This window comes from Saccostrea echinata, unplaced genomic scaffold (genome assembly GCF_033153115.1).
Source record: "Saccostrea echinata isolate AGI-Se365-2 ecotype Australia unplaced genomic scaffold, CSIRO_AGI_Sech_v1 ptg000036l, whole genome shotgun sequence".
Classification (NCBI taxonomy): Eukaryota; Metazoa; Mollusca; class Bivalvia; order Ostreida; family Ostreidae; genus Saccostrea; species Saccostrea echinata.
Genome location: NW_026889785.1, coordinates 2,328,524 through 2,400,612, shown reverse-complemented (window position 1 = coordinate 2,400,612; position 72,089 = coordinate 2,328,524). Strand labels below are relative to the sequence as shown.

At 35.1% G+C, this 72,089-nt stretch overlaps 1 pseudogene; it reads right to left on the bottom strand.

The window, feature by feature from the left end:
• Nucleotides 1-36,951: 36,951 nt before the first annotated feature.
• LOC133199774 (uncharacterized) lies at nucleotides 36,952-69,181 on the bottom strand (annotated as a pseudogene).
• Nucleotides 69,182-72,089: the final 2,908 nt, after the last annotated feature.

Below are 72,089 nucleotides of genomic sequence, written 5' to 3'. Positions count from 1 at the left end.
AATTTACCCCTTATCAAACAAAATTCACTGGTGTTGTATTCTTTTAAATCCGTCAGCATTTTAATAATTCCATCCATAGTGGTGGTTAAGATGCTCATATCTTCTTTGGTCATGGGTTCTGGCATATTATAAAGTCCTAAATCCAATCCGATGGGATCTTGTGTATCAGGTGCTGTGGGTAAGGCATATCCTAGTCCTGTACTCTGAGGTGGAATATAATTCTGACCTGTAAGATTATTAAGATTCATCATTGCTTCTGCCATGTCTATTCTCTCTACAGGTGTCAAAACTAATGCTATAATTAACTGAACTCTGAGTTTATATACCTTATGAAAAACTATTTTTAGCTTTTTGTTACTATAATTATAATAGCACGAGATCCGATTCTTAAAACACCTGCACAGGTGAAATTTTTTGCACCGATTCAACTTTGAAAAAACTATTTTTACCTGTTTGTTACTATAATTATATATATTAAGCACGAGATCTGATTCTTAAATCACCTGCAGAGAGGGGTCATGTACCTAATCTTGGCATCGATTCAAGAGTCTTAAAACACACCTGTGTAGTATAGTACCGTGTGCAAAAGAAAACTTAAGTCCTATTTTTACCTTGATTGGTTTTATTTCTATAAATAGAAAACCAAAAGGTATAAATAAGGTCATAAAAAAACATTTCTTTTTTAAAAAATCATTGATATCATGTTGAGACACTATCACACTTTAGTGTTGAAAAGTTATGATACTTTAATGCAATGTCTAGAACAACAGGAACAACCATTACCCCCCGAAGCAGAACAAGTGTTTCAGAAAGCAGACAACATCATAGAAACCACTCAGGACTTGTGGTTACAATGCCTGGCTTTATCCCATCCTACAACAGTGGGGAGATTAGCCATTATTCATTTCCTATGTCAACGAATGAAAAAGATTTTACCCGAAAAAATGTACGGGATGAACATGATGCAATATTTACAAAAACCCTACAGTTTTCTATGTCATCCCCAAGGGAGCAAAGTGATTCTACTTTGGAAAGAAATAGAAACAATGGAGAAAATCTGTATTCAATACGGAATGAAATCTCTGGAAATATCAGACCTACTAAGAAATGTGTGACTTTTAATACAGACTTGAATGAAATTTATGATTTACCCCCCGAAGATCGGAAAAGTGAATGGATGACTGTAGTAGCGGATCGATTAAGATTTCAGAGGAGAATTCAACACTTGGAACAATTGTTAAAACTAAAAAAATAAAAAAAGAATGAAAAACACAATCACTTCTTTTTTTTGTTATCATTTCTATACAAATAGGACGCCATCTTGTGTCCTTTTTTAGACGCTGAGATGTTTTTTTGTTTTGGTCATTTTATAAAAATCTAGACATTTCCATTGGAAATAAAGTAGAAACCAATGATTTTTATAAGTTTCCGATTGTATTCATGTCAAAATTTTCATCATCAAAGATCAGGATTGAAAAGAATCTTATATGCTCTATACAAGTCTAGACAGTGATTTTCTGAAAATGGCTGACCTTTGACCTCCCTTGTGTTTATGCTTAGACCGACGCTAAGTTTATTTCTACACTTGTAAGGATTCTTTTGATTTAAAAACCCTCTCAACACTTTTCCTTAGGTTCCATCTTATGATAGACATTAAGTTTTCTTGGTGTCACACTTTTAAAAGTTTAAAACTCTTTATTTTAGGTATTCAGGTCACTCAAGGTTAGGCCTTCGCTTCGGCATGAAATAGCCTGTTCTAAACAACGAAGGAATGTCATGTATGAATAATACTGTGAAATCATCCTCAAAACTTACCTTAATTCTTTTACTAGAAGGTTTGAAACTATATATCATTCCATAATATGTTATTTAATCCAATAGAGATATTCACAAACACAAAATAACACAAATTTGAATTCTCCATGATTTTTTGAGCTCTGTTTCATCCGGGCTTTTGGGTGCTTTCTTTTCGGGTCGCGCTGTGTCTATAAATACCAACGCTCGTCAGCTGTTAACTGTCATTCGTTATTAGCTGATTTTCCAGCCGCCGTTACGATGACTGATGAGACATTTCATGAGGAAGTATTCCTGATTCCCGGAATAGAATTAATATGCTATTTTGCGGTCCGGAGGATAGCGGATGGGCAGGAGTTATTGCGGTGCCCAATGATGAGAGTTGAGATGTCCAACAATAGACACGCCAGAAGAAGATCTGCCAGACCGTACCAGGTACCTGAGCGCCGCCGTAGGAGGACAAGATCAGCCTCACCACCATTAAGGCCACCCTCACCAACACCAAGGGCACCCTCACCACCACCACCACCACCACCAAGGGCACCCTCATCACCGCCAGGAAGGCCGGTAATTCCTCCTATTTACCACCCGAGGCCCCAGGAGGAAGGGAGGAATTTTTTTCTACCAGATTCTCCCCAGTCGCCACCACCATCCCCTGGCATTCCGACAACGGTAGATGAGCTCCAAAACCACACTAGGTTTCAAGGGTGTATTCCTAGCTGGGGAATGCAGGTTCCAGTTTCCATGATATTTTGCACCCTCTGCCTCTGCGAAAATGAAGAGAGTAACTTTATTTGTGACAGATGTAGACAGCGTCCTGCCTGCTATCTGTGTGCAGCCAGGATTATAGATCGGTGTTTGCCCTGCCCTTTGTGCAGATATAACCCCTACCCCTGGAGAGGATTTGGGCTGCAGCCGCAGTAAGGGAGTAAACCCTTGATAAAAAATCAACAACGGCCCTTTTAAGGGCCACTTCAATGATTCGAATAGATACCTTTTTGATACATAGTTGGTTATAATAGAAACGTCTCATAAAAAACACCCATAGGTCACTGTTGTTTAAAAAAATTAAAATTAATTTTTTTAATGAACATTAATTTTTTTAAAAAAGAAATAAGAAATATATATATATTTTTTTAAAATTTTATTTTACACATCAACATTTTATTAACACACAAAGATTATTTTTTAAATTTTTTTTATAATACACACTGGAATAATTTTTTTTAATGTCACTTTTTTTAAGCTGAACAAAAATAACATTTCTCTTTTTCTTTTCTATGAAATTTCTCCAGGCACAATTTTGCTGTTTCCCATTTCTCCAGTAATTCTTTGTTTCTCTCCTCAGGTTTCAGAATTCCATATTCTTGATAGTTGTCACCTTGCCTGTAAAACATTCTTTCTAATTCTGGTGTACTGTGAGACATATCAAATCTTGCTGTAAGATTAAGTTTATGCACATCCAGTCCTCCTACAGGTTCTTTCATTTGAACGAAACCCCTGATTTGATGCACTTTTCCTGTCCAGGGATGAATTTCCTTTTTTAGGATCAAGTATTGAATTTCATCTTCAAGGTTCAGAAAAATGTCTATATCTTCTATTTCTTCCTTCACTTGATTTAAAACAAATGTCCAGTTAATAGCTACTCTGTAACTTCTATATGGGTCCTTTGGGTCATGGATCTTCTCATCTGCTGGCAAGTAAACATTACAGGGTTCTTCCTCCTCCATAGTTTTTAGTTCTATTCTTCTTTTGGAAGGACTGGAATCATTTACCTCCATAGGTATGATCATTCTTTTTTCTAATAATGGTATTTTCTCTTCCTCCATATCTTTGGACTTTTTACTCAAACTCATCCTCATCAAACTGATTTTCATACACCTTAGTCCCTTTGTATTTATACCTTTTTTTTTGTAAGTTTATTTTTAACTCTTTGTGTTAGTTTATTTTTAACTCTTTTGTTACTATTTTTATATATATAAGAGCATCAGTTTCAGATTCTTTTTAAAAAAACACCTAGGCAGCATTTTTTTTCTTTTGTTTATTTTAAGAACAAACAAACAAACAACAAACAACAATAATAATAATAACAATAACAATTTTTTTTACAATACATTTTGATAGAAACATTGACAAGTTTGTCCATGACCTGTTGGTCTTTTATGATAAGTGTCTTTAAACCATTGAGCTACATAATGATCTCTTTGTAAAGCTGTAGGATGGTCAAAGGGAAATAACCATTCATCGGCTTTGATTTTCTTGATATGTCTTTGATGTAAATAATACACACAATATTGTCCACACACATCCGTATTCCAATCTTGATATCGATACGGATTATAAATCCATTGATGACCATGACGGTGGATAAAGTCTTGAATTTCTTTTTGTAAGGGAGGAAATCCATAAGAATCAAAATATTCTACCACTGGACTGCTTACATATAAACACACCCAATGTTCTCCAGGTTGATCTTGAGGATCTGTATTGACTACAATGGCTTTTTCTCCAAATTTTAATTGATCTGGTAATAAATCTAAAGGATACACTCCACCAAATGAACTCTTTAATTCTCTAGATAACACTTCTCTCAACTGTCCTGTATCCATTAATAATCAATGCTCACTTCTCTCTGTTTGTTGATTTCTAAGAGGTTATCAAATTCTGCATACACCACACAATTTAAAGTAGTAGCCGTATTGTTCGTAAATTGGACTTCTACTCTTAAATTTCCTGTTTCTATGAGATGGAATTTATCCGATTGGGCTTCTTGATCTTTTGTGAAATCCCAGCCCCATAAAGTGTATCCGTTTTTATACTCTTCTAAGGTAATGTCCGGAGCCCAATCTTCTCCTAATTTTCCCAAAGCTTGATATATACTCAGATAAGATCTCAGATATAAATCTTCATTAAAATTAGGTTCGAAACAACGAGTCATCATGGTCTCTCCATTGATACTAACATCTAATTTTTTAATCCCAAAATTTTGAAAATTAAAGGGATTTTTAGTTTTATCTCCATTAAAAGCTGCATTCTCCACAAACCCTAAAATGAGCCTTTTTGGCATCTGGCCTTGAAACAGATGATCCGTAATCTTAGATTGAGTTCCTGTAGGTATGGTAAAACTTTTGACTTCCACTCTTCTTAATGGATATTTAGCTCTGTAAGTATTCAAAGTTTGATTGATCTGATTCATTAAAGTAGGGGAAGGTTTCACTTTTCTCACCCACAAGACCATACTTAATATTTTGACTTTTCCCGTATTGGCTTGAGCCGTCATCATGTAGAAATCAGGTCTAGCTCGATTAAATCTCAAACGGACGTCGACTCCGTTCGGTAGAAATCGATCTTGTTGAAACAAATCCAGATGTAAACGATCCAACAAAGTAATTTTCTTACTAGCATCTATGGCTTCATGACGTTTTCTGTATCCTTCGTTTTTAGAATTGGCTGGGTATGCTGGAATGATAGGTTTGTTAATGGTACAAGTATCATGAGCGACAGCAAAGGCCTGATTAGCAGCCACTCCCAGAGCTGCTAGCCCCCTTTCGTCCATATGTCCTGCCGTATCTTTTTCCCATAGACTACAGGCTTTCATTTGTGTGGCTAAAGTTCTGGGTTTGTAAGACAGTAATTTCTCCAGATAAGCTTTGTAAGGATAAGTATCGGTCCCTGGAGTGATTATTTTTCCATTGACATTAACATCAATTTCCGTAAACAAGGAATGTAAGATATTCACTGGGGCTGTTTTAGCAGGATCTCCAGCCAGATCACTTCCATCATTTTGGACAAATTGACATACCATTTGAAGATAAGTTTGAGATAAATCTAGATATTGATCTCCTTGTCCTTTAATTTCAAATTCGATCGGAGCTGTCTCTGAATCTAAAGTACTAGAAATAGGGTAATATTCTTCCCATTTGGATTCTTCTAAAGCAATATTAGTGGGAGGGACTTGGAACAATTGTAAATTGTCCATCCCACAAGCACAGGAATCGGGTTGTAACATGATGTCTGTCTACTAAGATTGATTTTTCACAAATGAAACTCTTCTCCCTCACACTCCTCTATTTATAGTCTCTCAGTCAAAGACATCTAAAGACCTTGTTTTCTTCTTTTTCACTGGGGCTGTTAATGGTACATTACCTCCTTGATTTTTTCTTTTTCTCTTAGGACCTCCTCTAGCCAACAGAACTCGTTCTGTCTGTTTTTTTCTTTTTTTCTTACTATCTCCTAGATTCATTTTTTGTTTTACCATTCCCGAAGTATTTTTCAGGGCTTGTATTCCGTGAGTTTTGATAGCATCTTTTAAAGATCTCTTATTTTCTAACACATCTAACCCCGTTCTAGCAGCAGCGGTCAAGGCATGTTTAGCTCCCGTTTTCAGTAAATCCGTAAAAAATCCTTCCCCTCTTTGATGGTTTTTGGGGGGTGAATAATAATAAGGTGGTGGTGGGGGTGGGGGCGGATGCTGTTGACCCCCTCCTAATATTCCACCTAATAGATTACTGACTAGTGGAGCTGCTAATTTTAACACCGGAGCTAAAAGACCAAACCCATGTCCTTTTTGTCTTAATAAACCTTTATGATAAGTCCAACCGTGTCCTCTCTGTCTTAATATTCCTGGATGATACTGCATGGTGATCACTGTTCTTAAAAACTGACTTTTCTGCACTCTGAGGACTTCCTTTTATACCCCTTTTTTTAGGGCTGAATACAATATAAACAGCATACCAGACAAATCATGACTCCCAATAGGATGTAACAAAAAAGCTGTACACTCATCTCAGTACACTTTTCTAAAATGAAGTTTGACTAGAGTTTTTCCACTTAAAAAGGGCATGGGTTTTCCTAAAGGTGTCATGATGTGTATCTCAATGGTATCAAAATGTTTTTTACTCAAAGGGAGATATTCCGCACGGATGGGTTCCCATTTACATTGATTGTCTTTGTGTTCAAATTGACAAGGGACCACTCTTAATAATTTCAAGGCATTCGATCCTACGGTCTGGGGTTGAATCAGATCACAATACACATACATGGATTTTAAATTTCGATATAAATCTACAGTGTCTGGAGCCAGATAACTGATATTAATCCATTTGGTCATGTCTTCTGTCCAATTTTCCGGGACTAATTTAGAATCATGAAATCCTAATTTATAAGCCAGACTTAAGGGAAGACGTACAAAGATGGGAATTTGACGTAAATGAGTGATATAATTCACTCGATTGAAATCCTTCCGATAATTAAATTTCATTTCAATTTTTGAGGGTTTTTCTTCTTCTTCTTTCAGGTCTTGTATTACTGTCTTTAAGCTTTGTTTTAAATTTCCATACACATCATCATCGTCATCACTTCCTTGATCTGTGGGTTTTTTTTTCTCGGTCCATTTGTGATACTTTTTCCAGATTTTTTTCATGGTCTGTACTAAACCTTCATTGATTTCTGCCAGGATAGCTGTAGGGTTAGGATAAGGTCCCGGTCTAAATCGAAGTCGATACAAATTCAATTTCTCTTTAGGATCATAAGTACCGATTAACCAATAAGCTTTACTCCAATCTACTAAAAGCTGGGTTTGTTGAAAATTGATGGGAGTACTTTTCAATAATTGAAACCTTCCCCACTGGTACTTATCGGGGTCCTCGAGATCCAGTTTCTCTGAGGGTGAAACGCCTTTAAAAAAAGGTGGAACTTTTTCCACTATACACACTTCGATATAAGATTCATCCTGACTTATATTTTCTATACTACAAGGATAAATCATTTCGGTTAATGCTACTTCCCATTGACCATCCGTTAAATCCACAGATTGTGGTAATAAAGTTTTAAATTGAGCGGTCGTATTCCCCGGAAAAGATTGCATGGAGCTATCACTGGGTAATGTCATGTAAAAACCACTGTTCTCAGCCATGTTCAGTAAGAGACTGAGAGATATTTACTTCTGACCTTTCTATTTATAATAATAATAATTTATACACATTTCATTTTATGATTTATTTCCTTCATATCTACATAAGGGACAAAGTCTGTAACAAGTCACGACAAATTTCTCGACACATTTCTCACAGCATGGATACTGTCGACATTGTTGACACTTCCATCTCCCCTCCGTATTTTCCTCCCAGCAGGTCAGGCATTTCTTTAAAGCTCTTTTTCTCGTTACTTTGACCCATGGGGGCACCATATTCTCTACCCCAAACTTCCATGTGAAATATTTAATGCACCAGCTACATCCACAGGTCTCCATAGAAGGGGGATCATCCACAAACCAGTGAGGAAAAGTCATTTCACAATGCTCGCAAATTCGATAAGTTCTGTGATGCCATCCGGGATAATCATACACCGTAAATCCACGCCAATGGTTATTTTTCCTATCACAGTAATGACAGTAATACTTTTCTACGTCAATCCAATAAATCAGTCTCCAAGAAAAAATCATGATTGAGCGCAGTGTACTCAAAGCTAAGCTTTATATACCTTTTTCTGTGTTTTATTTTTAGAATTTTGTTACTATATTTATTTTTTTTAGCACGAGATCTGATTCTGAAAACACCTGGCCACATGAGTGTGCTGTGTGCAAATACTTTTTTTTTTTTGCTGAGTCATTCATACACAGGTAATAAATCTTGGCAGCGATTCAAGTATATCCATTGTGACGTCATTAATCACACTAAAAAAAAATGTGATACAGATCAAAAAATAAGACTTGTAATTTTTGTGTGTTTTTTTTATTCATAATAACAACAATCATAACAAAAACAATCATATTAATAAACATTCAAAACTTTTGTACACTTCTTTTGTTTCATCTATGGGAAAAGATCTTCTCATGTACAAATATTCTGTTTCACAAGCACAGTCCATGATACTGTATCCTTTTAAGAGCACTTTCAGATAATCTTTGATACACTCTTTGGCTCTTTCCATCCATTTTCCTTGAATCCAAGTCCTTTCTGGTCCTTTTTGTTTGTGAAACAAGACATATTTCACTTTCCATTTGAATTCCTGATACTTAGGTTCCTTTCGACCCCCTAATATTCCCATCTTATGTGTTTTTACCCATGGATGGTCTGGAAACTTCATTCTCTTATACAGGGTGGCATCTTTTTGTTTTCCTGGATTCTTATCTTTGAAATCTTGAATACATTCTTGTTTGTTTTTCATCCATTCTCCTTTCTTAGTAGAACCTTTCATTTTCCAACGATACTCTGAGCTTAAATACTCCATTGTATTTGTGCGTGTGTGTGCTCTGTCTCTCAGTGAAATCAGAAATGATCAATTTTTTTTGGACTTGTTCCATTTTATATACTCTAGGGTGTTTCTATTTTTAGACTCTCTGGATTTGTGTCTATTTTTATATATACTCTATTGTGTCTCTATTTTTAGACTCCCTGGATTTGTGGTCTTCTTAGGGGTATGATGCATTAGGGTAGGACTAGGCATAATGTATCCTACGGAAGAACTCACACAGACCATCCAATATTCTCGATTAGTATCATGTAAAGCTAACATGACCACACTGGTAATGATAAGAGATACACAAATGAATAATTGTGCAAAATAAACAATTTCTTCTCGAGGCACTTTCTCTCCACAAAATTTCCAATGAGGCGTTATTGAATGAGATCCGTTTGGGGAATCCATGAATCGAAACTAGGAGGATATCCTTTCCACCGCACTTTGACTTCTTGAATGATTTTTTTCCCTACACGTCGCTTTTTATACCCCAAGATTTCTTCTACTTCGTACACATCATCTTTTTTATTAATCTGTTGTAATTCTTTTTCGTAAAAAGTGCCTTCTAATTCCTCACCATGATCATCTTGGATTTTATACACATAAGGATATCTTCCAGGCACTCTTTTAGAAATGGTAAACAATTCTGTAGTCCAATTGGGTAAATATCCTTTTTCAAAAGTGCGTTTAGCTTTACTAATGCGGACCCGATCTCCTTGTTTAAATTGAGGTTTTTTAGGGAATGTTTGAGATTTTTTCCCATATAAAGTTTTCCAGACTTTTAATACATTAGAAGCATTCACTTGAGCGGGTGCTCTTTTAATACTTCGATGATAAGAATGATTGTAAGCATATACTAAATCCGGTAAGACGTCTACATATCTTCTGGTTTTATGACGAGTGAAATAACGCCACATGCGTGCTTTGAGGGTTCTCTGAAATCGTTCCACGATACTGGCTTTAGTGTCCGTATTACGAGTGGTAAAAAAATGAATGGATTTAAAAGTGTGTAAGAATTCTTTATTGGTAAATTCTTTGCCTTGATCGGATTGAATGCGGATGGGACGTCGTCCGTCTTGTTGAAAAATCTCTTGTAATCCTCGAATCATTTCTTTTCCCGTTTTCTGTTTTAAAGGCACTACCCAGGCATATTTAGATAAGACGTCAATGGCACACAATAAAAAAGTATATCCATCATTATATTTCTTTAAACTGGACACATCTGCTAAATCTAATTGCCATTGTTCGTCTATATCGGTCACTCTAGTTTGTTGTCTGCGGAATTTTCTGTGAATGGGTTTATGTAAAGTATAAGTATCTTGTTCTTTTAACCAGTCTCGAATCTTTTTCAGGGAAATTCCTAAAGGTTTGACCTGACGATACAAAGCTTGTATTCCTCCATACCTTCTTTTAGGATCATAATAAATCTCTTTTAAAATATCTTCTACTTGTTTCTTTTTCATTTCTTCTTAGGTAAAGGAAGCCAATTTTCTTCAATTTTTGCTAATTTCTTTTCTTCTTCTTCGAGTTTGGTTTTTAATTTCTGTCGAGCTAAAGGACTATATCTGGATCCTTCCCTTGTCCCTACAGGGGTTGAAATGGGTTTTTTAATGACGGTTCCTGGATCTTCTATAGGACTACTTACTGGAGTGTCTAAAAAGGAAGAAAATCCACTATCGTCTCTTTCTTGACTTTTAGGAGTACTGATTTTTCCAGGTTTCTGCATGGCTTTTATAAGGTTTCCATTACTCACGTATTCTAGAGGAGTACGGGTCTCTTTTAAAGCTTGAGCAAATTGTTCTAATCCTGTAGGAACCGGATGATTTTTACGAGACTGAGATCTCATACTATCAGCCATTAAATCCACAATGTTAGAATTGGTAACTTTTTGACCTCGATAACTAATTTCACCTTCTTTATTCCAAGTTAACACTTTAGGGTTTTTCTTTAAATGATTTAATAATAATCCAGCTTTTCTTTTCATGTTTTTATTGACGGTTTCAAGAATTTCATCGTCAATCTCAGCTGCTGGTAATGCTGCTGGAGCTGCTGCTGGGGCTGGAGCTGCTGCTGGGGCTGGAGCTGCTCCTGCTGGAGGTGGTGGTGGTGCTGCTGCTGCTGGGGCTGGAGCTGCTGCTGCCGGAATTTTCAGTTTAGAAATAGGTTCCTGTCTAGCTTTTTCTAAATAATTTCTATAGCGATGAAGTTCTTGACCATATAAAGCGACTTTTTCTTCTGGGGTTAAATCTTCACGTCTTGTAATGTCCTCTAATTCCTGACCTAAACTGAGAGTAGTTTGAAATTCAGGAGGTTTCGGTAATTTTCCTTTAAGTTCATTCAATAAGACTTCAGGAACTAATACCATTTTACGACTCATTTTCCCCCTAGGAGAGATGCTGCTCCTATAAGTAAAGGACCGAGTAAAAGAGGAAAGAGGCCTCCTTTTTGCTGGACTAACAAAGCTCGTCTTTTCTGAATAGATTGAGGTTGAATTAGTCTCCTTAAGATGTGTTTCTTTCCAGCTAGTTTTCGTTTCTGAACCGAACTGAGAGGTAACACTCCTTTTAATAGGTTGTACACAATCTCACAAATCTTCAGAATACAATCTCCAGAACAATGTTTTAAAATACTTGTCTTTAAGGGTGAAGAATAATGAGGATTAGATAACACTCTTAAAAGAGCCCCATGAGATTTTAATCTTGTAGAACAACAAGTCTTCTTCTTCTTCTTCTTAGCCATCCTTTTCAAATAATGAAGAGGTGTCCCTCAGTGTGTCCTCCTTTTATACTCTTTTAAGGAGGAGGAGCATACATACCATGTTTGTCTTTCTCATGTTTATCTCTATTTTTTTCGGTGACATAAATTTTGGAACAATATCGGCATTTATATCTCATTCCTTTTGGAAGTTTAGGTGTAGAAGCAGATAAAGGTTGAAAGCGGGCTATTTTAGGAGTCTGTATGGGTACTTTAATTCCAGGAGAAGGAATTCCTACATTGACTTGAGGAAATAAATCCGGGGCTCTTTGACTGCCTATGGGTGCCATAGCACGATCCATTCTCATTTCAGCTTGTTTCTTTAATAACTCTCCAATAGTTTTTTGTCTTTGTTCTTTATAATACTGATTAATTTCATTTCTTAGACTTTTAGGCATAGCTTTACGTTGAGCTGGAGTTTTAGGTGGACCTGGAGTTTTTGGATTTTTTCTTTTCTTCTTCTTCTTCTTTTGAGTAGGTTTTTTCTTATTGTTTGACCCCCCACCTAGTCGAACCATCCAATTTGGTAAAACTCTCTTTTTTGTCTTTTTGTTCTGGACTCTTACCACTACACTTTTCAAACGACGAGCACGTCGTTTTTTAGGGGTATTCCATTTAAATAAATGACGAATGATGACTCCTCCTAAAAATCCTGCTCCGCCACGTTTTAAAATAGCTTTTTTTCTGTCTTCCTCAGTAGCTGATTTATCAGCGATGATACCTAAATCTTGACGATGATGATCAATAAATCTCTGAGTCTGTTTATTAATGGGTAATACCCCTTTCATTAAATTTCGAGCTCCCATAGCAAACCAATTCAATAAGGCTTTACGCCCTAATTCAATTAAATGAGCTCGCTTAGCAGGATCTTTTTCCCGCTGTAAACGTCTTAAAGTTTTCACTAATTTACTCTTGGCTGATGGTGCCATGATGAGAGTTGAATGATAAATGACAAGGGTGAGGATGATACATTTTTATTTATACTCTTGTGGCATGTGTATAGTTAACCATTCAAACAATCGACTTCTCAATCTGTATTCGTCTGGGGTGTGTGGACTCAAATCCACCAAGAGATACCCATGAGGAACATTGGTAGCTTCTTGATAAGCGGACATCAAATGAGGTAGAGCTAACTGACGACTCAAGACACTGATTTGAGATTTGTCTCGGGGATTTTTAAACAAGACTAAATAATGAGCATTCAAACTAATGGTGCGATGTGATGCTGCCCTATCAAATAAATTCTGAGTGATGTAAATCACACTGGTATTCCGATGATGAGCTTTACGGGTAAACCAATCCACGATGGATTCAATGGCTTTTCCTCCCATCATGTCGTCAAAAATGAGTAAGTGTGGTATATTTAAATTAGCCACTAATTTCTCATCGTCTTCGGGAATATTTCGAATGAAAAACACCCGATCACTTAGAGAAGTGTAAGCAGGTTGCCATTCCCGATAACACCACACAATTTTTTGTGGCAGGGGGGTAATCCAATGTAAATTTTCTACTAATTTCTTGACAAATTCCGTTTTGCCAGATTTAGAAGGTCCTGCTACCACCATGGTAAATTCATGTTTTAAAAGAAAAGAGGGGAGAGGTGTCTCCTCATGTTGCATGATGACAAATGAAGACAAAGGTAGTTTCAATGCTTTATTTATAGTTAATAACAAATCATTTTTAATAACCATAAGGTAAAGTGTTATAATCTTTCAAGATCTGTCTCTTATCGTAAACAATTCTATATTGTTTTTCTAAAGGTACTGTCTTGACTTGATGATCTCGGGTCCTCTGTATTTTGTAAGGATAAGACACTGTGACTTCATCTATTTCTTTCTTGAGCATTTTTTCTAAAGTCTCTAAGGATACGATATTAGAAGCCCGATAATTGAGAGTTAATCCTTTGACTTTAAGGCTGGAATTTCCCTTGGAGGTAAGGTAAGCATAATTTTTAGGACCTCCTGACATGAATTTGATAATGTGATCCCCGTCCAATTCATCGGTCCATTCTCCTAAACTGTGGCCAAGGGTAGGATTAAATTGTCCTTCCTTATGTTGGTAAATGATACTATCCGTATCGAAATAAAGCACCCGATCTCCTAAAGGTTGTAAAGTCTCGTAGAGGTGTAATCTGGCATGAGCGGTAGTGAAACAGGCCAGTATTATGTTTCCAAAGGGACATTCTTCTACAAATTGATTTTTGTCTTGATAATTGACTAACATCATATCTAATTCCGGATTTTCTTTATTTTCTAAGAGTTGGATCCCTTTAATCTCTTTGGTTGAATCTTGTAAGAGTTGATGTAATTCCTCTTCTTCCGTTAAGTATTTCGTTTTCGGTAATAACAGACGTTGAGCAAATTTTCCCCACAAACAATTTAAAAAAAGTTTAGCTATGGTTCTTCGCACTGGATTTTTTTCAATACTTAACCAATCCATTCTAATCCCTTCTTTTTCTAACACTTGACGAATGTAATTGAGTTGCTGTTCTTCCGTCTGACACTCCGGTGGAAATCCAGACGCTTCTTGTTTGATCTTTAAAAAAGTATCGATGTAAGGTCTGAATAAATCTGTGCTGCTTTCTGGAAAATGCCAAACTTCGTATATCTTCTCTAAAGTATACCCCATGTCCAAGGCTTTGTGTAATTCGGTGGTCACCCAGGTACCTGTGAGACTGCGTTCACGGGAATTGTGTCGACATCGATGTTTAGGGTCTTGTTGTTTTGCACAGGTTCGGCATAAGGGAAATAATAACTTACCTCCTGTGCGATAAGGTAAAACGGGGTGATAGAGCCCTCGAGGTGGTAAGACCCGACAATGAATGAGTCCAAAATAGGATCTGACGTCTTGGAATTGATCGGTAATGATTTGAGGATGCCCTACAGGAAAAGGTCTGTGTTTTAACACGTAAGGGTACAGAGAACAAACGTCTATGTATCTCATTTCTCCTTCCTCACAATATAATCGTGTAGCATTGGTCCGACCTCCATACAAAGCCTCTCGGGGGTTTAAAGGATCTGAAATGTTGAGGTCTGATAAAAAATTCTGTAAAACTTCATCTCTTTGCACTTGTTGATCGAATTCGTGCTCCCAGATAGAGGTGACAGAATAACCAAATTGCTCTAAGACTGATTTCCTTCTTAAAGTTTCTTCATATAATTGTTGGTAAGTCCATTGGGGTTGGTGAGGATGAGTTTCGGTCTGTAGATTGGAAAAGCAGGTGGGGCATCCGTGCCAATAACATCCGTAAAATTCGTAGACGGTGTGGTTATCTTCCTGATATCCGTCTACAGTATAACTTCCGATCTTGACTTCTCCCCCGTTTCTCGCATGTTGGATGTGAGATCCACTCTGTTGACTCAAAAAGGTTAACCACCGACAGGCTTTGGCCGAATATTGACGCGCAGGTTGATATCCCAGGTTAGGAATGATGGCAATGGTATCTTCGGGCATAAATCCTCGACGGTAAGCTAAATTGGCCGCACTGGCAAAAGTGATAGATTCCTGAAAGGGATCTACATTCACTAAATTCTTGAGGGTGGCTCTAAACTGAGCACAACATCGTCGTAAAATATCGACGTCGGAAATACAATACTCTAAAAATTCCTTCTGGAAATCAAACACTTTTCCAGCTTGTTGATCGTACCATTGGAAAAAAGCTTGTCGTCCACTAATAGTCATGTCGTCCGGATTGTAGAATGCCGCAGGTGGATAAGGCCCCACGTAATTCTGGTTCTGTTCTGTATTGAAAAAGTGGGGGAAATACCCTTTTTTCAGTTCGGTGAATCCAAAAGCGGAAGGCATCTTGGACAGAGCAAAAGGTAAAAAATTATAAGAATCGATGAATTTCAATCCAAGGATTTCCATAGATAAGATTTTACTCCCGTTCTGGATGACGGTAGGTTTCAGGCAGGCGGAATGCACCAGGTAATTTAAAATGAACTGTCCGTCATATCCTTTGAAATTGTGAGCAATGATGATGGCCTCGTCGTGTAATAAAGTACCATGCTTATTTCCTGTGGTGGGTTGTAATAACCAGTCCATGAAGTCTTTTAAGGTATTTAATCCTTTAAACACATGTTGACGGGGTCCCATGTGCCGACAATGAGGACAAGGATCCTCAATGGGTAAATGCCCACAATGTTGACAGACCCGATGTGCTACACACAGATTAGGGATGTGAATGCCGTTTTCTTGGGTACATTCGAAATCGAAATAAATGTAAATCTGTAATGTCTCTTTTCCCTTCTTCTTTTTGGGAGGTTTCTGTTGAACGTAGCACTGATGATCATTCTGTACGATTTTCTTACAGATCTTACATTGTTTCCGTCCTCCGCATAAGTGATGAGATAATAATTTTTTAGGCATCCATTTCTGACATTGGTCACATCGTCCCATTAAATTACAGATGGTTGTTGTCGTATTTTTACTGTAAGGTCGTAAATGATTTTCATAACAACCTCTATTCTTAAAAAATCCCTGGCAATGAGGACATGAAATCTGGCTCCCGTCTTTAGGGCATGGAGGGTAAGATAAACAAAAATCACATCGAAAAGGACATTTGGATCGATGGTCTGTGATGTTTCTGTACCCTACATCACAATGATCACAATAATATTGACATCCTGTGATACCAGGCATGGATAAAATGGCATGGTAATGATGATCTTCTAACAAAATGTTTAAAGAAATTCCTTGTCCATTTCCTTTGTAGATAGGTTCTAAGGAGAATTTAGAAGACATAGACTTGATCTGAAATATTTTCAGTCGATATTGAGGATATAACACTTGTTGTAATTTCCCCCATTCTTCGGGTCCACAAGATTGATGAATATCACACCCGGCTTGTTCCATGAGAGCTATAGCTTGATTTTTCTGATCATTACTCCTTACATCTCCTAGCCGCATACGTTTCCATCTTTTTTCCCATTCAGCTAAACTCTCTGGATTTTCTGGTTTTTCACTGTGTAACCGGGTGATGACAATAGCTCTAGCTAAACACATCTTATCCCAGGGATTGTCGATCTGAACGATAGATTTTTTTCCTTTAAGGAAAGTGTCCTTATTGATCATCAGGGGTTTGGTATTATTTCCACCACTTCCTTGAGGATATTTCACATGAAACATGTCGAATTCCATAGACCCGTCTCCCAGTTTAAAATCTTTTTTAGATTGTTGAACGGCTTCTATTTTGTTTAAAATGACCTCCTCGTTCAAATGTTTACATTGGGTAAACTCGTACCAGATTTCAGATTTCAGAGAAGGATGACGTATGTTCAAGCGTAAGTAATCGTTAGGATTACACTGCATTTCATATTTGACCGTTTTTAACATGTCTCTAAATAATCGCCGAACAAATCCTTTGTTCTCTTCTTCTGGAAATTCCTCAAAATTGATATTGTATTTATTTTCTTGGGCTTTAAATTTTCTGGAATGTCTGGTGGAATCTAATCTCACTTTATAATACTGGGAAATGGGTTTCGGTTTCCCTGGTGGTGAATGAGGCGATGGTAAATGAGATGAAGAACTTGGTTGTTCTTCTTCTTCTTCTTCATTTACATGACGTAAAGCTTGTACTTGTTGATGACGATTGGTTTTCTGTATTCTTTGTAAGTACAAGGCATTTCGTTTTCTAAGATCTAATTCTCTATCTCTATTGTTATGAAGAATTTTATCTAATTCTTTCTGTCTTTTTTTCCATTTCTTAAGTTGTCGTGTGAAACGATCCATGTTTATTTTTAACAACAGAATGAGGTGAAAGTCAAAAGAAGACGGTTTTTATACAATAGATGACGTCACAATGCCCAGGTTGCTGTGATTTGGATCGGTGCCAAGATTTTAAGTAGGAGGAACTTTTTTTTGCACACGGCACTAATGCACAGGTGTTTTAAGAATAAGATCTCGTGGTGTTATAATTAGAGTTAAAAAAGAACTAAAAATAGTTTTAGACTTATAAAAATTAGTGGAGATTAAAAATAGATTAAACTAAAAAAAATAGTACAGACTAAAAATAGAATGGATTAGAAAGGTATATAAACCACACCTGACAGTATATAGGATCAGTCTTATTTTGTTAGTCAGGGACTTTAAACCAAACCTTAAGATGGAAGAAGAAAATTCCAGGACTCTGAAGGATATGTTTGACTTGGCAACAATAATGGCTGGTATTGAACTACATGAAAGAAAAGGGATAAAAAAAATCCTAGAGGATATATGTGATATAATTCTAATTCTGAAAGAGAACCAGAAGGAAATAGCCTGTATAATAAGACAAATGATTGAGGATCAAGAGAAATCAACTGATTTAATGGTACAACTTCAGAAGGATAACTCTGAGTTTAGAAAAATCCTAACAAAAGAAATTGGTGTGTTTAAAGAAGAAGTGATGGCTGAGATTCGTAAGGATAAATAAAAAGGAAAAAAAACAGAGAGAGTGACAAAAAGAAATGTGATTTTCCTGTATAGGACTGTTCTCTGATCTTGTTTTCATATTGTATTGTATTGGATTGTATTGTATTGTATTGTATTGGATTGGATTGGATCAATAATAAAAGGTTTGAAATTTTTTGGGATTTTTGGATTTTTTTTAAGAAAAAGGGTAAAAAAAGTGCACTTAATTGACCCGGCCAGCGCATTTTGGATTTTTTGATACGGTATCCTGTATAGACTTTCTTATTTTGACTTTTTTTTTACAGGCTATAAAGGCCCCTATACGCCTGGATAGCCCCGGCCAGCGCATTTTGCATTTTTCGCATTTTTTCCATTTTTTTACCGGCTATACAGGCCCCTATACTCCAGGATAGCCCCGGCTATCCTGGAGTAATCTACTACTCTTATCAAGAAGTTTTTTAGGCAAATAATTTAAAGCTTAAAATTGATTTAAATGTCGTACCAGCGTAGTTAAGTGGTAAAAATCGGAAGCCAAAAGCTGAGGGGTAGGTAGGTCTGTAAGTAGTGCCTTAGGAAGAAGGCAATATATAAGAGAAAGGTTTTTGAATTAAATTTTAAATTATAATAATTGTATTTTTAACAAACAGTATATTAAATGTTATATACTTTTGGAGCAACATAAGATAAGGGCTTGCCGCCATATGCTACTTTCTCTTGTATTTTGGTTCCTTTAGGCAAATTGATGTTTTCCCCCTGGGAAGCTTCCAACCCTTTGACAGTACTGAGAAGCGTCAAGTGTAATTTTACAACCCTTGGACAGTACTGAGAAGCGTCAGGTGTAATTTTACAACCCTTTTACAGTACTGAGAAGCGTCAGATGTAATTTTACAACTTTTGAAATTTTCTGATTTACTTCACTTCACTTTTGCAGCCTTTCTAAAAACTGTCTTTCAGGTATTTCTGCTTACTACTCCAAGGCAACTATTCCCACCTCTAGAATTTCCAGGGGTCGGTGATTTCCCTCTTCACAGACCTCACAGTTTAAAGTCTTTTTTAGGTCGATCACGGTTCGTTATCTTCACCCTTTTCATTCTAACAGTATTAAATAAAGAAAACTTTATGGCTCCTGTTCATACGGGATTGATTGATTGTATATTGTTTTACGTACCATTCGAGAATTTTTCACTCATAGAGAGACGTCACCAATACCGGTGTATGGTTTCAAACTTCGACCTTTACTCGGTGCTCAGGGCCATTGACCAGTGAAGGATTTTTATCGTGTGCTGTGACAAGGTGCCTCAGTTTTTAAGGTCTCATTCGAAGGACCTGCAACTTTCACTTCAAAGTGCCGAGCACAAGGCGAAGGAACAGTTGCTTCACATTTTTATCGACTTAAGTCAGTTGCGGCCGAAATTCGAACTCACGACCTTCTGATCGCAGAGCGAGAGCTTTACAGACTGAGCTACCGTGAACAGAGTGTTCATACGGCATAAAGAGATGCAAATGATAGGTCGTTATACACACACATGTCTCAGACTTTGCTTTATTCCTTAAAAAAGTTTCGCCAACAGTCCCCTACTACAGAGTTGGTGGAAGAAATATAAATGAAGATATACGAAGGAGTACTTGCAGAACTGATGAAAGTAACTGAATTGCTGAGAAGAAAACACTCAATCGTCTCCTGATTTTGGCCGAGTCATCGTTAAGGAAGTGTGCCAACATTACATTTTCAAAATATATATAAGACAGGTAGTTTATCAGGTAGCACGGAGAACGAAAGGAGGAGATTTAACTGCTATGACCAGAGGGTTATTCATCACCCTGACGCAAGGTTATTGAGTCAAGGTCAGCGGCAGAAAAATTGTTAAATTCTTAGTTTTTAAATTTAATAGAGAATCATTGGATGTCCATATTTCACTTTGAGATTATTTAATTGAATTTTTCATTTTTAAAGCAAGGTCATTTTAGCAAGTTAATGTCACAGTTATTATATTGCAAATGTGCAATTTCAAAATTCTAGCAGCCAGGGGTAAAGTATTTAATAATTTTTATTTCGAATTGTTTGTAAAATATAACCTCGATAAAATAACTGTATGCAAGATTTAGCTAATGTATCAGTATAGGATTTCATTTGTATTTGTTATTAATTTCATGTCACTGTAATAAATATCTTTTCATCGATCATACAGACCATTGATAGAATGTTTTAAAAAGTTTGGAGAAGTTTTAACATAGTTTTTAATATAAATTTGTAGAATGAGTTGAACCTATATTACTTTATACTATATCTAAAAAAAACACAACATTCTGGATTTGTCTAATTCAAGGTTGCCTCAATAAACATATTAATTTCTTTAAAAGCGCTGTCAATCTCTTTTACCAACCTGTACGAGTCTTTAGCTTACTCTCCATCATAAAGTCAAGTTCGTTCTCTACATTTTAACTATGTTTCTTGTTTCCTTCATTACTACTCTTTCTAGCATACACATCTAACCGTTATTAACACAAAGCATGATTAAATCTGATGTACGGCTGATATTTTTCTGTACGAGGGTTGTCCCAGAAAAAACGCGACTTTTTTTGAATATTTCAGAAACTATTCGAACAAAACTAATAATTTTTTGCACGTTGTTGGAAAATGATATTTTCGGTATTTTGACACAATATTTTAGGCTTGTGATGTCATAAGTATATAAAGGGTATTAGATATCGGTGGTCGGCGCATGGCAATTTTTATACTTTTAAAAGTAGCATTGCCAATGAAGTTTTCTCCAATACCAGGCTCTACGGAAATATAATGTTATAAAATTTACCTCCAAAAATTCCCTTTGATCTGGTCTGGTGTACTCGTGTATAAAAATTCATTAACTGGACATCATTAATGACAAATATATGACGTTATATGCCAAAACACTTTTAATTAGATATTGTCAAAAATGTTGAAATTTGGAGATAATGTGGAGCACCAAATTATTAAGCAGTACTGTGTTAAGCAGGATATGATTTCCTGTTCATACGATAAAAGAGATGTTAACGATGGAAAAACAGAAACATAAATCTCGGACACAGGTTAATCCCTAGTTGAAGAGGTTTGAGGATGGCTTAATGGTTATCCGATAGAAGCTGGACGTCAAAGGCCTAGATGAAGGCCGCTGTTAAAAAATGCGAACGGTTGGGTTTATTATCGGGAGAATTTGTCTATTAAAAGAATAAATTCCGCAATCTTTTGGTAACACTAGAATTTGAGATGTGTAACTTGGTAAATAAAGAAAATTAAATACAGTGCCAAATTTATACTTAAACGAATTTTTTTCTGGAGCACATTTCCAGAACAAATTCACAAATGTCACGAGCTACGTTTTGACGTCGTCAGTGTTGCACCGACAACTGATTCGTAAGATTCGTTTACCTGGAAGGGAAATCTTATTTATAGATATTTTATTGAAATTATATATTTATAATTTTAGTGAAACAAAAGATATTGAAAATGTTCGCGTATTTCTGGGACAACCCTCTTCATATTTTCTAATTGAAAAACCCGTAGGTAAAACATGAATTCCGTAGTCAAAAGGACATTGTGTTTATCGATTATTCCCCCTAGTATTGGGGACTTACATATTTTAAAACAAGAATGATGGATGATTTATGGGTATTTATGCTGTGTATCTAATAAGAGTGAAATTTTCAATTTCATGTTGGTGTTTTAGGACAATCATCTGATAAGGGAGGATGGTTTTATTTTTGTTTCGAGTCTGTTGATTTATTATCATGCGATTGAAGGAAAGAACACTTCCCTTACCCATCAAGGTAAAAAATCTACAGAACTTCCAAAATATAGAACTCGGATCATTTCCTTACCTAAAGATAGTTTATGACAAGTTAATAACAGATGTTCTACACATTTCTTGGGCCTTATACTTTCTAACAAATCAGTTAAATAGTCTAGTTGAGATGACACTAAGAACCCGTTCCACTATATTGACTTTATGATGGGTCCAACTACATGGCATCAAATGACGAAATAATTGAGCACTAAATGACGTCAAATCAAGTAGTATGACGTTGAAAGAGTACAAGTGATGTCATTGGCCTACAGTAATTGGTAAAGGCCCATACGGAACATATTAATAAGCATAATACAGAAGAACACAACTAGGATACAAACAATTGGTGTAGCAAATAAATAAATAGTGGAGGGGGATTTATATTTATATTAAAATTTTGCAGAGCCAATATCTACATAATAATGTGCTTAGTTTAAGAGTCGAAGACCAACAGAGAAAGTGCAATCATAATTACTTGTCTCGGTTTAACAATTATTTTGTTAAAAGCAATCTTAAACTATACTTGTAGAGCTTAACGAGGCCAAGTCTAATTAGAGTGCGCATGACTTTGTGCAGCTTTAAAATTTCATGCAGTCATATTTGCGACATTGCACCTTTCCCAAATATTGTGATTGTAATACAAAAATTACATTAAAAAAACCGCTGAAATGACTTTAAAACGTCACTGTTTTCCGATTTTGTAAGCAATGCTTGACGCTGAAGAATGACACATATTTAAGACTTCCATTGATATTTGACTAAAAACTTTTGACAGAACATCAAAAGAAACATACTAGCAATCTAAACATTGCAATATTTTACCAAAATAATTCATCTGCACCGAATGGCGATATATACATATACCGCAATTTGACAATTTTTGAGGTATTGGGCATTGAGAAATAAACTTTGTAATAATTCCTACACCAGCCTAGATGGTCAATTTTTTTGAAATTTTGTGAGTTTTTACAATAACTTTCATGCACAACTTTTGAGATGGCCCCCTAAGAAATCGGAACGGTAAACATTCGATTTTTTAGTCTAAAAACAATAAATATAATAGTAAAAATTAATTAAGAAAATTTATCGAAATCTCTAGAGTAGAAATAATTAGACTCGACCTCGTTAATTTCTTAATAATGCAATACATGGTAGCCTGTAAGGCCTCAAACAATGATATCCACCTAACAGCATGAATTTCTCTGTATCTTGCAGTAGGGTGGTCAAGAAGTTCTTGAATTTTGTGAAGTTCTTTTTCACGTTTCGCGGACTGCATAAATGAATGTTAGTTAAAAATCCCTGGTATTTTTTCAGTGCAGGAATGCTGTTTGCAGCTTGTGATGTACTCAATGCCTGTCTATGGGCCATGCAGTGTATATTTACTAAATGAGCATTTAGTTCTTTCGGTCGTCCATACACTCCCTTGCTCTGACCAGCCAACACTAGAACCATCTTCATATTCAAGATCTTGAAGAAATCTGTAGAACACTCAGATGTTTTAGGTTCAATAACAGGGGCTGCTATAGTCATTTTTAATGTTTGAAATATCAGTACTTTCATCAGCAAAGATGGGTATGTTCGGCGAATCTCTGCTTTTTCTATTCACTTCACAATCAACAACAATGTTGAAGGCATCTAACAATTCATTAGCAGTGTAATATGACTAGTATTTAATTCGATTAACATCACATCCCAGATCTAATCAAGGTGCATTCACTTCTTTGAGGAATGATGTCAAACTTTCATATTTCGATAGGGGCAAATAAGTAATTTACAAAAAAATTGGTCCTCACCCTCATTAACTTTTTTTCATAGCTTTCTGCATGTCACTTTTCAAATTTACGCTTGGGACATGTGCGGCATGATCAAATGTTGATTTATGACTATTCGTTGATGAAGTACGAAATGTAATACACCCCTCAGTAAAAGAAATTGTTTTCCCACCTTTTGTACACTTTTTACAGTACATTGTAAGTATAGTCACGACCAAATTTTTCTCCAATTGGAGTGGAATTTTCGTTTGGGTTTTTCTGCGTCATCAGATTTACCGTCTCCATTTGTTCTTTCGGCCTGTCCTACTTCATCTGTGGAATCATTTTCAACTGATATTGATTATTATGAAAATTAAGAAAAGGTCTGGCCTTTATCAGGACGAGGAGACCGTCACGGAAGCTCAGTCGGCAGAGCGCTGGCTCAGTGATTGGAAGGTAGTATATTCGTATCTTGGCCGCGACTGACCCAGTCGATAAAAATTAGTAACTGTTCCTTCGCCAGGCGCTCGGTGCTTTGAAGTAAAAGTTGCGGGTCCTTCGGATGAGACCTTTAAAACCAAGGCCCCGTCTCACGGCAGGCTTTGGCACGATAGAGATCTCTCACTGCTCAATGGCCCTGAGTGCCATATCTTCTACTTCGTGCTCGTTAATGTCAACGTACCGGTATTAACCAATCAGAAATCACTTAACTGTTTGATTAGATACTGAAGAAATTGAAGTCATTGTTACGCTTTCCTGGACAACATTTACTATTTTTATTTCAAGCGTAAATGTGACGCCGATTTTTAAAGTATTAGGGAAAAGCTCAAAGTTTGAAAGTATGTGCGATGAAGCTATGCACCATTAGGGCGCAGCGTTTTTAAGATCAATGCGCCATTATTAATTTAATGCGACTAGAGCACAGGGTGCGTGTTTATCCCAATCATTGGTACAAACTTCAAATGTGAATAACAATTATTATTAAATCTTAAATTACTTGACTTTTTGTGGCTGTCCTCACGAGAGGCTCAGAGTCGTCCTTTAGGAAGGGGTAAAATTATTTCTGGTCATTTGTATTAAAGTTTATGCTTCATAACGAGGTTCAACATATAGTCATTTAATGGATAATGAAATAGGTTTGATATCTATCGCAGAAACTTCTTGGAAGTAGTGGTGAACAGGGGGCCCGCTGAGGACCATTGTCAGTTTTGTTTTTAATACAGAAAACTCTTAACGATGCCGAGTGTGCATTCCTTTCCGCAGCTTTTTAATATCATGCAGTCGTATATGCGACATTACACGTTTTTTTCTACTTTGAGTTCTTCAGAAATGAGAATAAAAGGAGATACTATCTCTCATGAACACGTTTTTTTAAGTTATGTAATTCTACCTCCAATCATCTCTTGTGATGGTAAGTAATGTTAGTGCCCCTAACACCATACCTCTTACCACTATTTAGGTTTTCTTATTTATTATCAACTCCGTACATAGCGCAGGTTTAAATGTCAAAGTAAGTCGTCAACTGTAAAAGTCAGTGCTTCTCGCAAAAGTCCTCTATCACTTTCCTTCTTTTCCTGTTTACTTTTTTCACCTTTCGGGGCTTAGAGGAGTTTCATTTGTGAAAAATCAATCTTAGTAGACAGACATCATGTTAGCCCGATTCCTGTGCCTGTGGGATGGACAATTTACAATTGTTCCAAGTCCCTCCCACTAATATTGCTTTAGAGGACTCCAAATGGGAAGAATATTACCCTATTTCTAGTACTTTAGATTCAGAGACAGCTCCGATTGAATTTGAAATTAAAGGACAAGGAGATCAATAACTGGATTTATCTCAAACTTATCTTCAAATGGTATGTCAATTTACCCAAAATGATGGAAGTGATCTGGCTGGAGATCCTGCTAAAACAGCCCCAGTGAATAATATCTTACATTCCTTTTTTACGGAAATTGATGTCAATCTCGATGGAAAAATAATCACTCCAGGGACCGATACTTATCCTTACAAAGCTTATCTGGAGAAATTACTGTCTTGCAAACCCAGAACTTTAGCCACACAAATGAAAGCTTGTAGTCTATGGGAAAAAGATACGGCAGGACATATGGACGAAAGGGGGTTAGAAGCTCTGGGAGTGGCTGCTAATCAGGCCTTTGCTGTAGCTCATGATTCTTGTACCATTAACAAACCCATCATTCCAGCGTACCCAGCCAATTCTAAAAACGAAGGATACAGAAAACGTCATGAAGCCATAGATACTAGTAAGAAAATAACCTTGTTTGATCGTTTACATCTGGATCTATTTCAACAAGATCGATTTCTACCGAATGGAGTAGACGTCCGTTTGAGATTTAATCAAGCTAGACCTGATTTCTACATGATGACGGCTCAAGCCAATACGGGAAAAGTCAAAATATTAAGTATGGTCTTGTGGGTGAGAAAAGTGAAACCTTCCCCTACTTTAATGAATCAGATCAATGAAAGTTTGAATACTCACAGAGCCAAATATCCATTAAGAAGAGTCGAAGTCAAAACTTTTACCATACCTACAGGAACTCAATCTAAGATTACCGATCATCTGTTTCAAGGCCAGATGCCTAAACGTCTCATTTTAGGGTTTGTGGAGAATGCGGCTTTTAATGGAGATAAAACTAAAAATCCCTTTAATTTTCAAAATTTTGGGATTAAAAAATTAGATGTTAGTATCAATGGAGAGACCATGATGACTCGTTGTTTCGAACCTAATTTTAATGAAGATTTATATCTGAGATCTTATCTGAGTCTGTATCAAGCTTTGGGAAAATTAGGAGAAGATTGGGCTCCGGACATCACCTTAGAAGAGTATAAAAACGGATACACTTTATGGGGCTGGGATTTCACTAAAGATCAAGAAGCCCAATCGGATAAATCCCATCTCATAGAAACAGGAAATTTAAGAGTAGAAGTCCAATTTACTAACAACACGGCTACCACTTTAAATTGTGTGGTGTATGCAGAATTTGATAACATCTTAGAAATCAACAAACAGAGAGAAGTGAGCATTGATTATAAATGGATACAGGACAGTTGAGAGAAGTGTTATCTAGAGAATTAAAGAGTTCGTTTGGTGGAGTGTATCCTTTAGATTTATTACCAGATCAATTAAAATTTGGAGAAAAAGCCATTGTAGTCAATAAAGATCCTCAAGATCAACCTGGAGAACATTGGGTGTGTTTAAATGTAAGCAGTCCAGTGGTAGAATATTTTGATTCTTATGGATTTCCTCCAATACAAATAGAAATTCAAGACTTTATCCATCGTCATGGTCATCAATGGATTTATAATCCGTATCGATATCAAGATTGGAATACCGATGTGTGTGGACAATATTGTGTGTATTATCTACATCAAAGACATATGAAGAAAATCAAAGCAGATGAATGGTTATTTCCCTTTGACCATAATACAGCTTTACAAAGAGATCATATATGTAGCTCAATGGTTTAAAGACACTTATCATAAAAGACCAACAGGTCATGGACAAACTCGTCAATGTTTCTATCAAAATGTATTGTAAAAAATTGTTATTGTTGTAATTATTGTTGTTTGTTTGTTGTTCTCAAAATAAAAAAGAAAGGAAAAAAAGAAAAATACTTGTTATTCTTTCAATACGTAGAGGACTGATGACGTCACGAGTAGCATTTTTTTTTCTACTGACTTGCTGTTTTATTATAAGTGTTCTATGTGTTAATAAAAATCACTGTGTGTGTGTGTGTGTGATATGTGTTAATAATATCTTCATAAAAAATAAGAGTTCTATGTTAATAAAAATGATTATGTGTAAAAAATAAAAAAAATATTTCTTATCTTTAAAAAAATTAAAATATGTAAAAAAAAAAAAATTATAATAATAACCGTGACCCCTGAGTGTTATGAGACGTTTCTATAAACCAGATGTTCTGTAAAAGGTATCTTCTCGAAAAAATTTGGGTTGGTCCTTAAAAGGACCGTTGTTTTTTTTTTTTTTCTTCTTTCAGGGTTTACTCCCTGGGACGTCGGCCGCGGCCAGCAAACTCTCTTCTCTCGGAGAGAGGCCTCCTAGGTGGTGGTGGTGGTGGTGATGTGGGAGTAGGAGCAGGAACAACCGGCTCTGGGGATCCATATCGGCAGAGGGACAAGCCTTCCCCTCTATCAATGACCCTGGCCGCACACAAGTAACAGGCAGGCCTCTGGCGGCATCGTCCACAGATGAAATTGGACTGCTCGTCTTCGCAGAGACAAAGGATACAGTATCCCTCCGCCACAGGCACTTGTATCCCCCACCCGGGGATACAGCCCTGAAAAACCGCACGGTCCTGAGGTGGTGATGGTGGTGCCGCGTTCAGCAGGTGGTGGAGCGTTCTCGCTGGTGACGAAGGGGGGGGATTCCGGACTGTCCGCCAAGTGGAAGTTCCTGCCCTCCTCTTCTGGCCGCGGATGGTAAATGGGCCTGCTGTATGGGCTGTATCTTGATCTTATTCGGCTGGTTGTTTGAATGTCAGGGACTCTAATCCGCCCCATATTCAATACCGCAAACTCTTCTCCGGTGTTCTGGTTCCTCGCAGCCATCTGTAAGATGACCTCCACCCCAGGTTCAATTGAAATATTTTCGTGGTATAACGAAGCCATATCGTATGGGTCGCTGGAAACAGCTAGTAACGAATGACAGTTAACAGCTGACCAGCGTCGGTAATTATACACACAGCGCGAGCCGAAAAGAGAGCACCCTAAAAGCCCGGATGAAACAGAGCTCAAAAAATCATGGAAAATTCAAATTTGTGTTATTCTGTGTTTGTGAATACATCTATTGGAGTAAATAACATATTATGGAATGATATATACTTTCAAACCTTCTAGTGAAAGAACGAAGGTAAGTTTTGAGAATGATTTCACAGTATTATTCATACATGACATTTTCTCCGTTGTTTAGAACCGGCTCATTCATGTGGAACCGAAGGCCTAACCTTGACTGACCTGAATACATAAAATAAGGAGTTAAGTTATTTTAAAAGTGTGACACAAAGAAAACAATGTATATCATAAGATTGAACCTAAGGAAAAGTGTTGATATGGTTTTTAAATCAAAAGAATCCTTACAAGTGTAGAAATAAACTTAGCGTCGGTCTAAGCATAAACACAAGGGAGGTCAAAGGTCAGCCATTTTCAGAAAATCAGTGTATAGACTTGCATAGAGCCTATAAGATTTTTTTTTTTGCAATCCTGATCTTTGATGATGAACATTTTGAGATGAATACAATCGGAAACTTATAAAAATCATTTGTATCTACTTTATTTCCAATGGGAAAGTGTAGATTTTAAAAGAAAACCCTATGGAGGTAGATGATAATGATTCTATTCCTAAAAGAAGAATAGACTAGAAAACTTTGGAGACAGAACCTTGTAACATTTATTAAAAGTGTAATGAGATCCATGACCCAAAGGGTCCTTACAGGAATTATAGAGTAGCCATCAACGAAGTAAGAGAAGAAGATTTAGACATTTCTATGAGTATAGAAGATGCATTTCAGTACTTGATCTTAAGAAAAGAAATTCATCCATGGACGGGCATCAAATCAGAGGCTTCATTCAAATGACGGAACCTGTAGGAAGTCTGGATATGCATAAAGTTCATATGCATGCAAAATTTGATATGTCTCATAGTACACCAGAATTAGAAAGAATGTTTTACAGACAAGGAGGTCATAATGAAGAATATAGAAAGCTGAAACCTGAAGAGAGAAACAAAGAATAACAGTCCAGAGATGAATTTTTAAAATGGGACATTGGTGCCTGGAGAGATTTCATGATGTCTTCAGAAACATTCTGTATCATTTTTTTTTAATTAACTGTCTGTTATAAGTTATAAGTGTTCTATGTTTTAATAACAATAATTATGTGTGATATGTGTTAATAAAATAGGTGTCTATAAAAAAAAATAATCTTTGTGTGTGTTAATAAAATGATTATGTGTTAACAAAATAAATAATATATATATATATATATATATATATATATATTTCTTACTTCATTTTAAAAAAAAATTATTGTTAAAACATTTAGTTTTAATTTAATTCAAACAAGAGGCCCAAGGTCCTTAACGGTCACCTGAGTATAATACAACAATTTAGAAGTTAAATACACTGAGGGATGAAGCTTTGTTGCCCTAAAGCAAGAGAAGTAGGAAGATCAGGATCAACAAAATAATTAGTCTAGTATTCAGTATCAACTCATTACTTAAGTTCTAATCTGTCCCCCACTTAATATTATCACCATGCAGACTATTAACAAACTATTAGTGCTTCTGTACTATTTTAAACCCATATTAAGACCTCTAGCATTGACCTCTCTTATGGTCTTTGAAGAACTTTTAATAAGATATGTTTGTCTCGTTTTTATTTATCTATTACTTACAGGTCTACCTGATTATTAAAACTAAGAAAGTACTTTTTGAATTATACAATAAACATTCTTGCATAATTATCTTATTCTATTAACCTTTGAAAAACATTATTTACAGTGATTAATTATCAAAGATGAATGGAAAAGGGGAATAACTTCTCTCAGTAGAATACAAATTAATAGAGCCCTGCCCAGGACCAGAATGCTTAGACGAATTGTCCAGATGTTCAAAAATCTGGTAGAAATACGCTTACTTATATCATTTAAACTTTTACTCAGTTTGCTTTCGATATGCCCAGAAGCAGAGAAGAATTTCACAGGTACAATGCATTTTCACTACAAATTCAACAAAGGCCTTACCCTAACACCAGAACCCAAGACCAAAGGTCAAGAAATTTACAAATTTGGAAGAGTTACCCTCATCATCATAACTATGGACTTCAAAGAATTAACACTTTTCCACTATATTATCAAAAGCCCCCCCCCCCCCTTCCTCGTTATGCCAGAACCCCTGACCCTAGGACCACAAGATTTAAAAATTCTGTTCGAAAGCTCCCATCTTCATCATAGCTAAGCAATTTATTTATCAGCTCAACGCTAAGGAGCATACAGGATTAGTTAATGATTAATTAATAGAATTAATGCATTTTCACTATATAATCAATAGAGCCCCCCTCCCCCCTCCTCAAGAACCCCAAAATATGAGGCCATGTATTAAAAAATTTTGGAAGAGGCATCCTTGCCTATCATAATCATGCACTTAGTTTGTTTAAATAATCTCCAGTAGCAAAGAAGAAGATTTTCATAGAATCAATGCATTTTCACTATATAATCAATAGAGCCCCACCCTAACACCGGAACCCCTGACCCTGGGGCCATGAAATTCACAATTTTTAAAAAAGCATCCTTATGCATCATAACCATGCACTTAGTTTGTTTAAATAATCTCCAGTAGCAGAGAAGAAGATTTTCAAAGAATCAATGCATTTTCACTATATAATCAATAGAGCCCCACCCTAACACCAGAACCCCTGACCCTGGGGCCATGAAATTCACAATTTTTGAAAAGGCATCCTTATGCATCATAACCATGCACTTAGTTTGTTTAAATAATACGCAGGAGCAGAGAAGAAGATTTTCAAAGAATTAATGCATTTTCACTATATAATCAATAGAGCCCTGCCCTAACACCAGAACCCCTGACCCTGGGGCCATGGCTATCAATTCTGGAAGGGGCCCACCTCCTCATCATAACTATGTACTTACTTTATTTAATACCCAGGAGCAGAGAAGAAGATTTTCAAAGAATTAATGCATTTTCACTATATAATCAATAGAGCCCCGCCCTAACACCAAAACCCCTGACCCTTGGGCCATGAAATTCACAATTCTGGAAGAGGCACTCTTGCTCATCATAACTGTGTACTTAGTTACCTTATTTAATACCCAGGAGCAGAGAAGAAGATTTTCAAAGAAATAATGTACTTTCACTATATGATCTATATAGCCCCACCCTGGGGCAGAACCCCTGACCCTTGGGCCATGAATTTCACAATTCTGGAAGAGGCACTCTTGCTCATCATAACTGTGTACTTAGTTACCTTATTTAATACCCAGGAGCAGAGAAGAAGATTTTCAAAGAAATAATGCACTTTCACTATATGATCTATATAGCCCCACCCTGGGGCCAGAACCCCTGACCCTGGGGCTATGAATTTCACAATTTTGGTAGAGGGCTCAATGCTTATTACAATGATGCCAACAGTTTGACTGCTTGATGTCCAGGAGTAAAGAAGAAGATTTTTAAAGATTGCATTATTTTTGGTGGTTTTAGCCCCACCCCTCAGGCCCCAGGGGGGCAGGGACCATGAAATTCACAATTTTTGTTCCCCTTCACCCATAGATGCTATATGGCAAATTTGGTTGCAATTGGTTAAGCGGTTTCAGAGAAGAAGCTAAAAATGTTCAAATGTTAACGCACGACGCACGCCGACGGACGAGAACGGATAGCAATAGGTCACCTGAGTGACTCAGGTGACCTAATAAAAAGTGATCCCTGGTGTTCATACGTTTCTTTTATAACCAGATGTTTTCAGAAGGCATCTATTCGAATTATTGAAATGGCCCTTAAAAGGACCGTTGTTGTTTTTTTCCTTGCAGGGTTTACTCCCTTTTACTGCTGCTGCCAAAGGGTCCAAAGGCTCTCCAAGGCTCTCTTCCTAGTGTGGGGGGTCTGGTCCGGGGTCCACGGGGAGCAGGCTTTGAGTTGCGGTAAAGGGGGCAAGCCTCATTCCGATCAATCAACCTGGCAGCACACAGGTAACAGGCCGGTCGTTGATGGCAGCAGGTACACTCGAAGTTGGTTTTCTCGTCCAGACACAGGCATAAAGTACAAAACCCTACCTCCACTGGTGCCTGGGAATACAGCCCTGGAATCTGGCTCTATGCTGCTGGGATTGTGGGTCCTTCGCCATATTTACAGTTGGGATCCCAGGTCTCAGAGGTGAGGGTGGGGTAATCCGGGATGGAAAAATTTCTCCCCTCTTCCTCAGGCCGAGGATGATAAATCGGCCTGAAACCTGTAGCCGGTGCTGATGGTGGTGCCCTTGGTGGTGGAGGGGGTGGTGATCGAGTCTGCTGTGGCCTCTAATAGGGCGTCTCACTTCTTCTGTCTGATCTCGTTCTTTTGTTTGAATTTACTTGGACTCATCATGGGGCATCGAAATAATTCTTCGCCATTAGAGATCCTCATCACTGCATAATAGCAGACTAGCTCTGTACCTGGTATCAGGAACAAATCTTCATGAAAGTCCGCTGACTGAGCCATCGTCTTGGTCGCTGCAAAATGTAGCTAGTAACGAATGACAGTTAACAGCTGACAAGCGTCGGTATTTATGCACACAGCGCGACCCGAAAAGAGAGCACCCTAAAAGCCCGGATGAAGAGCTAAAAAAAATCATGGAAAATTCAAAATTGTTTTATTCAGTGTTTTTGAATACACATACTGGAGTAAATAAGTTATTATGTAATTATAAACACTTTCAAACCTTCTAGTTAAAGAATGAAGGTAAGTTTTGAGGATGATTTCACAGTATTTTTCATACTTGACATTACTTCGTTGATTAGAACTAATTCATGTCAAAACAAAAGGCTAACATTGATTGACTTGAATACATGAATACATAAAATAAGTAGTTCAGCTATTTTAAAGTGTGACACAAAGAAAACTTCACCGATTTCATGAGATTGAACCTAGGGAAAAGTGTTGATATGGTCTCTAAATCGTTAGAAATAAACCTAGCGACTGTCTAAGCATAAACACAAGGGAGGTCAAAGGTCGGCCATTTTCAGAAAATCACTGTATGACTTGTATAGAGAATATAAGATTCTTTTCAATCCTGACCTTTTAAGATAAAAATTTTGAGATTAATAGAATCATATTGGTTAAAAAAAATCCTTATACACTTTATTCGCAGTGGGAAAATCTAGATTTTAAATAAAGACCAAAACAAATATGATGACGTCATATTTGTATAGAAATAATAACAAAAAGAACTTTGTGTATTTTCCCCATCTTTTTATTTTTGGTTTAACAATTGTTTCAAGTGTCGAATTCTCCTTTGAAATCTTAATCGATCGGCTACTAGAGCCATCCATTCACTTTTCCGATCTTTGGGTGGTAAATAATGAATTTCATTCAAGTCTGTATTAATAGTCACACTTTTCTTAGTATTTCGGAAATTTCCAGAGATTTCATTCCGTATTGAATGCAGATTTTCTCCATCGTTTCTATTTCTGTCCAAAGTAGAATCACTTTGCTCCCTTCGGGATGACATAAATACTGTAGGGTTTTTGTAAATATTGCATTATGTTCATCCCTTGCATTTTTTCGGGTAAAGTTTTTTTTCATTCGTTGACAAAGGAAATGAATAATCGCTAATCTCCCCACTGTCGGATGATGGGATAAAGCCAGGCATTGTAACCACAAGTCCTGAGTTGTTTCTATAATGTTGTCTGCTTTCTGAAACACTTGCTCCGCTTCGGGGGGTAAAGGTTGTTCGTGTTGTTCTAGACATTGCATTAAAATATCATAGCTTTCCAACACTAAAGTGTGATAGTGTTTCAACATGACATCAATGATTTAAGGATAAAAGAATGTTTTTGAGCTTATTTATACCTTTGTTATTTTTTCCATTTATAAAGAACCAAAGAGGTAAAAAATAGTAGGCTTAAGTTAAGTTTTTTGCACACGGTACTACTACCCAGGTGTTTTAAGAATCTGGTCTCGTGCTCATATATAATTATAGTAACAAAAAGGTAAAAATAGTTTTCAGACTTGAATTGCTGCCAAGATTAGGTACATGACACTCTCTCTCTCTCTCCCTCTCTCTCTCTCTGCAGGTGTTTTAAGAATGATCTCGTGCTCATATATAATTATAGTAACAAAGAGCTAAAAAAAGTTTTCATAAGGTATATAAACTAAGAGTTAAGTCAGTTATAGCATCAGTCTTAAGTTAGCACTTGTAGAGAATAGACATGGCAGAAGCAATGATGAATATTAATAATCTTACAGGTCAAAATTATGTTCCACCTCAGAGTACATGACTGGGTTATGCCTAACCAACCGCACCTGATACACAAGATCCCATCGGATTGGATTTAGGACAAAAGGACTCAGGAACAGCAAATTCCTACCAAAGGGAGTAACAAAAGGAAACTTGAGAGTACCAATGTAAAGGACAAACTAAAACTGAAAGTCCAGAAAAAGAATTGACATTTTCTTTGCTGTAAATAATTATTATTGTGAACAGTAACTTTTCATGTTGTGAAAAAAAGTGATATTCGTGTTGTAATATCACTGTTCTTATATTCTTGTTTCTATAATATTGTATTACTAGATGAAATCCCGCGCAAGCGCGGGGATTTGTTCAAAATCCCACATGAAGTAGAAGACAGTACGTCTCCACCCCCCTGTAAAACTTAAATAAAAATTTCATAAATTGACGTTTATTGTGAAACCTGTTATATACTATGTTATGGATATTGTATATGCTATGTTATTGTACTTCAGGTGCTCTTATTTCATTTCCGTCAAGAAATGCACATTTTACTGAGAAATTGATTTTTTGGGGGGTAAAAATTTACTGGTACTTGGGTCTTGGTTTATAAATATGTATGTACCTTATTGATATGTAAAAACTGTACCTTACCTCTTTTTTTTAACATATCAATAAGGTATATACATTTTTATAATCAAAAACCCAAGTACCTGTGTAAAAATTAGCTTTTACATAACGCCCAATGAGTACACTGGCGGATTTAGAGGCGGCAGCCCCCTCCTGTTTTGTGTCCAAAATATACATAAAATTTAATAAATCAGTTTTTTGGGTGTGTGCGTGGGCCCCTACCCCAACCCCAAACTGGTCGCCCCCCCCCCCCCCCCTTTTAAAGATTTCTGGATCCGCCACTGGAATAGGCCGAATATTTGATACAAAAGACTATATTCAGAAAAAAACTGAAATGTATTGATTAAAGCACAAAATTTTACAGCATAATTGTATTTGAACAATGCCTTATTCATTAATTTTCTCTTTTCATGTAAGCAAGTTTATTACGAAGTACAAATTGTACTTCGGGTTCGTTGCTACGATGCTCTCAGTGAGGAATATATACAAATTTTTATCGATAAATTTATTAGGAAAACCTGCCAAATATATGTAATAGTCTTTCGATATATAAATATATTCACAACTTACAGTGTTATCAATGATTTACCATTATTTCAATAACCATTCACACAAAAGCTTTTTTTTATGTTAAGGTATACCTTTACTCAGAATAAAAAAAATTCCACTGATAGGAGGGACAAACCAACTAATATACATTAAAGAACCCCAATAGTAGTGTCATTTTTCACTTTGAAATATCTAGGTCAATGACCTACTTTTTTCGCTATTGGCCTCCCAAGATTTCCCGGAAAATTCCTCCAAATTCTACACTATAGCCATTTTTTCTTTTCAAGCAAAATATGAGTAGTATCATAAATCTTTTGGTATATAAAATGTATTTTATTATAGTAACTGGTGCTAAATACCAAATAATTTTCAGATTTGGGCCAACCAATTTAAAATTATTAAAGTCCGAATTTCCTCTGTTATTTTCACAATTCCACCAAGACATTTTTCATCAAGAATTTTAAAAAATCCCACTGATAGGAACAATAAATAAATCATACTTTTATAAGACTTAAATTCTCTTTATTTTATTGGTATAAAATGTATATGGGGTCAATGGTCAAATTTTTCAGAAATTTCCACTTGAAAATTTTTCGTCAGTTTTTTTCACATTGCCAATCCACTATATTTTTATTTAAAATAAAATATGTAAGATATTAATAATGTTTTAACCAAATAAGATTTTCAAATACATCACTGTATTAGAAATATACAGCTTTGTAAATATATAACAAAAAATCTTGGTTTTTCATTAAATTGAAAAGTTTTGATCAGAATTTCCTCTGTCATATCTTGATTAATAAGTGCAATATTTTGTACAACAACATTTTGATATACATTTTTTGATGACTTTAAAATGTAAGAAAATGTAATAAAATATTTATACATGTATTACAGGAATTATCATGAACATTCTAGCTGTCAATTTCTTACATAAACTGGTAAATAATAAACTTGCTAAATTTGTTTAATAATAGCTGATGGAAATAAATTATTAATTAAATTGAATTGCTTTTCTTTAAATTAAGACAATGCATATTATAATATATTTAACTTTCATTTAACGACAGAAAAAAAGAGCTCACAGCCTCAATAATTTTGTTCGACTTTGTCACCCTCACAGAACTGTTGCTACACACTTCAGTAAACAATGCATGGATACCATTCTGATCTCTAGAGTAAGCTAGTTTCAAACTATCAAAATCTAATCCACTTCCAGCTATTCTTATAGCCATACACACACTCAACACCTTTTTCTGAACAAGAATTTGTAAGGAAGGAAAATTTTTGTCAACTTCCTTTTGGTAAGATAGTACATTCATAGCATAATCAAATGAAAATGTTGCACACTTATGCTTATCATCTGATAAATTCACTAATTCTAGCAACTATTGCAACACTAAAATATCTTCTAGGGCATTATGTGCTTCATATGAACATGCAAGAAGACTTTCTGCAAGATTTTGCTGGCTATAAGAGCTCAGGTTTGGATGGGATATTCGAAATAAAAGCTTCGTATCCATAAATCCCTTCACTTTTCTTGAAAATCTTGATAACATAGAACATGATTCAAGAGCTCTAAAAAGCACTGGACAATCAAACACTTTAATGTTGTGACCAACTAAAATGATATTGTTGTACTTTTCGAGAAAGTTCAAGAAAGAATCCAATGCAGCCATCAGAGAAATGCCAGTTACTTCTTCGTTGTTATGGTAGAGTTTTCCATTCCTAACAGAGAGTCCTGTTATCTCAGAAGCTGTTGGCGTTATGGACTTCTTAGGAATAATGTATGTAGAAAATCTATCCTCATTCTGTACAGCTGCCAACTGAACAATATGAGAAGTGCGAGCTAAAAGAAAAATATCGCTATTTAGAGTACCGGTTTATGTCTGATGAACAAGTAAAAAAAATATTCTCACAAGGCCAACTGACATAAATAGTTGCTAGTGGAGTATATGGATTTATACAGAAATAAATTCCACCATATGAATTTATTAGAGACTTAAAAACATCATGAGTAGTTGCTGAGAAAACAGAGACAAAAATTTATTGACAGGTGCACACACAGAAACTGACAGACACACAGGGGTGAAACTGTATACATCATTTTCTTCCGAGCAGGGATGAAATTATGGTTCTTTTGAATAAACTGAATTTGAGAAAATTTCTACATAAACTTCTTGCCAAAAAAAAAAAAATTGAAACATTTAAATTGTATTAAGGTCAAGATCTAGTAAATGACTTTAGACTAACTTTTTGGTGCCAGATCCATTATGACGTCATAATCAATTTTTACTTTCTTTTTCCCGTACTTTACGGCTCTAATAGAATTATGTAGAAAATAAAGTATTTTCATGGAATTCAATTTGAAATCAGGTGAAAAGTAATCCCGATACCTATATTCAATTTAATATTATTTTAAAGAAGAGGCCAAGAACATACAAATTATCGTTTTCTAAGAGACTGTAGGCAATTTGGATACATTTCCTTTGTCTGATATGGAAAAAACTCCCGTATTCATGTCTGGTTTTCTTAATTTTTCATTGAAAATGACAGTTTAAAATATGATTTTTCACCTTGTTCATCTACAAATTATGCCCCGAAACACCTTATTTGACCAAGCTAAAGTTATAAAGCATCATTAAAGGAATTTATTTCTCAAATTTGAGAAATCTGTAGGCACCTTTCATTTACTAGATCTTGACCTTAAATGCATTACCTAATCCTGTTGTTTCTAAATCAAATAAGATAAGTGTGTGATTTTCAACATCGACTGTTTCCATCTGTGGTCTTGGATGTGGGACTGGAATTTCTGTAATGATGTTAGCTTGTTGAGGAGCTAACCCTATTCCAGATTTATATGTGGATCCTTCATGAATTTCTTTACTAGTTGTACACAAGGATCTTTAAGAATGAGGAAAAAAATGCTTAGTCTAATATAAATTCATGTATTTCAAAAATCAAACTGATAACTAATATATGTTTGCATCATTCAAGTGAGCTTATTTTACATTACCTCCTAGCCTTCAACTCACGTCTTTTTCTCTTCGCCTCCTTAGTTTTGGCGATCGCCTTTCTCTTCCTGGACTGGGATTCCCTGAGATAGCACAACTTTCTAGTAAACCTTCCAGGAGATAACCCGATCTTTTTGTTTACCTATTAGGACAAAAATAACATTAAACATTAGGAGGGAGGTAGTGCTACAGCTTAGTGCAAAAGCTATATGGTTTGCTTGTAATGTTAATTTAATTACAAATATTGCTCATACACGTATTTATTATAGTCTATTTATAGTCCCTATATAATCTATACAAACGCAAACAGTTCATAACATTACATATTCACTGTTTTTGAAGCCGTATTCGCCGGAGGGTCGGTGCGCATTCAGCGGCATTGTGACATCACAATCAATCACCTCAAAGAACGTTCTAAACAATTGGTTGCAACGGCCGGAGCCAGCTGTGTATCTGAGCAGGAAAAACATTAGCCAAATCTATCGCAGGGTTATTTTCAAAACAATTCGATGTCTTACAAACAGCAAAAGGAAAACACGGAAGCTATAACTTGTAATCTGGACATTTTTTAAAAAAAATTTTCCATGACAAAAGTTCGTAAATAAAAGTTGTATCATCATGCAGCTTTCAATGTCTTATTTATTCAAATCCGGACTATATAATAAAACAATTATGGACTCTTTCGGTGGTAATTATATGGTTTGTTATTCACCACAATAATATCAATATTGACCGATGCGAAGCCGGGGTCAATATTGATATTTTTCTGGTGAATAACAAACCATATTCACCACCGAAAGAGTCCATAATTGTATAATATCTTATGATCAATTTTTTTTTTAACATTTTTTAGGTATCTTTGTCAAAGTTTTACAGCTTGAGATTATTTTCCATTTAATATTTATATAACAGTTTGGTATATAAATTTTCATGAAATAATATTTTTTCATAAATTTATATATACTCACAGCAACAAGATGCTCCAGAGTTTTTTTCTGCTACAGATGCTGCTACTCTGTAGTTTAAGCTAGCTGAGCCGCTAAAGTAGTGGTTTTTCGGAGCTTTCAGTGACACAGTCCTATTGAAGGACTCATTTGGTTGGGTGCTTCCCAAACTGGAGATCTTACAGCTGTTCTGCTTCCATTGGTTGCATATTAAATGTAGTGAATCTTGAAGGCCCGAGTCTTTTAAGGGATTTCCATAAGGCAAGGAAGAGTACCTTCAATTTATTTTGAACATATACTGAATCAATTAAATCAGGATTAGGAAATGGACGAGATAAAGCTTGCACATAATAAATGTATATGTAGATACATTATTTCAAATTGATACTGAATTACATACTAGTTATGTCCATACATAGTCATATGTATAATAGTACCTTTGCTTTGTATTGTTAACATGCTGACACCAGGAATCGCTGCATGACTCATGGTTTCCAAAAGGGTGATTACAGAGGGCATCAAGTGCCTTTTCTATTCCTCTTGGGTTTCCCTGGTTTTGTGCTAGTAAATAATTGAAGCATTTTTGAAGGTAGTGGATTACCTTTGTAGTTAAGGACTTGTGTTTTTTCTGCAAAGCATATAGACTTGAGGAAAAAAATTTTCTAATGTGGTTCTTGTCGCATTTTTTTTTAATCTTCGGGTTTACACTTTGTTTCAAGCGAGATGGTGGTGGTGTCATCATCAGCTATAACAGTGGACACCTTTATTCCTTTGTCCTGTTTTTTCTCTACCATGCTGATAACCATACTTGGCTCCATAGATTTAGAACTTCCTAAAAAAAATCAAAACACAAATTTAAAAACTAAGTAATTTTTAGTAAGATTAATATTACATTTGAAAATTAAATTCAAAGATATGTACAGGTGCATTTCTCAGTTTCAAAAATTGCTATTTTAGCAGGTTAGTAAAAGTTCATTCAGTTTATTTAAAAAAAAAAAAACAATCACATACATATAAAACCAAAAGGTAACAATTAAATCATTTCAATTGAAGTATCTAATACCTTGCCAATTTTGTCTACAGTCATGTTCCTTTGCTTCTTTCCCATTCCTCTTAGCACTCTCACATATCCTGCACATCTTGCTACGAACTTCATACCCTATTACTTTCCCGGTGTGTTCTCCAATCATTGAGCAATGTCCTTTAATGAAAATGAAAAGGAATTTAAGGTTAAATTATTACTTGGACCTCTCATATCATGTAAATTGCAGACATTACAGACTAACAGCTAGTTACCCGAAAAGCTATCAAATGAGTGACCACTCCCCCTCTTCTGCAATCCAGCATCTACGCTTACCGTTAATTCTTCAGCTCCTTCAGTTCTGAAAAAAAAATGCCTTTTTTGTTTTTGTTTTATATTCATTTTTTTTATTGTTATTATTATTACTCCTACTATTATTGTTATCATTTTGAAATACTGATTCAACAAGAGGTCCATGGGCCACATCACTCACCTGAGCACTGTAGCTAGGATAAAAGCAAAGATCAGTTCAGTATTGAAAAGCTTAAATGCGTAAGTGGTCTCGACCTACCCCTAAAAAGTGGAGAGGGTAGGATTTAACAAACTTAAATTTATACTAAGTAAGGATGCTTACATATTTCTTTGACTAACTGTGGCTTTTTTCCTGTAAGTTTAAACTTTCATTGTGGCCCCACCCTTCCCATGGTAGTCATGATTTAAGCAAACTTGAATCTACATTACCTGAGAATACTTCCACATAAATAAGACCAACCATGGCTTTGCTGTTCTTGAGAAGATTTTTAAAGATTTTTCCTACATGTTCCTATGTAAAAATTTAATCGTCCATTGTGGCCCAACCCTGTCCCCAAGGGTCATGATTTGAACAAACTTGAATCTACACTACCTGAGGATGATTCCACATGATTTTCATCTTTCCAGGCCCAGTGGTTCTTGAGAAGATTTTTAAAAGATGCCATTAATTTTTCACTTATTCGTAATTATCTCCCCTTGGAAGAGGGCGTGGCCCTTTATTTGAATAAACTTGAATCCCCTTTACCCAAGGATACTTTGTGGCAAGTTTGGTTGAAATTGGCCCAGTAGTTCTAGAGAAGTCCAAAATATGAAAAGTTTACATGCGGATGGACAGACGGACAGACAGATGGATGCCAGACAAAATCTGATCAGAAAAGCTTACTTGAGCCTTTGGCTCAGGTGAGCTAAAAAACCCAAAAATTAGTTTTGTGAGGAAATATGGTGGCATATTAGATCTACCATCACTTTTTATGGGTGTAAACATGTATATACTTACTCAACTGTTGCTAGGATTTCATCTTGTAAGACCTGTTGGATGGTGTCCTCAGCAACTTTTTCAATGGCCAGCCCTGTCTCTGTTTGCCTATTCTGGATGGTCTTCGTACTTATAGCAGGGATATTTATAGATGTTAAAAGGTCATTTACTTGAGCTGGGCCAATGCCAGTATGAATCATTCCTATTAAATTGTAAAAAAAAATGTAACATGAGGATGAAAATCAATTAACACACAATTTGAATACATACTTTTTAAATTGTATGCATTTATTTATACCTGTAGCTAACTTAGTATTAGCATCCCTTATGCGACCATGGCGTTTTCCTGTTGGAATCACATTGACATGTCCACATCATAAATTTCGACACCGAACCTGAAGAAAGCTACCTAAGCCCCAATCACGTATTCCTTGGATGTGAGACAATTGAAGTGACAATCCACACTGTTTACAGTCAGACAATCCATCGGCCAGAACCCCAAGCTCCACCACCCTCCTTCCTTCCCTCTGTTTACACACTGTTTACAGTCAGACAATCCATCGGCCAAAACCCCAAGCTCCACCACCCTCCTTCTTTCCCTCCATGATGAATCATATCTAATATAATTATTTAAATAACTTTAAAATAATATTTTTTAATCTGATTTTGTTTATGTAGACATGGAGTTCTGTTTATCATTTTGATGGCTGTGCAATTTAACATCCTCATGTAAAAAATAATCATATCATAAAGTCGAAATATGTAAATAACATTAATTTGTGCATTGTAACTAGACAATGTAAGACACCAGCTATGTTATACCATCACACTGTCAGAAACTTTCTCTCTCTCTCTATTATTTCTCTGAGGAAAAAATGTAAGATTGTTTCAACATAATTTTGTTTTTGATTGCATTATTTTTTATTAGGTAGGAGTGCGTGAAAATAAAATTGGGAATGTTTAGCTCGTATACAGTATGCATGCATTCACCCAACAGATAGATCGTGAAATTGAACAAAAATTTATGTGATAATCATATTAACGCAGATACATTAGATCACATGCATGGTCAATATTCATGTTGCTTACCCAGAACTCTCTGAATGAACAATCACATAGCATCCAGCTGTGTGGGGAACTTCACGATCGTTGTACGTGTGGGGTACTTGATCGGAATTAGTTTCCTTGTTGCCCGTGTGGGGAAGATGATGATGATCGGCCTGTGAATAACTGTGGTCGTCCTGGACGCACTTCCACCGAGATTTTAAGATCTCTGAGTTTTTTGTGTATTTGTTATTTTGTTTTGAAAACCCCTGTCGTTTGCACCGCGTCATTCTTTTCTGACAGACGACTGTTTACATTCGCCGCGAAATTTACGGCATGTCGCAAATAACAAATTGCATATACCAGATTGTTAAAAAAACTAATATAATTCTTTACTGTTACGTTTTATTTAAAATCAACACTTTATTTTCTTAATGTTTTCTATATTTAATATATCATGACGTCACCGATTTTACAACATCATATTCTACGGCGACCCGTTTGTGTTAACTGTAACGTTGAGTAAACGTAATCCTAAAAGCACTATTTTCTTTTTAACATCGGGCTCGATGCTATATGATGTTCTAGAAGCTTCCGTCAATATTACGATCGGTGAATGACGAAAATAATTTGCACATTTTCCTTTTTAATCGGTTATCGCAATTTATTTCTTTTATATCATTTAAATCAAGTTTTGATTGAATAATTCAGTAATGACGTTTAATGAAATAAATAAACGATTGCTTGTTGTCAGTTTCATTAAAAATTGCCAGTAACTTAGATCCGCCAACCGGAAACGCCAACGTACTCACGTTTTTGCTATTTCATGGCTGTTTATAGAAAATAACAGACTTTTGATTTAATGTATGATGCTTACTATGCAAGTGCAATCTAAATATACTTTACGGACATCATCTTGTATCTAGTGTATTCTTAGAAGAGTAAGTAAGAACTCTGGTGCATGATGATGCAGATCGGGAAATAATGAAAAAATCCGTCGACAATTCAAGTGTGTAAATATGAAAAAAGTCAGTCAGCATTTGACTTGTGAAAGATTGCATTTGCTGACAAGGTCATTTATCGACCATAGAACTTACGAAATGATTACTTTAAACGAGACTGCTCATATTCTTGTTTCATCAACTTGTTTGTCAATAACTTACCTCGTTTTAGAAATAATTCATACGTAGAACATGCTCTAGCGTATCGAATCAACTGAGAGACATAAACCCCATATGCAGGTGATAAGGGTATATTGCTGCACAAGTAAGGGAAGTTGACGATTGGAAAGTTAAAGTCATCACGTTTATCATAAACCTTTGTTGTTAAATTACCATTAACGTCTTTTTCTAATAGAATATCCAAATATGAATCAGATGTGTCCGACTTTGTGGTATCATTTATCTCAAGCTCACCGGGATATATCGTGTCGACATAAGAATAGAATTAACCATTGTTAATTGACAACACGTCGTCGATATATGTAAATGTCGATTTGAAGGCCATAGCAAATGTTTTCTTCTTTTCACGTAAACGATTTTCAACAAATTCTGCTTCATAAGAATACAAAAATAGAGGTCTGCTAATAACGGGGTGCAATTGGTACCCATGGGATTTCCAATAGATTGTTGGAAGACCTGGTCTCCAAAAGCCACATAGATATTGTCATTTAGAAACTCTAGCATCTTTTTAATGCGAACTTCAGAGTACTTGTGTGTACAATCAGATTGTTTTTTAACAAAGTAATTTTGCAAATGACCAGTGACAAGGTAAGTAAATTTACGAGTTCCATTTTTATTGAAAAAGCAGCCGTCAACGATGTCAGAAAATCTGGACTTTAATTCATCGTGGGGAATACTTGTAAATGAAGTTGAAAAGTCGTAAGTTTTTATGTTGTTGATTTAAGATATGGTAATTCAAACTCATTTTGGTTGTTAAATTAAATCCTAGTTCCTCCAAAATACAATTTATATAATGAGCCTTACAAAGAAAAGAAATGCTTGTTCAAACCACTGAAGGATCGTCTGAGCACCAAATTTCAAATTTAATGATGGTAAGGGACACACATAGAAAACGCAGACAAATAGTTTAACGTAGAACCTACTACGACGTCATACATTGTAATTAAGTGAACAAATGCAAGGCTGTCTCAGCTAATGAAAACTAACAACTGTGTTAAGTGAATGACATGCAACTATTTTGAAGGAATGCAAAGTTGATAAGAAATCTTTAGTGGACTATTAAATAGTACAATATCTTAATATATCGTCTGAGTCTTCCATCTATTAAAGATTGTGTTCAATGTTTGCAATGTCTATTATGCAATGAAATGTATTCATTTTCATAACTATTTCTTAATTATTCATTTGGATTTTTAGTGTTTTGTGTAAATTTATAACAATTCGCTAAATACATGTATTAATTTTTAAAATAGAAATTTCGTTTTTTTTTTTTTTATAATTATTTGGGTATGTTCTTCATCATATTAAGGATTGAAAACACTGTCACAAAGACTTTTGGTAAATATTTACAAATTTAGGGTTGTAGATGGACTAAAAAATCCTTTTTAAAATATTGAGCGCATTTGCATATATTTATTGAAACGTGGATTTAATCTTTTATGTCAACTGAAGAAAAACGAATTTAATTTTTAATAATATTTCTAACTATTCTTCAGTTAATGAAGTCTATAAACAAAGGACTTTGAAGACGTATTTTTGTGATTTTCTTTATTATTACCATGTAACCCTAAAAATGGCTGAAAATTATAGTTGCAGTGTCTAATAATAATTCTAAATTGCGCCAGTTCCACTACGTTTGAAAACTAGGAAACATGCAATTTTAACTGATAAATAAGCAAGTGCTAATTACTAATTTTAAAAAATTCGAAAATCCTTTGACGAAGACCTTTCCGACATAGGTTCTACCTTAAAAGATAAACATGCCATTTAATTTTAACTGATAAATAAGCAAGTGCTAATTACTCATTTTGAAAAGTTTGAAAACTCTGCTACAAAGACTTTTCCGACATAGGTTCTACCTTAAAAGATAAACGCTATTAAATGGAATGAAACTAATATGAATCATTTTATATAATTTTCTAATTTCATTTGAAGATCAGAAAATCAACCCACCCACCCCTCCCAAAAAATGGAAAAAGAAATCGCATAATAAAAGTGAAAACCAGAAAAAAAAATTATGGGAGCAGAGGTATCTGGATCAGATGTCATGCGGTGTGAAAGAGTCCCGCAAGAGGAAAGCCCAAGGGAACCTTTAAAAAAAAGCATTGATGGATCTGGTTCGCAAGAATCACATTGCATATAACACATTTATTACCAAAAATGTGTTAAAACTTCGAAAAGCTCTAGGAGTAAGTTCATCAGACTCTGATGACAATTAAATGATGTACAATGTATACAATCAAGTTTTATTTTGGCTAAAATTGCATAGTAAAAAAGTTTTAAATGTCCCATATATAAGCATGCAAGTGTAATTCTAATTAAATTCACCTAGAAAAATCTACAATGGCGTCTTTACCTTTTTTTGTCAATTTATTTTCAATGCACGCATAAAAAAATGAGACAAAAGAAATTTATAAATAAAATCACTCAAATAAATGATTTATTGTACTTAACAAAAGATAAGCATTTTTTTTTTCTATCCGACAAAAAAAGTCAAATGTCTACAAGTTTTTTTTTAAAAAGAGAGATGTTTATATAATTTGAGTGTCACTATTATTTCACGACGAAGTGACCATACTTGATAGTCGCTAGATGTATTGAACTTTACTTCTACGCAAATGTCCATTATGAGATTTCTCAACAAAAGGCTGCAAAGTATTTAAAATAGAAATTTACGCTATTAATTCAAAATGCTGCGTTTGACAAAAAGTGGCTGAAGCTCAGCAAATCTCAAGTTGATTGTTGACCTTTCAGTCTACTTCCAACTACCATATATCCAATTACTCTCATCTCTCAAGGAAATAATTTTCAAAATTTTTCAGATCCAGTTTTTTTGTTGTTGTCTATGGCGGGTGTGACCGGTCGGCAGAGGATGCTCACTCCTCCATGGCACTTGATCCCACCTCTGATGTTTTGGAGGTCAGTGATTGCTCTGTTGCTATTTTGTATTGTTTAAAGGACTTTTTAGCTTGAATGCTGTTCGTTATCTCCATATATAATCTCACTTATCCCTTTTTTAATTGTCTTTCCCTAAATTTTAGTTTAAGATGCTTTATATTTCCTTGATCCATTGGTTGTGATTTTGTTGTATTTTCTGGAAATATCATGAGAAACAATACAAAGAGACCACTTACGATGTGAATATATATAAATAAAATATAAATAAAAATAAATAAAAAATAAATAAAAATAAATGTATGATTTCAGCCAAATTTCCATAATTGTTGATGTCATCTAGGCTTTCTTATTAAATCTAGTAACTTCTCGACCCCTGCCCTCGTAGCATCACTTTTGACATCCCTTCTCTCAACTCTGGGTTCTATACAAAATCTTGTGCCTTTTGTAAATGAAAGACAACCAACCATTCAAAGCTTGAACATTATCTAAATCCACGGCACATTTTTGTGTTTTTTCTTATACGCAGGTAGGTTAAGGCTTCCCGTAGAATATGACAGTGCACTCTGTGCTTCACATCTCTGAACTACCAAAATATGACGTCATAATGGAAAATGACGTCAGGTCACTGCAAACTTGAGGTGTTATGACGGGGAGAGTGTCATGAACTTTACACTTTATTTCAAACTGCATGTAAAATGCTAGATAGCTATTGCAAAATTCACGGGTCGTTAAAGGTTTTTTAAGTCTTATATGTCCGAATATTTTAAAAATACACAGCTTACATACCCTTGATTGAAATTCATCATGTTCAAAATGCTTATGAAAAATATACTTTTGAAATGTACTCTGTTTTATACCCGTGGTTGGAGGTAGAATTTATTTTGTGTGTATAAAAGAGTCTGGCGCAGGTGATTAATGAGGATTAATCTGAGAATTTTTGTGGAAATCTGTAAGAAGAGGTTGTTCTCTAACTGAATCTTGCTTGAGAAAAATGTGTGTTGGCTTTGTTTTAATACAGATTACGATATTGTGTGGAAAATTCCCTCAAATTTGTAGGTAAGTTGAATTTCTCAGGAAATATTTTGTACCCAAGTAATACTATGACTTTTCCCAAGCACATTTCGGATACACAAGGATACGATGAGTTTATTTATATAACAAAATGTGAATAATTATTGTGTTAATCAGCTGCGCCGAAGCGATTTATATGAAACACTTCAAAAAATTATAAATGACCGTCACGTGATCAACAAAGTCATGTGTTATCATAACAAATATGCTAATATATAGCCGAGGAAACCCTTTATATAAATTGGAAGTACTAAAGTTCAATACTTATAAATTAAAACCAAAACCGACCTCGCAATGACATATTATGTTTGGAGCGCATTTTAAAGCTTCAGGAAGCCTTAACATAGCTGCGTAATGGGGGTCTGGCACGGGAGACGGCATCCTGGAACCATCGCCAAGTTAATTCATTGATTTCTTCATAATTAGTTTTGTTCTTTCGCCAAGCGTCCGGCAGTAGAAGTGAAAGTCACGGGTCTTTGGGATGAGACTATAAAAACCGAGGCCCCGTGTCACGATAGGCATCGGCACGATAAAGAACCCTCACTGCTCAATGGCCCTGAGTGCCGAGTATAGGTCTCAATTTGAAGCCCTACACCAATATATGGTGACGTCTGTAAATGAGTTAAAAATTCTCGAATGGGACGTAAAACAACATATAATCAATCAAAGATTACCAGTTTTGTGTTACTGTTACTGATCTCTAGAAGCAATGTCACTGAGATTTTCAGTTTTACGTTTAAAAAAAAAGTTATTTGTATTTCTTCAATACCTAACACACCGTTCACGGTAGCTCAGTCGGTAGAGCGCTCGCTCCGTGATCGGGAGGTCGTGAGTTCGAATCTCAACCGCGACAGACCTAAGTCGATAAAAAATAGGTAGCAACTGTTCCTTCGCCATGCGCTCGGCACTCAGAAGTGAAAGTTGCGGGTCCTTCGGATGAGACCTTAAAAACCGAGGCCCCGTGTCACGGCAGGCGTTGGCACGATAAAGATCCCTCACTGCTCAATGGCCCTGAGTGCCGAGTAAAGGTCAAAATTTGAAGCCCTTCACCGGTATATGGTGACGTCTCTATATGAGTGAAAAATTCTCGAATGGGACGTAAAACAATATACAATCAATCAATCAATCAATCCCTAACAACAGCACGGACACTTAAACCTGATTACGAAAGTTTAAATGCCTCGTACTGTTCGCTGAGTGTAAGGGTTTTCCAACCATCTTTTTAAGGCATTCTGTTTAATTGAAATGAGTATTCTTGCTTACAGTTCTTAAACAACTCTTTTGAAATTACCTGGTAGTGTTGTTCAATAATTTATTTCCTTACCCAACCATTTAAATTGATATTAGTCCGATTAAATTCTCTGGATCTCGCCATGGCTCAATTATGTGTGTACATTAGTAACAAAACATTTGGAAATCACCTGACTTGGCAACAATTAGGGTCATCTGCCAAAATGTTAGCTATAGACATGGTAAAATGGCGATTTTACGTGGAATTTGATGCCGCTAACGGCGACACATACAGGAGCGCATAATAGGATTTTTCATGGCGAGGAAAGAAAATGACCGCATGCATCAGGTGACGGATAAAGGTGTCCGCTTTGCCAAGTTTGACTGTATACTTTTTGCAATATATTTATTTAGTATAACCCTTTCCCTGTATAGGGGAGATATTGTTTTTATTGCTTCGTTAATTTTCTTCTGATGCATATACAAGATTTACTCTTTTAAGAATAAAGAAAAAGACATCGATGTGTCATACAAGACTACAATCAAGTTTAAGGATTTTCAGACGAAACGATTGGATATGACAAAGCAAATTCATACAATTGTGGTCCCCCGATTTCGGTGTACTTGTGGCTAGAATGCAATTATTAATGAAATTTAGTAACTGTCTTGTTTGTCTGAGCAACATATAAAAAACCCATAAATTATTGAATTAAGAGCCACTCTCTATAAGCACCAAAATTTGATGGAAAGCGATAGTCATCAATTTTAATAAAACTATGGTAAATAAATATATACTACAAGCTCAGTACACTGGTATATACAAAATGATTGGATATTGCTGTTTCCATGGAAACCAACAAGTCATATTTATGTCACATTCACTATATTTTCTTTATAACATACGTGGATGAAACTCATAAACGCATCGACACAATTCAACAAGACTTACCCTGTATAAAGTTTTTAGTTTTACCAGTTGATCTTCCAAAAATTGGAGTTGTGTTATTTTAAATAAAGAAAATATAGCCTGGTTAAAATTCTGTATTCCAAGGGAAAAATGTTAAATTTTATCAAGAGTTATTTCCCCTCATGTAACTCTTTTATGCTTCCTGTGAAAAAGTGGAATGTTTTTGGAAGCAGAAGACAAACAGAATGGTTTGCAGCTTCATTTTTACTACAGATTCCACTTGCTCAAAAGATGTAATTAATTTGAATTCTATAGATAGGAATAATAGGGACATAACACTAACAGAATGTGGTATTTTGCTGGAAACTTTTGAGAATATGTAAATTTGTTCCACACATTTTACTCTGCCGTTGAAATGAAACAGTGACTTCAAGTGATGTACGAAGAAGAAAAACGTGTCAAGTGCCATTTCTTATAAATTATCATGAATCCCATGTATTATCATCATTCAATAAGAAGCAGAAATCCAGCAGACCGACCTCAGTCAATGATGTACTCAAAAATACACAGAGGATTTGGGCTTATTGTTCCTATCAGAACCCCCAGGGTATGGAAATTATTGAATATTTATTATTTTAAAGTATGCATTTCTGTCTCTGATCAGTATTCTTATTAGGATTTAATTAACATAAATGTATCGATAAATTTTAACTGAAAATTTTATATTTAAAAATTGGGCCATGTGGGTATTTATTTTTAACAAGCATATACTAGGAAAATAAGATTTGTATGAATGAGATATCTTTTAATAATCTGCTCAAATACACTTAATTAAAATTTGAACTTTTAGCTATGTGCACTAGCTGTCTGCTGAAGTTGAATGCTCATGGAAACAATTGAAGAGGAAGAAAAAGTGACAATCTAAAACAATGATCAGGTTTGTAACTTATTATTCATTTATTATGACATTTATAGTTTAACTTGTCATTAGAATTTTCATAATAACAAACATCTGAATGTATGTTTGAAATTAGAAAGAAATAAATTGTGATAAAATGAATAAAAATACAAGACACCATCTGACAATGATTACAAGGTGACATGCATTGATACATACTTAACTTTGGTCTATTGGAAATATAATAATCAAAAATATACTTACACTGTATTATTTAATTTATTTGAATGATCAAATATATATTAGCATTAGGACATGTGTATTTGTGTTCTATAAATTAATGTAGGCCTTAAAAATGTTTTCTTAAGTTCTAAGATATAAACATCTGTTAGTAACAGTAAATACAGCATTTTTGTCACATTATCTTTGATAGGGGTAGCTTAATGTGCTTAATTAATTTTTAGGCTCAGCCACACCTTAATGAACATGAAGAGCCACTTCATGTTTAAATACCACCCTTCTACAGCTGCTGTGGAGATGGTTACTGTGAAAGAAGAGTCATTTGAGGGGGTGAATAGAGTTGGGATTTTTTCAAAATATAAAACCTGCAAGAGTCCCAGAATGGCAAAGGACCATGTGATCGGACAGCAGCTACATTTAGTCAGCTATCAGAAGATACGTCATTCAAGGCCATGATGTTCTAGCAGCTCATTCAATAAAAGAGGTACCATATACATATCTACATTGAAGGACGAATGCCACACCAGAAATTTATTTAATAGATCTTTAAGACATCCCTTTTAAACTATGGTTTCAGCAATGAGAGACCAATATTAGCTCTTAATTATTTTATACGATTTTTTGGCCTTTTTTCAGAGAAAATAAAAAAAATGTTCTATTTGCAAACAAATGCTTTATGGTTTAAAATTTGCTGTTAATACTGGTAAGTGCAAAATATGAAGGTCTCATAAAAATGTAAAGAAAGGTTGAAAAGACATTTTAATTTTTTAAATAAAAATACATTTATGAAAATAAAACATTAATAATTTATGAATATTTTTTAAAACCTATGGTTCAAATCTTCATAAAACTAGTCACAACTAGGGAGAACATGTTAGTCAATTATATTTAAAAAAAAATCCTTATAAAATAATTTAACTTAATTGAATGCTGAAACCGTAACTTTGAAGAGATGTCTTAAAGATCTATGAAATAAAATTTTGGTGAGGCATTCCTCTTTAATTTTATTTTGCACCATTTACCAGCACTGGTGAAGTTTAAACAGGAATAAGAAATTCTATGTCAAATGAGATGTAAAATAACTACATGTAAAATACATGTAACTTCATTGAATGTTATTTTTAAATATTTAGTTATGATCAACTGGTCAAATGAAGATTTCCTGATAAGCAAAAAAGGTTATTATACATAAAACTATTTTTTTTAAAGATAATACATGACTTGGTTTAATTTTTGCATATTTCATTCTTTTTTCCAGGCAATTGAATAACCTCTGAAAACTGTAAAGTACAGAGTCAGTGTGGTTGTAGATGCATGTACAGAAAAAAAGAGAAAAATCTACTAGCGTGCAATAACTTCTCATTCTCCCTTTCTAGAATAAGAGCATGGAAAGCTTACAAAAATGGTCCAGGAAAACTAAAATATAAAAAATCTGAATGAAGAATAACACTAAACATTTCGAATAAATATTATAAAAGTACATGACATTGTGTACAGCTCAAAGACAACACATTTTCTTTGTTAAGAACAGAATTGGAAAATAGTCAAGCTGATTAAAAATATGCAAAAATTTTTAATATTTATTCTTTAATTGAAATATGTGAAACCAAAAGAGAAACTTTGAGAATGGAACTTAAACTAGACTTTTAGATAACTTGAGTTAATTGGGTGGCCAAATATTGCTGTTACTATTCTTATTATCCCATAGATAAAAAATGGTTAAGTTTAGGTCAGTTTTAACTTGATAATGTTGTCATAAGTAAATCTCTACAGCTCCCAATTAAATATGATAATGATCTAAATATATATTTTGCAGGAAAACTTATCTCTTCCCCAACTATACCAAAAGTGGATCCTTGTCAAATTCAAAGTGAAGTATCCCAGGGAGCATGTAAGACTGTTTTTCACAGTCTGCCACCAAACATTAAGAGAGAGGAAAACTTGTACCAATGATGGTTGCACCCTATTGTTCTTTAAATTTTCCATATAGATTTTCATGTACAGTCTCCTGTGTGATTGCACATGTAAGTGGGATGCAGTAATAGACTTCTCCTTTTACAGTTTTAATTCTGATGTAAAATCCTGTTTTTTAGAGTTCAATCAGTTATGGTACTAGTAATCGGCCATTCTCCTTGTAAACAGCTTGATGCCAAAATGTCTGTCAACATTGAATACAATATCAAATTGTTTTAACTGAATAAAAAACATATTTATCATATTTCCAAAACCAGATTTGTTCTATTTTTTTTTCAAAACAACCACTTCTGACAAGGATATTATAAGCTTCCTTTAATAAAAATGAAAGAGGAACAGAATGTTCACACATACACATGTACAGAAAGAGAAGTCTTCATAATGCTAAAATTTCCATACAGAAGAGTCTGTATTAAGTGTAAGCACTAACTAAAATGTTGGTGTTTCTGAGCTAGAAGTGACTAGTAAATGATCTATGCAGCCATGCATTAATAAAATACTGCTCATCATGCAGTTGTATTAATGTACGGATAGCACAAAACAGAACAAGATGTATTTCTGAAACACTGATGCCCCCATATGACAGTTTTTGGCGAAAGTTAAAGTTTCTCAAATGCAAGTCAGACTCCAAGGTCAAGGGATGAAAGACGTTCTTGCCTAAAGAAAGGACTTGTCTCAGTGAATTTACCTGTGAAATATGGAAGCCCAAGCACTAACCATTTAAAAGTTTTATGGCCAAGGTTAAAGTTTTTAAATGTTGGTCAAACTCCAAGGTCAAAAGGTCAAATTATCGATATCAAGGGGAAGGCCTTGTAATAAGAAATACACATGTGAAATATTAAAACCCTAGCAACAACTGTTCAAAAGGTATGGCCAAGTTTAAAGGTTATCAAAAGTAGGTCAACCTCCAAGGTCAATATTGTTGGTATCCATGGGGAGGTCTTGTTACGTGGAATACACTTAAGAAACATGAAGGCCCTGCCCAAATGTTATTTCCAAGGTTAAAGTTTTTAAAGTGGGTCAAACTCCAAGGTCAAAGGGTCAAAATAATTTATATCTATGGAAAGGTCTTGTCACAATGAATATACATGAAGTATGAACGCCCCATCTCCAACTGTTCAAAAATTATGGACAAGGTTAATTTCAAAATTAGGTCAAACTCCAAGGTCACGATGTCAAATATGTTGGTACCCAAAGAAAGGTCTTACCAGAGGAAATACACATGTGGAGTATGAAAGCCATAGCTCCAACAATCAAAATTTATGGGCAAATAGGACAATGTTTAAAGTTTTTGCAGGCATACACACAGACAGACTGGCGGACGGGGAAAAAACTACATGTATATACCCCCAAATCTCGATAACGGGGGCACAAAAACATATTAATAAACATAATAAAATTTTCATACCAAAGAAAAAAATATAAACACACTCATATAGATCTAATTTTGGTTTCTTGCTGTCAAATGAAAAAACATGCTCTTTAATCCCTTGTCTAAACAGCTGTTGGAAGACTTGTTGCTAAGGAAAATTCAACATGGCTATTTCCATAGCAACCACTCGAATTTTTCAGAATAAACTATGATATATTCCTCTTCTAAACATTATTTCATATGATGAATAAATGTGATATTGATTGAATTATTTTACCATGATTCACCCTCTGTCTGATCTTAAAGAGACCAGTATTCTAACTATAACTCATACGTATAGAACATTATATAGCATATTATATATTATAAGATGAAAGTTTGAAAGGTTGCCATGGCAACCATGCATTTAACGATGAACACATTAACATACATGTATTAAGAATTTCTTATGAAATTATCAGTTTAATTGATGTTGAGCTGACTGACTTTTTTTTGTTATGAAGTGAGGCACAATGTGAAGATCCCATGTCTGTATTTACAATAAAAGCATTGTAAATGAACATAGTTGCCATGACAACTAGTAAAATTTATTTAAAAATTAAAATTCTGGACTAATATTTGTAAGATTGTTCCATATTTTAGTTTTTCCAGCATTTTTTAATCCAAAAAAATTATATAAACTTAAATAAATCTGTCTTGGAATATTTTTGATGTTGCCATGGCAACAATTTTGAAAGTCATTTTTTTTTGCCTTTAAGAAAAAACACAACTTTCATTTTTCAGTATTTTTTCCCTCAATGTCAAATTCACATTATACTCAATTGAGATGGAAATCTGTCGCTGCATTTTTCTTAAATAAATGCTCAAAAATGTATTAAAAAAGCATTTTTCCAATATTAATGAATTTAGCACAATATTGATATTTTTGTGATTAAATAAAATGCAAAGATGATAGTCAGATATTAATTATTTGCATCATTTTTGTTGCTTTCAGTCTAGTTCTGAAGCAGATATATTTATTTCTTATTTAACTATATTGGTGTTTTAATTTTATTAGTTTAAAAAATGTCAAAAACAGTGCCGTGAAAGGCACTTAGGAGGCCATATTTAGTGATATGTGGTTACCATGGTAACGGCCCTTCCAAAAAATTTTTTTTTGCTAAATTTCAAGAATGGGTGTTGTATAAGTATCGATTATAAAATTTGAGCAAAATTTGTAACATCACCTTTCCACCGATTATTCAGATATTTTGGTGCTTATAGAGAGTGGCTCTTAATAACAGCTATGGAAAGATTAAAGCTTCTCATAACTGCATCATTCTTAAAGATCAAAGTCGTGAGGTCAAATATCAAAATACAATCCAAGAGATCTTATCACATGCAATGCACATATGAAAAAAAAATTGTGAAAGCCTCATCTCTTCTGGCGTAAAAGTTATGGCCAAAGTTAAAATTTTTAATGAATTGGTCAAAATTCTAGGTCAGGGTTATGAGATCAAAGCAAGAGGTCCAGGGGCCACATCGCTCACCTGGGCACTCTGGCTAGGGAAAAGCAGAAATCAGTTCAGTCTTGAAAAGTTTAAATATAAAAGTGGTTGGGGGGGGGGTTGATTTGAACTAACTTGAATCTATACTTCATAGGAATGCTTTTGAATTAATATGACAAGTAATGGCTTTGCTGTTCTTAGGAAGAAAATTTTTATTGATAAATCCTTTGTATTCCTTTGTATAACCATTATCCCCTGCTATGGCCCCTCTATTCTCCTGGGGGTCATGATTTGAACAAATTTGAATCTGCATTACCTGAGGATTCCATTCAAATATGACCAATCATGGCTTTGCTGTTCTTGAGAAGAAGATTTTTAAAGATTTTTCTTATATATTCCAATATAAAACTTTGATCCCGCATTGTGGCCCCACCCTACCCCGGGATCATGATTTTAACACATTTGAATCTACACGACCTGAGGATGCTTCCATATAAATATGACCAATCATGGCTTTGCTGTTCTTGAGAAGAAGATTTTTAAAGAATTTTCATATATATTTCTATTTAAAACTTTGATCGCCCATTGTGGCCCCACCCTACCCCCGGGGGTATTGATTTGAACAAACTTGAATCTTCACTACTTGAGGATGCTTCCACATAATTTTCATATTTCCAAGCACAGTGGTTCTTGAGAAGAAGATTTTTAAATGATGCCATTAATTTTTCACGAATTCATTGTTATCTCCCCTTGGAAGAAGGCGTGGCCCTTCACTTGAACAAACTTGAATCCCCTTTACCCAAGGATACTTTGTGGCAAGTTTGGTTGAAATTGGCCCCGTGGTTCTTGAGAAGAAGATGAAAATGTGAAAGGCTTACGACAACGACGACAGCCAACGGACAATTTTCAATCAGAAAAGCTTACTTGAGGCTTCGGCTCAAGTGAGCTAATGATGTACCTTTCTGAAAGGTGTTGTCATAGGTAATGTACATGAAAATATATGACAGGTCCACCTTCTCTCATCCAAAAGGTATTACCAATGTAAAATTAATTTGAAAAAGATTTGGATAAAGGACAAGGTATGGTAAGGGTCGATTCTGGCCCCTTATTTGATGTAAAAATTAGAACACAGTTTATATTGTGATTAAGAACATAAAATGATGCTTGTTTCAAAACCAGCACTAATTTTGATTCAAAGCTTATACGTAGGCCACAAGAGGGTGCAGAAGTAGGATATTTTCCCGATTTTCCTCAAATCTGGTGGAATTTTCTCAAATTTGAGATACTTTTCACTTCGAGAAACATAGAGCACAAGCTTGCCTATCTGAGACTTTTATACACAACATGCATCTGATACTAGTGTATGAAATATATAAATTTGCTAGATAGGCAAGCTTGTGCTCTATGTCTTCTTGAACAAAATGTGCTGTAAAGTCGATGAAAATTATCATAAAATGAGAAAATTCGGAAATTGACATATTTTCTGACGTTCCTGTGACCTCTGTGTATCCCATAACGTAGAACCAATACCCTTTTTTGTGGCAGGGGTGACAACAGGTTTTTATTGAAAAACTGTTGAACCATTCTTAAAGACACCCCCAAACCAGGGGCCAAAAAGGGGTCTTAGCCCATCTTGTCCTTTAAAGTCAAGGTCACGAGGTCAAAAAAAACCAGTGTACATTCGAAAAACCCTTGAAACAGGTAAGGCACATTTTAAATGTAAATGACCTATCTTCTCTCAATCAAAAGTTATCAGCAATGTTATTTTTTTAAAACTAAGTATTTACACACTATTGTCTACGGATTTTCTCGTTATTTCCCGATCATGACAAGCGCTAGCAGCACACGGCGGGTGTGTCCGGTCGGCAAGGGATGCTTACTCCTACATGGCACCTGAACCTACCTCTGATGTCTTAGAGGTCCGTGTTTGCTCTGCTCCTGATTTGTATTGTTTAAACGGGCTATTCGGCTTAAATACTGTTCGTTATTTCCATATATTTCACGTTAAGGTCTTGGTGTCAAAAGTCATAATACATTTGGAAACACTTGTCATGGGTAAAGCACGCTCCTTCAAAGGTTTGCAGCAATGATAAAACTTATAAAAATTAGGTCAAAGGTGTAGGTCACGGTGTCGAATATCATAGTACGCTAAGAAACTTTTTAACACAGATAATGTACTTGTCAAATATGAACACCCTGTCTCTCATTCAAAATTTTCGTCGATGTTAAGATTTTTGAAAATTAGGTCAAACTTCTGGGTTAAGATCACAGGGCCAATACATAGTTCCTTTGGAAAGATCTTGTCGCAGGTAATGTACAAGCGAAATATGAAAGCCCTTTCTCTTCAAATTCAAAAGTTAGGACCAAGGTAAAAGTTTTTATGACAAACAGACAGACTTACAGATAAATGAGACTTGATGTCTCCTCGCTTTCGCGAAAGCGGGGGTCAAAAAATGCACTCCTGAAGGCAGGTTTAATCAAACATTACCATTTCAAAGGTTAATCTCAACTTCCTATTTTTTTTTTAAATAAATACTGTGTACACATGAAATTTATTTATTTTTTTAAATAAATCATTATCCAGTCGAGAAATTATTTAGATTCTCGCACACTTTTCGACTTATTAGGGTTAGTCTCACACCTACGCGAGTGTTTAAAGTTATTCCTTGTGCATTATAAGATTAGTGAGTGTTTGTCTCGCACCCAGTGAACTATAATAAGATATAGAGTAAAAAATTTTTACAAAGTATATATTAAAAATCATTGGACTACACTTTTTATTCGCGAGAATTTTATATACACGTAATTGTGGGAGACAGTCTGCTCGCGAAAATTTCGTTCTTTATTGGTATAGATTATAGACAACAATGTCAAGAATTCGTTAAATTTTGTCCCGCGCTAATAAAGCCCAAATACCCATCCCGCGAAAATGTGTCGCAAAAATTTGATGAACTGAAGTATATTTTCTTCAAGCACGCCAGTGCAGCTTCATTAGATTTTTTCACCGCGCCGTGCAGCATCAGACGATTAGAATTTTTTGGCATCAATACTTGATCGTATATTTAAAAGCGAGTTGTATATTTATTACGCGATGTTAATTCTTTCATACATGAATATTTATAAGTTTTGACAGGAACGTGTTTGTTTTCATTCCTCTTTGCCCAGTACATGTAATTATTTATCACAATCCTTCGTTTAAGATTACAAACGTACGATTTTCAACATTGTATATACAATCATTCCCCATGATAAATTACAGTCAAAGCTTTTTGACATCATAGACAGCTGTTTTTTCAATAAAAATGGAACTCGTAGATTTACTTACAATCAATTTGAAATTCTTTCAAAACCCTACTCCTCCTACAGTTTTAGTCCGATTTCAATAATAACTTGATACACACACGTAGACTACACTAAGGTACAAAATTCATTTATGTTTGATTTTGATGAACGGTGTTACCATGCTTACTGAAAATAGAAATAGCTTTGAAATTATTTCAAAATGAAAAACAGAAATTTCTGTGAAATTTTTCAAAATGCTGCTCCTTCTACTCTTTTTACCCAGTTGCAATTAAATTTACTAAGAAAGATACTAAACCGAGGATCATTATTATATAAATAGTGCACGTTTTTGAGGGTAACAGTTGAAATTGACACCCCAAGGAAAACCATTGTCAACCGACGCGTCAGCGGAGGTTGACAATGGTTTTCCGAGGGGTGTCAATTTCAACTGTTATCCTAAAAAAAAACGTGCACTATTTATTTTATTATACTGAATGTCTTATTGATTTCGAATGTCATAAAAAAAATTCGGAGATCGTCGTTAAGTTCACGCTTAGAAAGCTTTCAAACTCCCCGCTTCTATTTTTCTCAATAAGAAAGCTTCGGAAAAGATTTACCAACCTCTCTATCGTTTGTTTGCTACTCAAAAAGTCCTTTATCATCTAAAGGATGTTTCGTCTGTCGTTTGTTGTTTTCAAGTAAGCTACATCGGACGCAAGCTTTTATTGACGTCGTTTATTCGGCTTCTTTCAAACGCACAACCGACGTTTTGAGAATTCTACGGTGAACCGTACGCGCATGATTTGAACGCATGTGATATTTTCGTAATGTTACCCGTTTTCAAGTGTGTTGCTAACGCTGAGGGTAACATTACGGATTGTTAAATGCGTCTAAACCAATCAGATTTTAGTATTTAACATGAAAGTATAATAATCTGTCATACTCCCCGCTTGAAAAGCGGGGGCGTATAATGATGGGGGTGTCTGTCTGTCCGTCCGTCCGCCCGAGTGTCTGTATGTCCGTCTGTCCTTAATTCCTCTTTCACTACTGAATAAAATTTAATGAGACTTGAACAAAATCTTTGTTACATAGTGCCATTGTGCACCTCTTATTTTACTTTTTGATAAGACACATATTTCGGGTTTCCAATAGCAAAACAGGCACTGTCATTCTTTCAACGATATTGAGGGGTACCCATCTCATATCCGCAACTCCTCCTATACCACTGAATAAAATCTCATGATACTTTTACAAAATATTTACTTTAAGCCATTGTGCACTTCCTATTTTATATTTTGATGGGACACTTACTGTGGGTCTCCCATAGCAAAACAGGGAGGCCGGGGTATCATTTTGTGAGCTCAGTGCTCATGGTACCTCTAGTTTATTGCTGTTGCCATAGTTTTAAGTCAAACTTCTGCCTTACAGTTACAGAGACGTCTGGTAAACATAGGTATTTTAGTAAATGAAGATTAAAATTTATTCACCGCATCAAGTTTTGGCAACAGGTCTTACAGTCAATTACATATGGACCCAAAATAATAATTTTTTTGCAAAGTATAATAGGTGATAGAAACAGGATAGTCAAATTTTGTCATTTGAGGAATCTTGTTCCCCAGGATGTGTCATTGAAAAGTTAGTCAAAAAAGTTTAAAGCTCACGTCAGTTTTTTCTTTCTGATTGAGGTTTACCCTTCGTCTTTGGGCGTGATTGACATAATCTTTTTAGCTCACCTGAGCCGAAGGCTCAAGTGAGCTTCTCTGATCAAAATTTGTCCGTTGTCTGTCGTCAGCGTTGTAAACTTTTCACAATTTCATCTTCTTCTCCAGAACTACTGGGCCAATTTCAACCAAACTTGGCACAGAGTATCCTTGGGTGAATGGGATTCAAGTTTGTTCAAATGAAGGGCCACGCCTTCTTCCAAGAGGAGATAATTATGAATTCATGAAAAATTAATGCCATCATTTAAAAATCTTCTTCTCAAGAACCACTGTGCTTGAAAATATGAAACTTATATGGAAGCATCCTCAGGTAGTGTAGATTCAAGTTTGTTCAAATCATGACCCCCGGGGGTAGGGTGGGGCCACAATGAGCGATCAAAGTTTTACATAGGAATATATAGGAAAATTCTTTAAAAATCTTCTTCTCAAGAACAGCAAAGCCATGATTGGTCATATTTATATGGAAGTATCCTCAGGTAGTGAAGATTCAAGTTTGTTCAAATCATGACCCCCAGGGGTAGGGTGGGGCCACAATGGATGATCAAAGTTTTAAATAGGAATATACAGGAAAACTCTGAGGAACAGCAAAGCAATAATAAGTCATATTTAAATGCAAGCATCCTCAGGTAATGTAGATTCAAATTTTGTTCCAATCATAACCCCCCAGGAGAATAGAGGGGCCATAACAGGGGAACATAGTTATACAAAGGAATACAAATGATATATCAATAAGAATTGTCTTCCTAAAAACAGCATTAGTTGTCATATTAATTCAAAAGCATCCCTTTGAAGTATAGATTCAAGTTCAAATTACCCCCCTCCCCCCTTGAACCACTTTTATATCAAAACTTTTCAAGACTGAACTGATTTCTGCTTTTTCCTAGCCAGAGTGCTCAGGTGAGCGATGTGGCCCCTGGGCCTCTTGTCTATATTCTTTTCTTTATTATTCCTTAACATTAGATTAAAAGAACGTCAGAAGACATTAATAATGATAATAAATAAAATGACATTTGTACGTTTAGGCCAGGTAAAATTAATCTTTAGATTCTCATCCCCGCCCGCCCCTCTCAAAGTGCCCCGCCCCGTCGTTTTTTATTTTGCTTTTTAGGTGCCAAACATATTATTTTCATGTATTTTTATTCAGCAAGAATCTGGGTCAAAATTTAAGAGTTATCTCCCGTCTGTATTAAAAGTCGCGTGGCGCTATTTATAGCAAAAAAACTATGTGAAGAATGGAGAAAAATCGGCAATAAAAGCAGTTTAAATATGCAAGGAAAAGATATTTTGTCAGTAAAGAGAAGGCAGAAAAGCAAAAATAACATATAAACACATCTAGATACCATCACTGGCATGGGCAAGTTTTTAAAGAGATTTTAACCAAGTAAAAACAGACGAAGAAAATACACATGGTCAAGTTTAAAATAACGATCTCTAGTTGTATGTGATTTTGCATTAAAAAAAATAAAACATCGTTCAAAGACTTTAGAGAATAATAGTGCTAAGGAAATGTTAAATCTTAAAACTGTTCAGGCCTAGGCTTTTCAGTAGAATACTTTACAGATTTACACAATCCTGTTTTGCAAATATGATATATTTTAATGTCGAACATGTCAAGTCTCAAGAATGATTGAATGTATGAGGACAATGGAAATCTGTGATATCTGTATATCACACAGAACAGAAGGAGTTGTTGGTAAAACTATAAGGTATATGGGGAAAGGCCGATGAGAAAACATACGTATGCAATTTATTAGGATCAGCACCTCATTTTGTTTGGCGTGTGCCGTATCCAGGTATCTGTGTACTTGATAATTTGTTAATAAAACTATAAATATTTTAATTTTCTATAACAAGAATCTTCTGTAGATATTTAAAAGAATATGGTAACAATAAATAAATCTATTCATATTGGCATTAACATAATGTAAAAATTACGTGTACGAATGTTTTGTTGATACTTTAAAAAATAAAATCCGCCCACCCGCCCCCCTTTTTTAGCAAATTAGGATGAGAATCTAAATTTTAAATTTATGAGGCCTTATAATCAAATATATATTTTTTCCACTGAAGATCTTTTACAAAATGACAAACAGAACTGACTGACATATCTTCTCATGCAAACAAATTCATTTCTCACAAACTTATGATAGAACACGTTATAATGACTTCTCACAGAGATACAGATGTGGCGTGATACAATTCCCATCAATCCACCTTTCTCTTGGAAACAGGATTAGAAGACAGTGTTCTGTGTTTCCCGCGTTGTTTGGTTCCTCGTCCTTCCAGTAAGTAAAGTCCAGACCGTTCCTGCTCCCGCTCCAGAAAAACGAGCCTTCACTGTCAACGTCAGATCCCCCAGTCCAAATACCACATTCCCAATATCTTTTCAAACATTGTGCTACAAACAAAAGAAAGGGACATGGGTTATTTTGTTGGATGAAATGGCCATATCAAACTCTAAAGAACAACGCAATAGAGCCAGATCAATGGTAGGCCATGACTGGTGCACAACAAAGACGGGGATGATGTCGTGATCGTGATGGATGCCTGCTTACAGGAATTATGCCCTGTTCACACGGAGAGTTTAATTCGCAGTAAATTAATGCGAAGTAAAATGATGCGAATTAAACTAATGCGAATTAAATTGCGTTCACACGACAGCTATTAAATGCGAAGTAAACTAATGCGAATTATAATTTTATTTTTACAACAAGTCTATTCAGTGAGGCTATTATGACGTCATTTACAAATCACGTCATATTGTGCAGAGCAGATATACATTTGACGTAATGTCATAGTGTCTGTACACATTTTAGTGATTAGCACAATTTTCCTTTGTTTTCCACTCAAAATTGGCACAAGTACCTATATTTGACCATTGACATGTGGTCTGTGACTTAATTCTGCCCTTACGCATGCGTCAAAATTTAATTCGAATTAGCTTCGCTTAGCGTTCACACGGAGCTAATGCGAAGTAATTTAATGCGCAGTAAACTAATTCGAATTAAACTAATTCGCATTAAATTCTCCGTGTGAACGCGGATCAAATTTAATCCGCAGTAACTTACGTTTAATTCGAATTAAACTCTCCGTGTGAACAGGGCATTAAACTCTATGAAAGACACAGGCAGTTTTAGCTAGAAACTCTAAAGCAAAATGATAATAGTGACAAAATTTATTCACACTTAAAAATATTAACAAAGCCAGTAACCTCCGGCTATAACTACCATGAATCAGCATGCACACAATGTGCTTTGTTCTGCTTTTCATCATTGGCTGCTAAAAAATACCACAGTCAAACACATACCGATAACAATGTGAAAAATATCATGTAGTCAAATTTAACATTCTATCATTCAAAATATCACATTGTCATTAATATTATACTTGTGTGAAAATTATACTGTATTCAAACATTATAATCATGTTCAGATATATTCTACCATTATCAAACATTATCATGCCATTGTCAAACATACACCTTGCATTGTTAATATATACCATGGTCAGATTATAACATACCTGGTGCTATGTTGTCATTAATCCAATCATTCTCTTCCTTAGATTCGATCTCCACTAAATAAGCTCCCTGGCCTTGACATTGTAACTGAAATATCAAGGTTTTGATTATTTGAAATCACCAACGAAAAAAATTAAAAATAGCAAAGTAGGAATTGTGGTAAGTCCGATTCCAGAGGTCCGTGTTTTATGCTTTATTTTCTCCAAGGAATTGTATGGTTTATAGATTTTTTTTTTTAGATCGATCACTGTTCGTTATCTTCATTCAGTGAAAGGTTGAAATAAACCAACAAATTAATTTTTCATTAGATAAATAAAGAAAAAGTAAAAAAAAAAACAAGAGGCCCAGGGGCCACATCGCTCACCTGAGCACTGTGGCTAGGAAAAGAAGAAAAATCAGTTTAGTATTGAAAAGCTTAAATGCATAAGTGGTCCCAACCTACCCCTAAAAGGGAGTGGGGGGTATGATTTGAACAAAGTTAAATCTACACTAACTAAGGATGCTTACATGATTTTTTGACTAACTGTGACTTTTTTCTCTACAAGTTTGAACTTTCATTGTGGCCCCTGGAGGTCATGATTTGAACAAACTTGAATCTACACCACCTGAGGATGCTTCCATATAAATATTACCAATCATAGCTTTGCTGTTCTTGAGAAGAAGATTTTTGAAGATTTTTCCTATATATTCCTATGTAAAACTTTGATCGTCAATTGTGGCCCCACCCTACCCCCGGGGGTCATGATTTGAACAAACTTGAATCTACACCACCTAAGGGTGCTTCCAAATAAATATGACCAATCATAAGTTTGCTGTTCTTGAGAAGAAGATTTTTCCTATATACTCCTATGTTAAACTTTAGTCTTCCATTGTGGCCCCACCCTACCCCCGGGGGTCATGATTTGAACAAACTTGAACCCACATCACCTGAGGATACTTCCATATAAATATTACCAATCATAGCTTTGCTGTTCTCGAGAAGAAGATTTTTGAAGATTTTTCCTATATACTCCTATGTTAAACTTTAATCTTCCATTGTGGCCCCACCCTACCCCCAGGAATCATGATTTGAACAAACTTGAACCCACATCACCTAAGGATGCTTCCATATAAATATTACCAATCATAGCTTTGCTGTTCTTGAGAAGAAGATTTTTGAAGATTTTTCCTTTATACACCTATGTTAAACTTTGATCATCCATTGTGGCCCCACCCTACCCCCGGGGGTCATGATTTGAACAAACTTGAATCTACACCACCTGAGGATGCTTCCATATAAATATGACCAATCATAGCTTTGCTGTTCTTGAGAAGAAGATTTTTGAAGATTTTTCCTATTATTCCTGTGTAAAACTTTGATCGTCCATTGTGGCCCCACCCTACCCCCGGGGGTCATGATTTGAACAAACTTGAATCTACACCACCTGAGGATGCTTCCATATAAATATTACCAATCATAGCTTTGCTGTTCTTGAGAAGAAGATTTCTGAAGATTTTTCCTATATATCCCTATGTAAAACTTTGATCGTCCATTGTGGCCCCATCCTACCCCCCTGGGTCATGATTTGAACAAACTTGAATCTACACTACCTGACAATAATTCCACATGAGTTTCATCTTTCCTGGCCCATTGGTTCTTGAGAAGATTTTTCAATAATGCCATTAATTTTTTGCCATTTCGTAATTATCTCCCCTTGGAGGAGGGCTTGGCCCTTCATTTGAACAAACTTGAATCCCCTTCACCCAAGGATACTTTGTGCCAAGTTTGATTGAAATTGGCCCAGTAGTTCTGGAGAAGATGAAAAGGTGAAAAGTTTACGACAACAACAACGACGACGCCAACGACGCCGACGACAGACAACGGACAAATTTCAATTAGAAAAGCTCACTTGAGCCTTCGGCTCAGGTGAGCTAAAAAAACAGAATCATTGAAATTGTAAATGATGATCATTTTAGAAATGATTTAGCTATAAATATTTTTGTAGCCGATTATTCTATTGCATTATTCGAACGATAGTCGAATATTCGGAACATTTTCTGAAAATGAATTTTGTTTTTGGTTGGCAAAGACTACGCAAGAGTTTTCCTTCTTGAGATAATTCACTGATACATGATATTTATAACCGCATGTGAGTTAAGGCTAGGTATAGGCGTTTCTATGCAAATGAGCTAATAAAATGCATGAGAGGTATATTTATTATTCAGAGAAAATTTTGATTTATTTTCTTATGCATACTTGGTACCCACGATATGTTAAATAGCCAGTACACATTATGACGTCATTATGACATCATTGTTCTTACCTACTGGAGGCAATAAAACACATCAACAAAACAGCTTCGGCGCAAGGGATTACCCTATTTAATTTTACATAAGAATTGTATAATGCTAAGAAGAATATTCTATAGATTAATAAAACTGCTGCACAAATCCTAGGCATTTTCTCATTTGATCGGAATTTGAGGAAACTTATACCGGACTGTACATTTTTACCCTGATTCAACTTAAAACTTTACAAATAGAAATTATACAACTGAGCTGTTGATATTTGTGCAGCAATACCAGGATTGTTTGGAATATTTTGTTTCTAAATATGACTTGTTTCAGTTAAATAAAATAGAGCATGCCCTTGCGCCGGAGCATTTTTGTTGACAAACGTGAAGATGAAAAAATTTAATCTCATTTATATCAAAATTTTCCTCGATATTTCGTCTAACATTAAAATATACTTTATGTAAAATCTGTAGAATTTGCGAGAAAATCTCAAAGATTGAAATTATTTGCTTGTGAAATATTAGACACACACTTAAGCGGGCAAAAAGAGTCATTTTCTCATACTATAACACTATTTTTTCGATATGAGTGGGTCTTTGCTCCACCTTTTTGAAAGATAATCCTCAAAGTTTGCATAAAAATATACATTTTTTGGTTACCAAAAAATATGGAGCAATGACCCACTACACCTTAAAAATATACTTTTATGACATAACATTCGCATCTTTTCGAGAAAAACTTAAGTCCATTAAGTCAAGGGGCATATCACAAACATAATTTAAATGCCATTTGTGTAGTTTAGTGGTTAGCGTGCAAGTCTCGAAAGAAAATGATACTCAGGATTTTTATTGCTAGGGTCCGAACCCCACGAATACCACATTAATTTTTTTAGTAAAAGAATAGAGAAAAGTTTTATTATAATTTCCTAAATTTCAATACTGAGAACTTTACTAAATTCACAAACTGAACATGATTTTTATATATCTGAAGCTATAGGCTTTCTGCACGCTATGTTCGCCAATCTCCTTTATGTAAAATGTAACTTAAAATGGCTGTGTTAGACACAGATACTTGTGAAGTATTGTTCTCAGGCACCTGACGTGGATAGTTTGTTAATATGAAATACATTCAAAGCCGATAATTTCTCCAAATTGTGTGATTTTCCCGTGGGGTCAATCGCATTCATGAATTGATCTGTGAAGTCCGTTTAAGGTCAAGATCTAGTAAATAAAGAGTGCCTACAGATTTCTCAAATTTGAGAAACAACTTCCTTTATTTATCTTTTACAATTATAGCTAAATAAATTGAGGTGTATCGGGTCAAAATGTTTAGATAAACGCAATGAAAAAAACTTATTTTAAACTGCCCCTTTCAATGAAAAATGAAGAAAATCAGGTATAAAAATGGGAGTTTTCTCCATCTCAGACAAACAAAATATATCAATATTGCCTACAGTCTCTCAGGAAACGGTTTTTCATATCTTTTTGATCTCTTCTTTAAAATGATATTAAATTGAATATAGGTATCGGGGTTCCTTTAGAAATGATTTCAAATTGAATTCCATGGAAATGTGTCATTTTCTACTTAATTCTGTTATAGCCGTAAAATACGGGAAAAAATAAGATAAAATCAATTATGACGTCATAATGGATCTAGCAGCAAAAGACAGACTAAACTCATTTACTAGATCTTGACCTTAAGCCTTTAAAAATGTTTTTAAATATGATGACCGTCAAGCGAAAACCACCCTTATGTGCATTGTGACGTTATCGAGAAAACTAGCGCTAAAGTTGACGTCATAAATGATTGCCGTATTTTGCAAATAACGTGCAGCGTGAAGATGCATTATTAATTAAAGTCTTTCTTTATAAAGTAGATGCATAGACTAGACAACATACTGTCTGAGTAGTCATGAGTGACTTTAATTATTAAGGCCTACTGTTTAGTATTTAAAAAAAAAGTTTTTTTTTTTAACGATTAGTTTACAGCAAACTGAAGGTGAAAATCTTACGAAGTAGCAAATGCATGATCTTCGCCCTCGTTTACATTTTTAAGGAGCATTTTTTTTTACTTCTAAAACATGTTTATGGGGAAAAATCGCATATTATTCTGAGGCTTTGGCAGTAACAAAAAGAACATACTCATATTCAACATGACATTGTGTTAATTTAATCAAAGTATAAAGCTAAGGTGTTGGATTTAAATACAAAAGTGTGGAAATTCATTTGCGTAATAAACAGCATTATGTACCAAAAATGAAAAACAGGCTTGAAAGAATCGGGGGGGGGGGGGGTCACCGGAATGTAATTTATGTTATCAGTATATAATTTAATTTGGAAAATAAAGTTTTAATTTACAGTTGTATTCCCTCAGTATAATTTTGCCAGTTTATACTATAACAAATGAAAAAAAAAAATTGTTCGTTTTGTTTTGCTTTGTTATTGCTTGTCAAGAATCCCTGTTTTGTACTGGTTTACCGTTTTGCTTGTCAAGAATCCCCCCCCCCCCCCCAAAAAAAATTAAAAACTGAAAATTGCTTCCTACGTGCCTGAAATAGTCTACATGGATGTTAACATATACCGCTATTGAAGGAAAGTAACCTGCATTATAATTGTCTATTGGTACTTGGCAACGGGAAGCGTTCAGTATTCAACACTTCCTCCAAAGATTTTTAGGTATCTTTGTGTATTTTATTTTCATGTTTATCAATATTTAGAGGGGAAAATATAAACTGTTGATTTTTTAATTCTGTAAAATAGTTGTTAAAAATACAGTTTAAAACGAATTGATTTTTTAAAAAATTTTACTCAGTTCATACTCAAGGAATAATATTGCAACATTATGAATTATGAATCATTCGATCAGTTAATCGCAGACAAACAGAGCCTAATTGGAAAAAGATAATAAATTATCATGAAATTGAAATCATGTAGACACTAAATTGTATTGTATCCTAAATTTATTGAGATAATACTAGTAATACATAGCTTAGGGTGGCTTAAAGCAATTATAACTTTGATGAGGTCGTAGAAATAAAATTAATGAAATGCCTTTAATTCAAATAACACTTGAAACTGATGTAAATATTTAGCATGTGGCTAATAACTCTATTTAAGCTATTTTAATTTGTCATTTAATCGACCAATCAAACCACAATTGTACAATTTTATTAGAAACTTCTAGGAGTTTGTCGGCGTGCTTTGGGGGGTGGGGTGGGGGGTATTTTCCTCCTTCTACCTTGCAACCACAGCAAAATGAAGTTTAGTCTGAATTATGCCGAAAAATGTGGTCTCCCTCAGCCAGTAGGAAGTAGACATGCAGTGGGATTAACACCATTCAAGGTTGTTTGTACAACCGCTGCACCCCTTTCGACAGATTTGCGACAAGTGCATTATGCACTGGACTATTCTTATGCGCTTTTACTGTATGCCAAGTTGACCTACTGTGTTTTGCAGTACATATTTGGCCATGCATGGTACTTAATACATGTGACTCTCTCTCTCTCTCTCTCAAAAAAGGGATTGTTTCAATACTGCATTTTTGCACGAATCGTCTCATGTCACGGTCGATCCGCATTTTAGCTCTCTCCAGAATTAATATGAGAGGATCATACATTTTGGTCATTGTTTCCGATGATGTATGTCACGGAAAACTTCCTAGATTAGGCGAAATCGAGTGTTATTTAAAAGTGTAGTTGTGACAATGCTTCAGATGTCATTTCTTTAAAAATAAAAATGTATGTCACACCACAGGAGGGGTGCACGAAACGCGTGCTTTATGGTACCGTGCTCTATGGAGAAAGTAGCAGAAATCACACACTCCATGACTTGTCTCTAAATTTTACGTTTTAAAAACTTAATCCTATGCGGAAATATTCATCCTGATAAATATTTATTCATAAAAAAAATTTGGACCCCAACCTCACTGCAAATTCCGAATTCACTTCTGGTCATGCATTTTTATCTGCATAGCTGAAACAAATACATGTCAACATGTAGGTCAGGTTTTAATTGTGTCTTAATTTTAGCAAAATTGTCATCTATAATCAATCAATATTAAACACATCATCAAATAAGTAATTCTTCTATTCCTAAAAACAGGTATTTATTTATCATGGAGAATATAATGACTTGCTATCAGTCAAAAACATTACTTCGTAATGAAACTACCAACAAAAAGTTGGATGAAATTTCGTTCAAACTAAATAAGGTCGATCGTATAGATCGAAAGTTAAGCAGTGTTGAAAGTAGAATGGTTGCATTAGGAATACGAGTTGACGCAATTGAAAAGAAAAATGAAGAACTCGAGAAGAGTGTGTCGTTTGTATCTTCAAAATTTGACACTGACTCTAAAAAGATGGAAGGGTTTTACTTGAAATTAGAAAAAGATTTCATGATCAAGACAAAACTATACGAGAAATAAATGATCAGGTGAAAACAATGAAAAATGAAAAAGTTATTAATAACATAACAGGAGCGGAAAAAAACAATTATGACACTATCACGAGGACTTGAGAATCTGCGTAAGGACCGTGAAAAACTACAGGGGCAAATAACTGATCTGCAGTGTAGATCGATGAAAATGAACCTGGTCTTTACAGGTCTAGGAAAAGAATTTCCAAGAGAGGACACTGAATGGAAACTGAGACAATTTTTATCAATTGAACTTGAAATTGAAACACATATCAAATTTTCTAATGTACATCGCTTCGGGCGCTTTACTAGGGGCCGACCTAGACCAATAGTGGCTAGATTTGTACACCAAAAAGATGTAGACCTTGTGTTGGATAACGCATATCTTTTAAAAGGCAGCCTTTATGGA